The sequence below is a fragment of the Homo sapiens genome, chromosome 1, assembly GCF_000001405.40.
Source record: "Homo sapiens chromosome 1, GRCh38.p14 Primary Assembly".
NCBI lineage: Eukaryota > Metazoa > Chordata > Mammalia > Primates > Hominidae > Homo > Homo sapiens.
Genome location: NC_000001.11, coordinates 4954245 through 5025351, shown reverse-complemented (window position 1 = coordinate 5025351; position 71107 = coordinate 4954245). Strand labels below are relative to the sequence as shown.

General features: G+C 45.5%; 3 long non-coding RNA genes across 6 annotated transcripts, besides 3 other annotated features; 1 reads left to right on the top strand and 2 right to left on the bottom strand.

The window, feature by feature from the left end:
- Nucleotides 1-21002: 21002 nt before the first annotated feature.
- LOC102724429 (uncharacterized) lies at nucleotides 21003-27983 on the bottom strand. Of its 3 annotated transcripts, none has more exons than XR_001737878.1 (5): nucleotides 27945-27983; nucleotides 26654-26757; nucleotides 23275-23380; nucleotides 22966-23022; nucleotides 21003-21662 (listed from the first exon to the last, which is right to left on the bottom strand). It is a non-coding gene; the product is annotated as an uncharacterized LOC102724429 (long non-coding RNA). The 3 variants fall into 3 exon arrangements; XR_946904.3 differs by lacking the exon at nucleotides 27945-27983 and adding an exon at nucleotides 27231-27506 and having other exon boundaries at nucleotides 26690-26757; XR_426643.4 differs by lacking the exon at nucleotides 27945-27983 and adding an exon at nucleotides 27231-27503.
- Nucleotides 23596-23796: a silencer, noted in NCBI's record as "peak22 fragment used in MPRA reporter construct". NCBI's record gives its function as "represses an SCP1 promoter by STARR-seq MPRAs in K562 erythroleukemia cells {active_cell/tissue: K562}" and the evidence as "EXISTENCE:reporter gene assay evidence [ECO:0000049][PMID:32103011]".
- LOC124904589 (uncharacterized) lies at nucleotides 26636-32722 on the top strand. Its single transcript, XR_007067025.1, has 3 exons — nucleotides 26636-26731; nucleotides 27180-27304; nucleotides 32640-32722. It is a non-coding gene; the product is annotated as an uncharacterized LOC124904589 (long non-coding RNA).
- Nucleotides 38601-39800: an enhancer, noted in NCBI's record as "BRD4-independent group 4 enhancer chr1:5045612-5046811 (GRCh37/hg19 assembly coordinates)". NCBI's record gives its function as "activates an origin of replication core promoter dependent on BRD2, P300/CBP, MED14 and CDK7 cofactors, and independent of BRD4, by STARR-seq in HCT116 cells {active_cell/tissue: HCT116}" and the evidence as "EXISTENCE:reporter gene assay evidence [ECO:0000049][PMID:35650434]".
- LINC02781 (long intergenic non-protein coding RNA 2781) lies at nucleotides 41394-51961 on the bottom strand. 2 transcript variants are annotated; one of them, XR_946902.2, is made up of 5 exons: nucleotides 51805-51938; nucleotides 50971-51057; nucleotides 50407-50514; nucleotides 48261-48390; nucleotides 41394-41792 (listed from the first exon to the last, which is right to left on the bottom strand). It is a non-coding gene; the product is annotated as a long intergenic non-protein coding RNA 2781 (long non-coding RNA). The 2 variants fall into 2 exon arrangements; XR_946900.2 differs by lacking the exon at nucleotides 41394-41792 and adding an exon at nucleotides 43785-44871 and having other exon boundaries at nucleotides 51805-51961.
- Nucleotides 59005-60204: an enhancer, noted in NCBI's record as "BRD4-independent group 4 enhancer chr1:5025208-5026407 (GRCh37/hg19 assembly coordinates)". NCBI's record gives its function as "activates an origin of replication core promoter dependent on BRD2, P300/CBP, MED14 and CDK7 cofactors, and independent of BRD4, by STARR-seq in HCT116 cells {active_cell/tissue: HCT116}" and the evidence as "EXISTENCE:reporter gene assay evidence [ECO:0000049][PMID:35650434]".

Here is a 71107-nt window from a genome sequence, read left to right as displayed (position 1 = left end):
AAGTGGCCAAAACCCAAATAAGACTCCCAAGAAAGAAAACACCAAATGCAAAAGTGTACAATTACACAAATAAAATAGGAAATTTTATGCAGAGATTTAAAAATGAGTGAGCTAGTTATACAAAGATCTCATTTTAGAAAACAATGACAAAAATATTGGTGTGCATGAGAATATTGGTATATTTGTATATATTAATAACTATATGGTAATAGTAAAAAATGTCAGAGGGTAGGGAGTCATTTGCAGGCTACCTCACCTCTGTGGTTTCTTTTCTCACCTTTAAAATGGGGATAATAATTGTATTTACCTCCTAACCTTGTGGTGAGCATTAAATGAATTTAATCTATGTAAATAAATTAGAACAGTCTTGATAGATAGCAAGCACAATTTTCTGTCATTGTAATTATTTATAAGACAAGGAATAACTACTAATTTTTATTTATTTACATTTTATCTCTGTACCTAATATAATTCCTTAGTAATAGTAGTGTTGTTTTATTTTCTGGAGTCTTTTGGGTTATCTAAGTATACAGTCATAACATGAAGGGGAAAATAATTTTATTTCCTCCTTATCCTGCTTAAAATTATTTTATCTCATTATATTCTCGAAATTTTATTTATTTATTTATTTATTTATTTATTTATTTTTGAGACGGAGTCTTGCTCTGTCGCCCAGGCTGGAGTGCAGTGGCATGATCTTGGCTCACTGCAACCTCCACCTTCCGGGTTCAAGTGATTCTCCTGCCTCAGTCTCCTAAGTAGCTGGGATTACAGGCACGTGCCACTATGCCCGGCTAATTTTTGTATTTTTAGTAGAGACGGGGTTTCACCAAGTTGGCCAGGCTGGCCTCGAACTCCTGATCTCAAGTGATCTGCCCGCCTTGGCCTCCCAAAGTGCTGGGATTACAGATATGAGCCACTGTGCCCGGCCTTGAAACTTTAAAAGTATGGTGGATGATAACGTTGACAGCAAGTCTCCTGTCTGATTCCTGATTATAATGGATAGTCTTTCAGTTATCTACCCTTCAGAATGATGCTTGATCCTTGTTTTGCATAAATAATATTTATCTTATTAACAGTTTCTTCTATTTATGTTTTAGTTATAATTTTTATTATGAATGATTGCTAAGCTTTGTCAAATGTTTTCTTAGCATATTTTCACATCTTCTTTCCTTTCATGTGTTGAGTTAAAATTATGGTGGTGAATTTCCAAAAAAATTAACCATGTTTCAATTTTGGGATAAACTGTTCTTGGTTATAGAGTTTTATTTTCCCCCTATACTTCTAGATATGAATTTGGTAATATATTGTTTAGAAGTGTCACATCTACATTGATCAATGAGGCTGGTCTATAAATGTCTTTCTTTTTTTTTTTTTTTTAAAGACAGGATCTTGCTCTGTCTCCCAGGCTGGAGCACAGTGGCACAGTCATGGCTCACTGCTGCCTTGATCTCCTGGCCTCAGGTGGTTCTCCCACTTCAGCCTCTTGAGTAGCTGGAACCATAGGCTAATTTTTTTTTTTTTTTTTTTTGCAGAGACAGTGTTTTTCCATGTTGTCCAGGCTGGTCTCAAACTCCTGGGCTCAAGCCATCCACCGCCTCAGCCTCCCAAAGTGCTGGGATTACAGGTGTGAGCCACTATACCTGGCCAAGTGTTCTTCTTTGTATTACATTCAGTACCTGGTTTCAGAGTTCAAATGAGCCATCTGGTGGAGCGATGCACTTTCTGAAATGCACAAGGAAGGCTGCCTGGTGAGGGGCAGGTGGGGCTGAGATCCTTCATGGCCACTACAGTGTGCACTGAGGTGAAAGAGGGTCAGGACGATGTCTCCATCTGTGTATAGGGAAGAGTACTTCTTTTCCAAGCATCATTGGAAGGGCTGCCTCCTCCCAGAGGGACACACCTTTCAATTTGCATAAAGGCACCACAGGGGTTGGAGGTAGCCCAGATGTTCTATTTTTATTTTATTTTATTTATTTATTTTTGAGACAGGGTCTCACTCTGTCACCCAGGCTGGAGTGCAGTGGTGTCATCTCAGCTCACTGCAACCTCCGCCCAAGCCAGATGTTCTAACATGATAATTTCCCACATTTCTGCATGCCTTTAAAAGCTTAAGTTATCTTGGAATTATCATACATATTAGATAGAACTTAACTGTGAACTTATCTAGTCATGGTTCTTTTACAAATAGTACTTCTTTGATCATCTTTCTGATCTTTCCTTTCTCAATTGGTCCATTCAAGTTGTCTTCTACTTCTGGGGCCAGTCTTGGTGTCATTTATATTTTTTAAAGAAATTTTTTCTGGTAGAAATGAAAGCACCATTAGCTAAAGCTATGAACCACATTTTTTGTTTGTTTGCTTTTCCAGCAGCTTTGTTTTAGGAGAAGAAATCTTAAAACCAAGGAGATGCTTGGCAATAGAGAAGTGAATCCTAGTGTGAAATATTGAGGTGTAGAATACCAGGCAGACTTTAAAAAGAATCCATTGAATTAGATGAATTTTTGTGATGTATTGTGATATGTAAAAAGCAAGATTTGGAAAAATGCACATCCTGTGATCTTAACTTGCAAATAAATAGTGATCAAGAAACTCCTCCGAAGCACAGGCTCCGGAGCTGCAGTGTCCTTGTGGGTGTGACTCTTACTAACTCTGACTTCAGTGAAATTCCTAACTTCTCTGTACCCTCAGTTCTTCTCGTGTAGAAATGAGAATAATATCGGCAGCTACATTAAGGTGTTATGTGAGGATTAAAAAGGCATCTACTTAGAATAGTGCCAGGCATAGAAAATACTCTGTAAGAGTTAGCTATGACTTTGTGTGTGTGTGTGTGTGTGTGTGTGTGTGTGTGTGTTTGCATAAACGCACACGTATGACCTCATTGTGGAGTCCTAATAAAGCAAAAGGAGTCAGGCTGGCCAGATCAGGGGAAAGCAAAAAGAGAAAGCAGATAAGCTCTAAGTCAGCCTTTCTTCATGGTCCAGGACACATAGCCCTCCTGCGCTAATAACTCATAACCTTCCTGCGCCTGGCTATCACCAGACCCTCAGCTGATAGAAAAATGCAGGTTACCTCACTGCAACTTAGGTGTTACCAGTACTGCATAAAGCCGTCTTCAGCACACAGCACAAACACCATCCTATAAAATCCTTTGTCTCTTCGCAGTCAGCTCCTCTCTTGCTGACTTGCCCGTTGCTTTCTTGCAATGTATTTTCCTACTTTCTCTAATAAATCTGCCTTTCTTTACATACAACTATCTTGGTAGATTCTTTTAACTGCCCGTGCAGCACCAGCCCCAGATAGTCACACCTGTGACACTCATGAGCATAGAAAAAGGCATGAACTGGTGCACTTCAAGTTACAGATATCAGTTATCTGTTCAGAAGGGTGATTGGTATGGAGAAAAACTTTAAAAGAAAAAAAAACTTGGCCAAGCACAGTGGCTCACGCCTGTAATCCCAGCATTTTGGGAGTCTGAGGTGGGTGGATCACTTGAGGTCAGGAGTATGAGACCAGCCTAGCCAACATGGTGAAACCCTGTCTCTACTAAAAATGCAAAAATTAGCTGGGCATGATGGCACACACCTGTAGTCCCAACTACTCAGGAAGCTGAGAAATGAGAATCACTTGAGCCTGGGAAGTGGAGGTTGCAGTGAGCTGAGACTGTGCCACTGCGCTCCAGCCTGGGAGACAGAGCAAGACTGTGTCTCAAGAAAAAAAATAAAAAAAAAGAAAGAAAAAAGAAAGAAAGAAAAAAACACAAAACTTCAGATTAAAAACAATGGGGAAGATAAGACACTATTTATTTAAAAATATATATAATACGTGGACATATATATTTGTATGTAGAAATGGATGAAATAATTGTAAATATGCATATTAGAAACACAGAATTTTTTTAAAAATCTTTAAAATGAAATGATTCAGAGAGATCACATAAAGAAAGCTCTTTCATTTTATTTAAAAAGAGGAAAGAGAAGAAGGGATTAATTTCTGCCAGGAGAATGAGCATCCCCAAGGCAAGATTCCAGAAGACCCCATAGCCATATCTCCTTGACTGAAAGAAAAATTAAGAACATGTCTTCCTATTATTAAAAAAAATTTTGGAGGAGGGAGAGGTGAGCTGTTCAGAAACAGAAGGTTGGAGGAAGCCTGAGTTTCTGCAAGGTCGGCTGATTGCTGTGCCTTCCCCTTCCAAGCCTGTCTGCTCAGGGAAGCATGGTCGCTCAGCAGCCACGGCAACAGTGTTTGTGTCTAGTGTCCACTCCCTGGGCCAGGTCCTGTAGACAGTGACTCCATACCAGGCCCCTCATGAGTTCATTAGAATGCCTCTGCTCATTTCCATCATGCCCCGGTGGAGACCCCATCACGATATTGCTATTTACAGGTGAGAAGATGGGGGCTCAGTCAGGGTACATGACTGGTGCAAAGCCTCCCAGGTAGGATACTCTTTATTCAACATTCAAATCCACATTGCCTGACTCGCGATTCCTCTGCCTTCAGCAGCTGGGGACCCTCAGGTAGAGCACATCCCGTGAGTATGAAACCATGCAGAAGTAAAACAAGACTCTTACAAGATGTGTCTTCAGCTCCTTGTGTGGGCTTAGTCCCAGCTGATCTGCGGGAAGTGAAAGTTTCCAAACCACGGGTTACTTACTTACTGAGATTATCTTTAGCATGTTAAGAAGTGGGGGAATAAAGCAGGGGCTAGATTAGGACCAGGGAAAGCGAAATTTTGTGAAACTCATGGTGTTTCATTAATAAATACTTGGGAGGTGTTTGTTCAGAAAATCCTCCCTAATAATGCAAAATAAAGGCAAAAGATGCCCCTGATTGGAATCAATTTTTTGAAAAGATTTTGTGGACCACAACTTCATCTTGCAAAATTTCCCTGAACAAGCAGTTCTTTGCTGTGGGGTAAAATGCCTAAACAAAGCTGTTCCTCAGTAGTCTCCAAACACCTCGCTTTATCTTACATAAGGGTAATTTCAGTTTGGAGTTGACAGTATTATGAAACTGGAACAAATCCCAGGGACCCAGAAATGAAAACACTTAAAAGTTTGTGACATCCGTTTTTATTAAAAGTTGACAGCTTTTATCGAATAATATTTATCGCAACCCCCTTTTCCAGCTCAGAGGGGAGTTGGGATCAAGAGGAGTCATCACTTACTGGCTTAAATTATAAAAGAGCCAGGAGCATATCCACATCTTGAAATAACAATCAGGGCCAGAAGAATTTCAAACCCTGCAAAACATGTCTTTGTGCTGGCATTCCATCCTGACAATCAGCATATGCGTGCTTTGAGGCACAGGTTTGTTTGATTGTTTGTTTTTTGTTTTTTTTTACCCCAGACACAGAGTTAAGACTATGGTGTAGATTACATACAACATCGATAATGTATCTTATCTATATATTTATATTGATATATATGACAGCCTTATCTCTTTTTTCATTTTCCAATCCTTTATGTTAGCCTCCAAAAAGGCATTGAAGGGGTTTTAAAAATGTTAACAAAATGCAGAGTGCCTTCTTTGGTGTTTTAATCTGGTTGAATCCTGTTTCTTGGTTATCCTTAAGTGTTTCTTGCCAGATCTATTTTTTGACAGGACCTGCTATGATATGAATGCTTACGTCCCCCCAAAATTCACATGTCAAATTCTAATTTCCAAGGTACTAGGAGGTAGGGCCTTTGGGAGGTGACGAGGTCATGGGGTGGAGCCTTTATGAATGGGATTAGCATCCTTAGAAAAGAGGTCTGAGGGAGCATGTTCGCCCCCTCCACAAAGTGAGGAAGTGAGGATGTAGCTAGAAGGTGCCCTCTATGAAGAATGGACCCTCATCAGACACTTTATCGGTCAGCCCCCTGATCTTGGACTTTCCAGTCCCCAAAATGATGAGTAATAAATTTCTATTGTGTATAAGCCACTCAGGATATGTTATTTTATTATAGTAGTTCCAACAGACAAATGCAAGCCCATCTCCCCTTCCCTTTGAAAATCAGAGTAGCAGTGGCTGTGTTCCTCCCCAGGATTCTCCAAGACACCAGGAGCAAACAGGTCACTCCTTTGTGTTCCCATGTGCATTAATCCGTTCTCACACCGCTATGAGGAAATACCTGAGACTGGGTAATTTATAAAGGAAAGAGGTTTAATTGGCACACAGTTCCTCATGGCTGGGGAGGCCTCAGGAAACTTACAATCATGGCAGAAAGCAAAGGCGAAACAGGCACCTTCCTTACAGGGCGGCAGGACGGAGTGAGTGAGTGAGTGCCAGCAGGAGAAATGCCAGACACTTATATTATATTAATAAAACCATCAGATCTCATAAGACTCACTCACTATCACGATAACAGCATGGGGGAAACCACCCCTAAGATTTGATTATCTCCGCCTGGTCCTGCCCTTGACACACGGGGATTACAATTCAGGATGAGATTTTTCTTGGGGATACAGCCAAACCATATCACCAGGGTATGGGGACGACCACCTCACTGCCCACAGGAGGCAAGTGGGGCCATTTCCTTTCAGGTGTTCTGATCTGTTTTATTTTATTCTCATTTGACTCTACATGTGGTTATATATATATTTTAGATGGAGTTTCCCTCTTGTTGCCCAAGCTGGAGTGCAATGGTGTGATCTCGGCTCATTGCAACCTCCAACTCCCGGGTTCAAGTGATTCTCCTGCCTCAGCCTCCTGAGTAGCTGAGATTACAGGCATGTGCCACCACGCCTGGCTAATTTTTTGTATTTTTAGTAGAAACAGGGTTTCACCATGTTAGCCAGGCTGGTCTTGAACTCCTGACTCACGGTGGCTCATGCCTGTAATCCCAGCACTTTGGGAGGCTGATAACTTTATTGCATTTTTCTAATTCCTGGCTCCTTGGTTTTATGACCAAGATTATAAATGAATTCACATATTCATAATTTAGAAAGAAAGACGAGAAAGACACAGTTTCTGTGTTGAAAGAGACTGTAGAGATTTCAACTAATGGCAGTCATTTTTAATTGTGAATATCACATGCACAAAAGACTGTATACAACATACATGACAAGTAAAGAATATTGAAAGAAATTCCTGCATGCCAAAGTAAGATGGTCCCCAGGCCATGGGTGTCCTCAAGTATGTCTCTTTCTTATTAACTTCCTCTTCCCCTACCACCACCCCCTAGATAAACTGCTTCCCAGGCTTTTATTCATCCATTAATTTCTTTAGAGGATTACTAAATATCCATGTGTCCATAAGCAATATGTGTGTAGTTTTGCACGTTTTGAACCAATTATCGTTCCACCAGGTAAGGTGCTCATGTTGAGCCAAACCACCGTCATCTCTCTCCTGGTTAATCACAATAAATTTCCACGGTTTCTCATCTTCTGCCCATGCCCTCTCTTTTGCTGAAAACCCTCCCATCATGGAGTCAAAGCCACGTTTCTTGCTGGTGCAGCTCTCTAAGATCTGTCCTCCTCCTCCATCCTCTAAGTGTCCAGGTCTTCATCTCCAGACTTCAGCTTCTGCTTCTTTCTGCCTCACTCACTCTGCATCTACCTGCTGGCCCTTGGTGTTGTCACAGCATTCCCTGCATGCTTCCACCCCAGGGCCTTCACACTCGCACCTCCCTGACAGGCACATATTCCACTCTCTCCCCTTTGCACGTCTTGGTGCCGTGTTGCCTTCTCCATGAGGACTTCGGGACTGAAGTTTAAGTGTTGCCCTTTCCTGTCTGCCTTCCTCCCTTGTGCCTACAGAACACGTATCCTCATTAGACTACCTATTTAGTTATGTCTGTGTTATTCCCATGAGAATGTAAGCTCTATAAGGGCAAAGAGTATGTATGTGTCTACTGTGTTCACTACGACATCCTCAGTGCTTAGAAGAGTGCCTAGCACACAGTAGGCCCTCAATAAATGAATATTTTTCAAGAATGGACTGTATGTATCCTTCTGTAAATTACCTTCTTTTTTGTTTCAGCATAAATCATGCCTGCTAATTTGTGTATCTGCAATTCTTCCATTTCCCCAGCTGTTTAATATTCCACAGTGTAAATACAACACACTTCTGTATCCTTTCTCTTGGAATTGCTTATTTGTAGTGTTCTCATTTGTTGCTAAAAGCAAAAACGTTACACAAAATATGTTCATACATGTCTCCCAGTGAACAGGTGCAAAAGTTTCCAGAACATTCCTCCCTGAGTCTATTTTGGTTTATGCTCCTGCTGAAGTTCATTGTCCAGCAGATCTCATATGCCTCCATCTTCTCTATGACTTATGTGGTCTTTACCTTTGCCTGGGTTGCGGTAGAAACACTGAAACACAGCTGGGCTCACTGGCTCATGCTTGTAATCCCAGCACTTTGAGAAGCTGAGATGGGCGGATCACTTGAACTCAGAAGTTCAAGATTAGCCTGGGCAACATGGCAAAACCACATCTCTACAAAAACTACAAAAATTAGCCACATGTGGTGGCACACCTGTAGTCCCAGGTATTCGTGAGGCTGAGGTGGGAAGATCACTTGAGGCCGGGAGGTCGAGGCTGCAGTGAGCCAAGACTGTGCCACTGCACCGCACACAGGGTGACAGAACAAGACCTTGTCTAAAAACAAACAAACAAACAAACAAACGTTAAGAAACACTGACCGCTACCCTTTGACAGCAAGTGAACGCCTTTCTCCTGAAAATTTCTGAGCTAGCCTTGAAAACAGAGTCGTCCCCTGGGATTGCCTGAATGGGATTTGGATCAGTTTTCTTCCAGTGTCCGCTCCATTTTGATCCCTCCCAGCATGCACTCCGGCATTGAAAGAAGGATGGCAGTTTCCAAGGCTCTCAGACTCCTTGAGTTGATTCCTCCAAGCTGCACAGTGCCTCTGAGCCCTCTCTGGCAAAATTGTTTGTTATGGAAACAACTACAAGACATTTTGCAATTATCATAACCCCTGGCTTCTTCAATCGTCTCCATCAATTCCGCTCACTGAGTTTGCCTCTTTGGGGAGTGATTCCTTCTCTTTGTTCAAGCTCTCTCCCTCCCTGTTTGTTCTAACAAAACACTTTCCTCCTACTTCTCTTATAGCCTCATCATTGCAGTTTATGACGGAAAGAGCAAGTCTGATTCACAACCAAAAACCCACGGAGAAAAGTTTCGAGCCTTGGGCTTCCAGGAGACATGTGCGTTCCTTCTGAGGAATGATGCTGTGCTCTGCAGATCCAACATTTTAGCTATAATTCAGGGACAGCTGTCAGATTTATTGACTGGTTCAAGAGACAAACTTAGGAAACCATTTTCTGCTCCAAATCCTCTTACACTTTGGAAAGTGGCACCCTATTTTATACATGCGTATGAGAGCCTCACAACTTTCAAAAATGGAAAAAGGAAGTTATCGAGGTGTCTCAGATGTCTTTGTTGATGCATTTGATACTGACTTGACTTCTGGAAACAAGAGATGCCTGAACAATACTGGCCTAAATAACAATTCATTTTTTCCTCTCCCACTTGGTGCTGGGTGAAAAGTGGGGAACCCAAACCTCCCTTCTGTTGCTGGGCATCTCTCCAGTTGTCACTCAGATGCTGTGGTCCTCCAGGGCTGCTCAAGCCACCATTTTAGATGCTTCCATTTCAGCTGGAAGAAAGAAAGAAAAGACCAGAGAGCTGTGCTTCCTTGAAAACATGCTTGGAATCTGAGCCCATGTCATGCACACTTGGCCCTTTTTGGCCACAAGGGAAGCTGGAGACCTAAACTCTAAGTGAACACCTGCTACTGTGGCAGAGGGGAGTGGGATGAAGACTTTCCACCTCTGTAGAGAATATAGTGTCTCTGTATTTCCATGGTTTCCTCTTATTTCGGCTCTGCACTCTTCTTATAGTTGGTGAAGGAGGCAGAATAGCCCAAAGGTCTGTAGACTCTGTAGGGAGAGACACGCATTCACATCCTAGCTCTGCTTCTCCCCAGCCACACACTTAGGGGCAAACGCTCTAATCTCTACCTCTCAGTTGCCTCCTCTGTAAAATGGAACAAATGAATCTGCACCACAGTAATGTTGTTTGTGTCAGTGTATCTGACACATGCTAAGTGCTTAATAGCTGCAGCTTCTTAATTTTATTAAGAACATTGGAAGAGGCTGTTCTTGCATTGCTATAAAGAAATACCTGATATTGAGTAATTTACAAAGAAAAAAGCTTTAATTGGATCATAGTTCTGCAGGCTGTACAGGAAGCATGATGCTAGCATCTGCTTGGCTTCTGGGGAAGTCTCAGGAAAATTATAATCATGGCAGAAAGGGAAGCAGGCATGTCTTATGTGGCCAAAGCAGGAGCCAGAGAGAGAGGGGGGAGGTGCCACACACTTTCAAATGAACAGATCTCACGAGAACTCACTCACTATTGCAACGACAGTACCAAGCGGGGATGGTGAGAAACCGTTCATGAGAAATCCACCCCCATGATCCAATCACTTCCCACCAGGCTTTACCTCCAACACTGGGGATTACAATTCTACATGAGACTTGGCGGGGACACAGATCCAAACCATATCAAACATTCTCATCTGAGCATAGCGTGACAAATCACTGGTCTGCCTTCTGCATGGGGAAACAGTGTCCCTGTGGGTTCATTACTTGAGCTAAGATACAGTGTCTTGTTTTCCTGGTCTTCAGCCTATGCCAGCCCCAGGAAATCTGAGTGCTGAAATCTGTCTCTTTCTTAATCATATCTGAGGAAATATCCGTAAAATTGTATTTGTCCTTGAAAATCTCTTATCTGATGTTATGAAATAGAGATTCAAAATGTCCTTTTGATCAGAAATGCTTTTCTACTCAGTTTTCATCCCCTTGGCTCTGGCCCTATGTGGGAATTAAATCTCAAACATAGCATCTTACCAGGAGAGGAAACCACACCTCTCACCCAGGACAAGACAGCGTGCCTCACTCTCCTGGACTAGCCCCAGGAGTTACAATCAGAACTGATTCGTAATTTTCAGTTTGGGTCAAACTGAGATTTGTACTTTGTCTCAATACTGGCTGTGTGTCCCTGGGCACATTATTTTACTCCCTGGGCCTCAGTTTCCTCATCTCTAAAACAGGAACCATAATGCAATGCTCACCTTGCAAGGGTGTAAACAGACTTTAGAGGGAGTGGGATGGAGCACAGAGAACAGGACAGGGACACAGCAAGTGCTTGGGAGGTGTTGACAAATTAACTGGAAGCCCTTAGAAGCCTGGTATTCGAGAGCTGGTGGAATGGTCACCTTGACTCTGCAAATGGCAGAAGGGGAGGCAGAGGCAGCTCCTTTTGGCCCAGTGGGGTGGCAGGAGAAATGTGGGGCTCCTCAAGTGACTCATGCCACCCAGGACCAGGCTGGCTCCCCTTTCCTCCTGTGATGCCAGCCTAGAGCCAAGGTTTTTCAGGGGCCCGTGGCTCCCCTTTCTCCACCCACACTCAGTATTAAGTTCCATGGAGGCTGGGGATGAAGAATGCTGGCCCTGAACTCAAGTCTTCTAGGCTTCTGTCTGTCTCAGATGGCTGGGATATCCTGGCCTTGAACCCTGGACCACTGCCCGCTTCGTTTCTGATGATGTGAGTCCCTGGTTCCTGAAGGCCCTTCCTTTCCCAGATCCCTGGGCTTTGTGTGAGTTCTGAGCTCTCCTACCTGGGACTGGAAGCCTGAGTAACATCTCTGGAAACAGTGGTTGGCCATCCTGGGGGTGGTGGATAGGCAGATAGCCAACACATAGTGGGCGTTTCTCCTTCTCGTTAGCTCATCTTTGCTATTCTTGGGTGAAATTTATGGAAGGAAGGTGTTAGCAAAAAAGAGTATTCCAGGTAAAGGTGGCTTAATGAAGCCAGGCTTGTTGCTTGCACACAATTTTACTTCACACTCAGCAAAATCCAAGATTCCAGAGTGATGTGCCACGGCATGGTTCAGAGCACCAACTCTGGAGTAGAGACGGCCTGGTTTCTCTCCATTCATGTGACAGCCTTGAACCAATGACTCAGCAACCTGTCCATGAGTTTCCTTACCTGCAAAACTGGGGATAACAGTAACGCCTCACGGAAATTTTTGAGGATTAAATGAGATAATATTTGAACACATTTAGAACATTTTCTGGCAATAGAAAATAATGTTAAATGATATCTGCTATTATTACAATGAACAAATCTTCAGTACTTCAGTCATTTCCTTCATGTTGTAAATGCCTTACTTTGCTAGGGTTCCTTTAACAAAGTACCAGAGAAATTCATAGTTTCATGGTTCTGAAGCCCAGAAATCCCAGATCAAAATGCTGGCAGAGCTGGTTCCTTCTGAGGGATGTGAGGGAGAATCGGCTTCTTGCCTTCCTTTTGGGCTTGAATGTAGCCTTCTTCTCACTGTGTCCTCACGTGGTCATGCCTCTGCGTTTGTCTGTGCCCTAGTCTCCTCTTCTTAGAAGGACACCGATTGGGTCCACACTAATAACCTCATTTAAACTTGATTACCTCTACAAAGACCCTGTCTCCAAATACAGCCACAGTCTGAGGTCCTTGGGGTTAGGACTTCAGCAGATGGATGTTGGCTGGGGCTGAGGGTGAGGTGGGAGGAGAGAAAGGTTTAGTCCCTAAGATCAAGCTTCTGGAATTTTGATTTTCTTAACAGATGTATTTGGATGGCACTTTTCCCCCTCCTAGAAACCATTATGTATATTTTTTCTTAATTTTTTAGAAAAAGAATGAAAAAAAAATCCAAGAGATCCCCCCCTTCCTTATGCAAATACAATTTGCTTTTCAGATGTGAATAAAATGATAGAAAATGGAATCTGCACCATTAGAGATAAAAATGGTAATGAGTTTTAATAGTTCATTTTGGTTTTCAGTATCGAAATGAACTTGGAGAGAATGCTGCTATAGCTCAAAGTCATCAGCTCTCCAGTCACGCAGCAGACAGCTGTAGAACTTCAAAAAAAATAAGCTGAGCACCCTTTAACATAAATTGTTAGCTATGATGCCGAGCAGAACACCAACATTATGTGGCAGCTAACAGGGCTTAAATGAGCTTAAATTGGTTATTGGTTATTGATTTAAAGCACAAGCATATAGATTAAAATACAGCCTCTGAGAATCCATTTTAAAAATTCAGATTATTTATCACTGGAATAGCGAAGTCTAAAATGACAAGGAGAGGGTTGGTAAGTTACAAGGGAGCTGTTAACAGTATTCAAGTTTTGAAAAGGTAATTGTCTGTCCTGGCTGCTAGGGGAAGCTCGCTGGGGACAAGAGGCTGGAGTTGGAATCGAAGATGCCAGGATAGGCCTGGAAGAGCCCCCTTCCCCAGGGTTTATGTTCAATGAATCAGTGCAGACATATCTCATACGGTGGAGGTAACATCCAGGCATATTGAGCTGTACATTGAATTTATTTGCACAAATTTGTACTTTCTCATTGATTTTCATTATGAAATCGAGTATGTGTTTCTCCAAGGAAGAAAAATGGCTCAAGAAGTAACATCATTATAGTCATAAGTGTGGTAAATCTTTGAAAACACAGCATAAATAGTGATTCTGAGCAATACTTCTAACAGAAATTAAGTTATAAAGGTACAAAATCTTCACCAACTACCCACTGGCCACTGGGTTGAAACAGATTCCTCCCCCTGGCATTTGGGTAGCATCCCTAAATCTAACAGTCCCCACCCATGCCCAATCCCAACCTGCCGCATTCCTAGCTCTTCCCTGAAAACCTCTCACACATGCCCCTTCCCAGGGCCTTGTCCTCTGGCCTCCACTTTCCCTCCCCACCTTCTAGGTCCTCTTGCTTTCTGCAAGGCCATGCAAGGAGCCTGCCCAAAGCTCACTGCCTCCTTCTTAGCCCTTCTCAGCCTCAGAGTGATTCCAGTCACTCAGCTCAGTCTTAGCTCCAGGGGACTACCAGTTTTTTTTGTTTGTTTGTTTGTTTGTTTTTGTTTTTTTTTTTTTTTTTTTTTTGCAAAGAAAAGCACTGTGGATCACTCTACAGGTGTGCCTCAACATGAAAGAATTGGAGCTGGTATTTGTAGAGTCAACTGGGTTTTTCTTATGTTTGTGTGCAGAGCTCTTTGGAAGAAACAGGCCTTGGCTTCCATCAATCATCCCTCCCTGGGGCATGGAGCAAGATAACTGTCGTGCTCTGGGTATGCAGACCGTGTTTCCCAGTGGAAGCTTCTGGGTTGTTGACAGTGAACAGAACCGATGGAGGGTGTGGGAGAAGGGAAGTCTCCAGTTGTGAAATGGCAGCAAGGGCTCAGGAACCGCGTTTAAACAGGGCCGGTGCACAGAGGGCAGAGAGGTCTGATTGCTGAAGTTCACGGTCGAGGGTCTGGGGGACCCTGTGGAAGTGGCGCATGTGGAATCGGAAGCTGTGAACATGAGAAGGGAAATATCTGCATGTTGGTTTCCTTCAAAAGAGGCACCCGTTGGAGCAGAAAACCCAGTGATGGTGTCAACACACAGGGAGTCGGGCGTGGAGGAGAGGGCTGGTGGGAGGGGCTGTGCTCCCAGGGGAAGGACAGTGACAGCCAACAGGAGTGAGGCTGGCAGGGGTGGTGAGAGGAGTGGAGAGATCCACTCAGGGCTCATTTTGTTTCACTGAATTTTATTTTGCTGAACTCTTTCCCCTACTGTGTCCTTAGAGAAGGAGAAGGGATTTGTGGACACGGTGTGGGTGCAGCCCCTGGGCTCTTTAGGAGGCAGTTTCCTGTGATGAAAGAGTAATTCAGAGAGGCACTAGGGTCTCCCACACCTTGCTGTGTGGATGGTTGAAACTTGTTAGAGTGGTTAGAGTGAGATCTGGTCTCACCCAGGAATGAGTAGAACCAATCCTGTCTTCAATGCTGCCGTGCTGGTCTGCAAAGGCCTGAAACAAGCTGATGGTAAAGACAGTTTCCCGCCCTCAGTTCCCATCCACTCTACAGCCCCCTCTTGCCATCTCCTCCTTCTCTTATGCTTTTCTTGAGCACAGACAAGGACAGTCTCCGTGGTGCTCCTCAAAGATGCCCTGGGGACAGACTTGCCTGCCAGCTCCGGAATGCCTTTCCCTCACCCCTGCTTCTACTCCAGTGGCTCACCTCCTTGGTACAGCTTTTGCTAAATGAAGATACTCACCTTCTTTGTAGTCCTTCTGCCCACTGTACTAAAATGAAGCACTTAAAATGCACCTTCCAGAATCACAGCCTCAGGCAACATTTACTGTCTGCAATCATTAGAGGCTCAATAGGTGTTGCAGCTCCCCTGTCTAAATGTAGGTACTTTGAGGGCAGAAGCCATTTCAGCACCATATGTACCGCAACTCTGGCTCTCAGAATACTCACCTAGTACACACACAGTGGACCCTTTAATTGTGTGGGTTCCAGACAGAGCCTTTCCCCGAATTGACCAAGACTATATTCTCTAAGCACTTGTCCAAGAAGAGCCAGGAAGGGAGTTCAGCAGGAGGTGCCCTTTGGGAGATCAAGGAAACACAGTGCTCCAGGGACTGGCCAGAGGGCAGCTCCAGCAACCACAGCACTGCCAGCCCGGCCTGCTCACCTCCCTCACAAGTGCAACCAGGGAGGGTGACAGCCCTCGAGGTGCCATTCCCCAGTCTGAGGAGGGTTGGGATGGGAGGCCAGGAGTGGCTGGAGCTCAGCAATCATCCAAAGAGTGACTACAGTGCAGAGCATTGTAGCCAAGGACACAGAATGTGGCAGAGACCTGGGTCACTGGGGGTGGAGGTGCCCCTCTGAACCTTTCCTGGCTCTTCCAAGCAGCTCTGAGCACAAATACTGTAAGAACAAGCTAGCTAGGAAAACGTGGGTGGGACCAGGGAATCACAGCCGCTTCTCAAGTGAGAAAGGAAGCTCGGCTTGTGTTGATCTCAGCAGGCAATGTGTGGGCTCCTGGAAGTACATTGTTTAAAAGTTTGGTACTGAGGGGCTGTACGTCAGCAAGGGGCATCTTCAGAAGCTGACTTGGGTGATGCTGCACTCAGGCAGTTTCCCCAGCTCCATGACAACCATCAGTGAGTAGCACTGCCTTCCCAGGGGTCCCAGAGGAAGCCTGCAACAACTCACCAAGCAGAAAAGCAGAAGCTGCTCCCTCTCTCCTCCTAGGACTTGGAGGAGAAGAGAAGGTCAACTCTAATAAAAGGAAGGGCAGCTGTGTAAGCATTGCTGGTGGGTCCAGCATATGGTGGATCTTTAATAAAGTTAAAGGCTTGTGTGTATATGTACATATATGTGTGTATTTGACTGTCTATCCATCCACACACACCCATACACCCACTCATATATTCATCCATCTATCTGTACACCTACACTAACAGACACACACACCTCCACAAACACACATACAAATGCACATGTCCTTTCATCCATCCATCCATCTATCCATCCATCCATCCTTTCACCTAGACAGACAGACACACACACACACACACACATGCACTCACGTGTCCATCCATTCATTTATTCATCTAATCATGTAGACTCACACACATATTCATATACACCCATCTCTGTATGCATTCATCCAGATACACACATACACACACACTCGCATGTCCATCCATTGACTTAGAAAGAGAGATGGACAGACACACACACACACACACACACACACACACACGCTAACATATCCATCTGGGCATCCATCCATCCACTTAGACAGACAGACAGACACACACACACCCATGCGCACATACACTAACATATCCATCTGAGCATCCATCCATCCACTTACACAGACAGACACACACACTCACATGCCAATTTATCCATCCCTCCACTCACCCATTCATCTATCCATACATCAATGCATCCATCTACCTAAACTGACAGGCAGAAACACACACTCACATATCCATCCATACATACATCTGTTCATCCACCCATCTACCTAGACAGACAGACACAAATACTCACATTCCTTGCATTTATCCATCTGACTACCTAGACAGACAGACAGACACAGACACACACACACACACACACTCACATATCCATCTGTCCATTCATTCATCTATCCATCTATCCATCCATCCACCCATTCATCCATCCGCCCATTTCTCCATCCATCTACCTAGGCAGACAGACAGACAGACAGACAGACACACACACACACACACACACACACACACACACACACACACACAGCCTTTTTTTAACTAAAATCTTCCAGCTAGACTGATGGAATCCCTCTGGGCACCTTGGTCATCCATGTGGACTCTCTGCTCTGAATGGGAAAGTGACTCTGATTAAGACCTCGGAGGCTTTTCTGCAGAGGATTGATGATCTGTGCCTGGTTCAGAGTGAGATGCTAAGGTCCCTGCTCACTGGCCCACTGTGATCTCGCCATCCTGGATGTGGTTTAATTGCTCAATAAGGAATAGGACCTTTTTTTGTGTCAGCTCACACAGAGAGAAGCGAGGACGTGCAGTTGTGTGAATATTGTGGGGATTTCGTGGAGTCATGCTGCAATTGCTATTCCTTTCTTCTCAAGCAGAACAGGAAGTCCTGAGTTGACGATATGATTTTTACATGTTGAAATGAGCTGGCTGCAAAGCTCAGTAAGGGAAGGGGTGGGATTTGAAATACATCTGTTAGCAGCAGTCCTACTGTGAGCAATGAAATCCCTGACAAAGGAAACAGTAGCTTAATCATGGTGGGTATTAATATTCCCAACTTTGATGTTCCCCAATATGTAAAACAACACAAAGTGCTTTTGGAACCGATTGGAAACTACTGGAGCCTACTAATGCATGCCAGCTCCTGGAGAGCCCTGAAATTGAAGTCAATTTGCCTTAATAAAGCTGTTTAACATTAATTTAAGGTGGGCTTAGGCCAGGTTTAAGAAAATTAAGAAAAATGTAGTGAATGGGCACAACTGAGCATCCTCCTGGGTTATGAATGAGCAGTGGCCGACTGCCTCTATTCCTGACAATCCTTAGACAATCTGGGCTCCATAGGAAGCAACATCCCACCAAATCCTGTTCCCAAAATTCTGAATCCTCAGTCTATTTTGATCCAAGTTTAATCTCTTTATGCTACTGTTATAGAAATCACTGTTATTAAAATGTTGTTTTATAAGATTTAGTTGATGATGACAAAACCCTGAATTTTTGGAAAATGTTTCTGACAGGAAGTGATATTTTAATAAATTAGAACAATGGTTGTCACTGGTGTTAAGTTGGGGAGGGGAAGGAGGTGGTAGAAGGAGGTGGGGTTGCATCTGGCTTTTCTTAGTCCAACCAACTGTTTCTACAAGTGAGACAACAATGACCTTGCCAGACAGCTTGCCTCCCAAATTAAGTTTTTGAAAGTCGTCAGGATTCAGAAACTGCTCTGCTAAATTCTCTGAAGCAGAAAGGATTTGTTGACAAAAATTCCTCCATTCCCCGTTTTTGTTCTTATATCCAATCTCACTACTAAAAGCAAACTAAATCTTTAGAAGGAATACAAGGGTCAGCTTGAGTGTACCCTGGTGAAGCATGCTCTCACTTGGTCAGGCAAATGTTCTAGATTAAGAGCCCCCATCCCCCAGGCCACGAGCTGGTCCGTGGCCTGCTAGGAACCAGGCCGCATGGCAGGAGGTAGGTGGCATCTTAACTGTGAGTGAGTGAAGCTTCCTCTGTATTGACAGCCACTCCCCATCACCCGCATCACCACCTGAGCTCCACCTCCTGTCAGATCAGTGGCAGCATCAGATTCTCATAGGAGTGTGAGCCCTGTTGTGAACTGCGCACGTAAGGGATCTAGGTTGCACGCTTCTTATGAGAATCTAATGCCTGATGATCTGTCACTGTCTCCCATCACCCCCAGTGGGACTGTATAGTTGCAGGAAAACAAGCTCAGGGCTCCCACAGATTCTACATTAGGGTGAGCTGTATAATTATTTCATTATGTATTACAATGTAATAATAATAGAAATAAAGTGTACAATAAATGTAATATGCTTGAATCATCCTGAAACCATCCCCCTCCCCTGGTCCGTGGAAAAATTGTCTTCCATGAAACCAGTCCTTGGTGCCGAAAAGGTGGGGGACCACTTGGGTAGACCACAACTAACTAGTTCCCCTGGTGATCCAAAGTGATTTTAAGAGTAGAAATGCTTTTTAAGGGGAAAAAGTGATGATTAATTCATTCATTTGTGCTGTTTTATAACATAGAACCTTCCTTTTGCCCCCCAACGAACAACAATTTTAGCTCTTTGTTGAGTTCTACTACGTGCTGGGCACTGTGCTAGACCTTCAAGAGCTCATTAAATTATGCATCCTCCTAATAGTCTGACATGGGTGGTGTGATTATCCTATTTTGTAAATGAAGACAATGATTTTGGAGAGGGCATGTAGCATGGCTGATGGCAGATAGCTGGCAGGCCACGGAGCAGGAATTTGCATCTACAGAAAGGTTCCATTCAGCGGCACTGTCTTCCTCATCCCCATTCCCATTGCCGTAGACATCCCCATTGTCATTTTGTTGTTTTACTTAGAGACCTAACATGGGCAGAATCACTTCCTGCAAACTACGCATTTGCCAGGGTAAAACATTAGTCATACCAGCATAATGGTCTGACGTGGTATGTGCTCAGAACTTCCGAAACAAGTTGAGAGAAAAACAGGAGCTAGGGAAGAAAGTCTGTTTATTTAAAGAGACAGTTTGAACTCCTGATCTGGGAAGGTTTAACTTGGGGTTCAGTGAAGACAGAAATAATTGAGGTAAAGATGCCTTTTACCAATGCACATCTTAAAGGATGTTTCCTGTGCTCTAAGGCACAATAACAAAGTTAAAGTGGCCTCAGGACCTGTTCATCTATTCTGTTCATTCCTTCAGTCAACCTTTATTGACCAGACAAGGCGCTATGCCCTTGAGATCTGATGGTCAATGACAAAGTAGCCACCTTGTGGGGTTTACATGCTTATGGGGGTGGCAGACACAAACAAACAAACACGTAAACATATGTCCTGTCAGTTCTATGGAGAAACATAGGAGAGTTGCAAGGTACCAGACTGGAGTGCGTGCGGCTCTTGTGTAGAATGAGGTCAGAGAAGTCTCTGCTGAGAATTGGAGGTGTGAGCAGAGACCGGGGCAAGAGAAGAAGTTCGTCCTGGGATGTCTGTGAGGCTTGCATTACACTCAGTGGGAGCAGCCAGTACAAAGTCCCTGAGGCCTACAATGATTTTGTGTGGAAGGGAAGTGGGAAGAAGGTGAGTGAGGAGTGGGAAGAAGGTGAGTGAGGTTTGAGAAGGGTGAGCCGTGGAAGGATTGTAATTATTGGGGTAAAAAAATGGCCAGTTCCCTTTCATACAGGGATATATGGACCAAAGTGAGGGCTTTGAACTGAACTCCAATTGAAATAGGAACCACAGGAGTGCTTTGAGTTAAAGGTAATCCTTAAAAAGAATAACTCACTCTGTCTAAATTGTTGACAAGAGACTCCAGGAAGACAAGCATAGAGACCTAATTGGATTAGGAGGCTCTAGGCCCAGAAGAAGCATGGCAGTGCTGGCTTGGCCTGCATGGAGCAATGAAGCAGATGGTGAGATGTGTTTGGGGTCTGAATATAATTTCACAGTGGAGTCAGCAGGGTGTACTGATGGATTGACTGTAAGGTATAAGAGAGAGGAGTCAAAGATGGTTTTCACTGAAAAATCCAGAAAGATGATGATACAGTTTGGCTGCGTCTCCACCCAGATCTCATCTTGAATTGTAGCTCCCATAATTCCCACATGTTGTGGGAGGGACCTGGTGGGAGATAATTGAATCCTGAGGGCCATTTCCCCCATACTATTCTCATGGTAGTGAAGAAGTCCCACGAGATCTGATGGTTTTATAAGGGGTTTCCCCTTTTGCTTTGCTCATTATCTCTTGCCTGCTGCCATGTAAGACATGCCTTTTGCCTTCCACCATGATTGTGAGGCCTCTCCAGCCACATGGAACCGTGAGTCCATTAAACCTCTTTTTCTTTATAAATTACTCAGTCTAGGTATGTCTTTATCAGCAGCATGAAAACAGACTAGTACAGATGGTGCTGCCATCAGACAAGATGGGGAGGACTTTGGCAGAGGCAGATAATCAGGACTGAGTTATGAACATGTGAGTTCAATCTCATTTGTAGATCTTCTTATGGAGAGACCCACTAGGCATTGTATATGTGAATCTGGGATTTTGGAGTTTGGCCTAAGCTGGTGTTTAAATTTGGGAGTTGTGGGAGAATTTAAAGTCAAAGTGTGGAAGGTCAACAGAAGTGCCAGCAGCCTCTGAGGTAGCCCCTGTGATCCCATCTTCTGATGTGCGTGGCCTGGTAGAATTCACTACCGCCTGAGGGTGGGTGGAAGCTGTGACCTGCCTTTAACTAACAGAATATGGCAAAGGTGATGGAATGCACATGATTATATTACCTTGTGTTTTTACAATTTTTACACAGTGAGTCTGCAGTGTCTTAAGAAGACTATCCCTTGGTGGATTTGAAGAAGCAAGCTGCCTTGTTGTTTGAGCTCTCATTTGGAGAGGGCTGCAGGTTGAGGAGCTGACAGCCAGCAGAAATGGGGGCCATCCCTCAGACAGCCATCAGGGAGCTGCATGCTGCCAACACCATGAGAGCTTGGCAGTGAATCCTCCCCCAGTCAAGCCTCAGATGAGACCACAGTCCCAGCTGACCTCTTGGTTTCAGCCTCCAAACTCCCAACTCAGAAAAACTGAAATAAAAGTAAAGGCATTGTCAAAAGTTACTACGTTGTAGTAATTTATTATGCTGCAATAGAAAACAAATTTAAGAGAGAAAAGAAGGAGCCACGGAGTGGATTTAAGAGCAGAGACTGGGTCCAGGCATGGTGACTCATGCCTGTAATCCCAGCAGTTTGGGAGTCTGAGGCAGGAGGATCACTTGAGGCCAGGAGTTCAAGACCAGCCTGGACAACATAGTGAGGCCCCATGTCTACAAAAAATAAAAACAAAGTAGCTGGGCATAGTGGCATGCACCTGTAGCCCCAGCTACTCTGGAGGCTGAGGTGGGAGGATCACTTGAACCCAGGAGTTCGAGGCTGCAGTGAGCTATAATTGCACCATTGCATTCCAGTCTGGGCAACAGAGCAAGACTTCATCTCAAAAACAAACAAACAAACAAACAAAAGCAGTGGCTGGGAACTTTCTTTCGAAGGGACACTTGGGCCAGGCAGTTTCACTAGGCCAGGTTCTGTGAGGAGACCTGTTGGTGGCTCAGCCTGCAACCTCAGAGGATTGGTCAGAGAACCCCATGAGCCCTTCCTGTGTCACTTTGGATCTGCTCCAGTTGAATACCATAAACCAGGAGGTGAAGGCCTACTGGCCGGATGCCTGAAAGCCAACCTCTCCCTTAGGGCTGCACATTGCATGCTGCAGCAGAGTTGCTCTAAATAGAAAATGGAACATATGGATCAGGAGATAATGTTTCCTTATGAATAAGAGAGCCTGCTGGGCTCCACTCCCCTTCAGATCAAAGGGCGCCCTTCCTCCCTTTTCTATTCACCATCCTGCCTCTCACATTTGAAGCTGGAAGTCAAATCTTTGCCTCCAGTCAGTGTTCTCTGTGGTGATTTACAATGAGATTTTTATTGTAATCTCAGAGTTTTTCATATTTGCCTTCCAAGTTGTAAAGGGCAGAAGCTTGCAGGCATCAATGTTGACTGCCCAAGCAAGTGGCTTCTGGCTTCTCTACTGGATTTCCAAAATGGCTGCTCTATTACCATGCCAACTCATTTTGTTGTTCCCTGGGGCTGCATCTTTTCTCACTGATATAATATTTATAAACAACAGAAGAAGAGGCAATGCTCTTTCTAACTGCATACCATTGGCAGAGCCTCTTCATTCATTCAACCAGCACTTGCTAAGCACCTGCTATAGACCAAACACAGTTTTTGACTCTGAGGTGCAAAGGAAAGTAAGCCTTGGTCCCTCCATGGGCACTGGCTTCATCTTCCAAAGAATGGCTTTCCAGACAGTTTCAATTCCCAAAGAACTCACCCCAAAGAGGCAACACCAGGTTCTTTGCTTTTCTTCCCCCGATCTCTCATGAGCACCCTGTCTCCATCAGCAAATAGGCAAGGAAATGAAGAGAGAACTCCAGTCAGACTAGTCCTTTTCACTACTTGACCAAAGAAGGCTGAGGTGGAAGGATCACTTGACCCCAGGAGTTAGAGCCTGCAGTGAGCTGACTGCACCACTGCACTCCAGCCTATATAATAGATTCAAACGATCTATTGTTTAAATCAATAGATTGGCTGGAAACAGGGTAGATGTGGTAAGATAATGGGATGATGGCAGCAAACGCACCATTGTTCCACCATGTAGTGAATGCAGGATGAGGAGATGCTGTCTTTTTCTAGTAGGAAGATGACTTTGCTGGATTTGGTAACCTCCATAAAGGGTATTCATGCAACTGTGGAATTAATGGATAATAAAATTAGACCCTGGATTTGATTGCATTTATAGAAATTGAAAAATGATTATTGTTTGCAAGACAGCCTATATGTCTTCTAAAGGGCTCTAGCTCTGCCAACTTTAACACAGAGAGAAGTCAGAAACGTGAGCAGAACTCTTTGTGCAGGGAGTCTCACTGGGTGCAAGAGAAAGCCATTTGTTTTTTACTGGGTTGCTGGGGGTGGTGGGTGGGGGTCAAAATTTTGTTTAAAAAGTCTGGTTCAACATCTATTGATCCAGTATCCACCGTGGTCCAGGCGCTGTCCTAGGTGCTGAAGATAAACCTGTGACTACAACCCACCCAGTCCCTTCTCTCTTACGGCTTACAGTCCAGTGAGAGGTATTTGCACTGATCTCTGCTTAAAATGAGATTCAAGAATAGCCTTAGTTGCTGCTTCTCCATTTTTCTGGGCATTCACGAATCCTTTGGTTTAGTTTTGCATTTTGTCAAACTTGAATCTTTGCTTCCACAGTAGATGGGAGTTAGGGACCTGGAGGCTAAGAGACCTACTTTGCTTGTCAAGAGGACATCTTTGTTTCCTTTATGTTTAAAGCATGAGTCACTTTTCAAAGATATGAGCAGATCTTTAGTGTGCAGATGTGCAAGAATCCTGGAAGTCATGTCCTCTGCCTTAAAACTCAATTTAAACAGTCCCATTTGTCTTGCAAAACACAATCCTGCACCAGTCTGTGTACGTGTCTGGTGAACAACCAGCTGGAGACTCAGCATCTCAGAGATCTATCTATTTTTACATAGTTAAAAAATGCATAGGGATGATGTTCCTAAACAAAGCATGTTAAGTGTTTTGGACACACTTTAAATGAGATTATTATAGACGGAGAAACTGTTCCTGCCTTAATTAGAAAAAATCTTGGCGCTCATACTGGGAAGCTAATTGGCACCATCAGAGCATTGAATGATTCCTAATTTTGCTACTTAGAGGCACACCTGGTGACTCGCCTGTCAGTGGTACCCAAAGACTCGGGCAACGAAGATATAAAAAGTAACAGCTGCGGTGATGCAAAAGCTTCCGACGCACACAGTGCTAAGAACATGCTCATGGGCTTAATCCTCCAGCTTGAACTTTGCCTGCAGCCTTGATAGGTGACACAGAAAGCTACAGGCAGACGAGCAGAGGGCAGAGTGACGCACCCAAATAGAGGCAGCACCACCTTTATTCGTGCCAAGGAAGTGTGCCCTGACCTGGGATGGAATCAAGGATGGAATTATGAGGGCAGGAGCCACCTGAAACCCTTTCATGCCTTTTCACACAAAGGTAGTAAGACAAGAGGAGCAGAGGTCATGACGTGTGGGGAAATGAGACAATCCAGCCACTGTGACTCTCAAGGAAGAGAGGAAAGAAATAGGCGGGGCGGGGCGGGGGGGTCTCTATCCTTTGACCAGGTAATTAGCAAATTGTAAAAGACACAAAGTCCTCCCAAGGGGTCATCTGGATGCAGAGTCATGTGATCCCCCATCAGAGAGTTTGACCCAGGGGTGTGGGTTGGCACCAAGGGTGAGGGGAGGAGGGCATCGTCATCACCCCATAAAGAGGAGACTCTGATGCAGCCAGCATCTGCCACCCTGTTTCCCCATTCCACTTGGTGATGTTCTAGGGTCTTTAGGATGAAGACTAGACTCGAAAGTAAGCAGTCCATGCTAGGAGGGAGCCACACAACCTTTCAAAACTCACTGTCAATTAAACGGAATTAATTTTGTGAGTCCCACCTGACACTCCAGCAGGATGGGTACAACACGGCCAATCTGTCGAAACAGAATATTCTCGCCCAAAATGATGAATATAAAGAAGAAATGGCTTTTGCTTTGGGCCTAATGGGAGCTTTCTATTTCTGAGGAATACAAAACAAACAAAAACAATGACAACTCACACACATGCACGTGCGCGCGCACACACACAGACACCAAAGATTAACCGTTCTCTTCCTTATTAAAAGCTCTAATTGCTTCTCCACCCCTGTCTTACCTTATAGTTTGGGGAAAAATACCCCTCTAACAACGCTCCCACCTCCCCGACAAAAGCGTTGCAAGTTCCTTATCTGAAAACAGATGTTTGAGAGCTGGCTTTTCTCCCAGGAGAGTGTCTGTGGATGAATTTGTTTCTCTGAATGAAGCCTTTGAGTAATTGGCACATTATGTAACTACACATCAGTCTATCACTAATAAGGAAAGTTCTTGAAGCTGAAACTAGCTGAATAGCAGGATGATGCCTTACCTACCTTCTCTTCCACGGGGCTTTTCACAACATGTTGAAAAGAAAGGTTTATTGCCATTGAGCTGAAGACTTCAAAAACATTTTGCCAAAGTAGGGCACAGGTGACTTAACCAGGTCAAATGACTTTTTAAAAGGGTATACTTAAGTACTAGTCCTCTTAGTAAATATCCCTTCAGACTTCAAAAGGCGTAAAAAGATTCAGAAGGAAATTGATTGAGCTCAGTTGGGAAGTGGAGGTGGGGTGCTTGCCCTAACTTAGACTGTAGTGACCCAGATCAATGGAAACACTAAGGAACAGCTGTATATTTGGGTTAAAGAGAGTTTTCTTAATTTTTGGATTGCTTGACTTTTTAAAAAATATTCCTTTTTTTGAAAACCCTAAGAGACTGTCTTGACCAGAGACTAAGATGTAAGTGGTAGTAATTCATTTGTGATTCTGGGGAAAGGGAGATTGGAACAGGGAGGAAAGACGGGGAAGTAGGGAGAGCCAAGACAAGGGCACCTTGTAGACGTCCCCCCACCCCACCACCACTACTGGGAACAGCTAGTTGCTAGATTTAGTAGATAAAAATACAGGATGCCCAGTTAACTTTGAATTTTGGATAAACAACAAATACAATTTTTAGTATAAGTATATTTCATGCAATGTTTTGGATATATTTATAAAGTAAAACATTTGTTATTTTTCTTATAATTAAATTTATCTGGGTAACCTGTATTTTATCTGGCAATCCTAACCAGGTAGAACCTTCTGAGAAGCCTCATGAGGTATCTCTTAGAACCCCCTGCTCAGAGTTGAAGGAGGAAGTATTCAACAACCTCTTCTCCATTAGTCACAAATAGCACGTGGGGTGTTAACTTGTGATAGGTCCCTTATGACATGAGGTCACAGGACAGGTTTGCAGAGGGATCCCCCATCCCAGTGGGCTTCAGTGAACGCTGGGGATGGAAGTTCGAGGTGTTCTGTGGGCCTGAAGTCAGGTGCTGTCAGGTTGTACCTGCATAAAGCTGGTCAAAGACTCAATGATCCTCACCACAGTGGCAGGAAGAAGAGTGAATCAAGAGGTATCCAAGAGGTATCTTATCTGAAACACGCAGGTTCCTAAAAAGGATGAAGCACAGGCATAAGTCTGAATGTACTGATGTATTGATTCTCTTAACAAGTATTGATCACAGACCTACTGATATGGTTTAGCTGTGTCCCCTCACCACCCAAATCTCATCCTGAATTGTAGTTCCTATAATTCTCACATGTTGTGGGAGGGACCCGGTAGGGGGTGATTGAATCATGGGGGCAGTTTCCCCCATATTGTTCTCATGGTGGTGAATAAGTCTCACGAGATCTGATGTTTTTATAAGGGGTTTCCCCTTTTGCTGGGCTCTCATTATCTCTTGCCTGCCACCATGTAAGATGTCCCTTGCTCTTCTGCCATGATTGTGAGGCCTCCCCAGCCATATGGAACTGGGAGTCCATTAAACCTCTTTCCTTTATAAATTACGCAGTCTTGGGTATGTCTTTATCAGCAGCATGAAAACACACTAATACATGGACTATGTGCAGATCGGCAAACATACCCAGCCCTGTTGTCCTGAAGCTTCCACTCCAGGTGATTGTGTATCTTGGGAGATACCTGTGACCAAACTGGCAGGTAGGTTGTGGAGCAGCAGAGACTTCAGCCTTGTTGCTTACAGCTGCTTTCTCTGTCTCTACTAAAAAGAATAGGACCTGGTATGCAGCAGTTGCTTGTGGGCCCTTGTAGTTCTAGAATCCTCATTATGAATACATAGTCTAGTGTGTTACACACTGTGAGATTTCAGAAAGTGGAGAGGATTTGTGAGCCATGAAGCAGGAAAGTGTGGCAAATTTGAGGGTGGAAGGGGCAGAAGGTCAACAGGCCAGGAACCCTGGCAGCCATAGGAAGAAGAGGGTTGCAGGGGTGGCAGGTGATAGGGACAAGGTCACAGGGGGTCCTCCACCATGATAAGAATGCTGATCTTCTTTCCAGGGGAAGTAGGAAGCCCATAAGAAATCTTGCACAATGGAGAATAATCATTGGATCTGAGTTTTTGAATTAAGCATTTTTTATCTTGAAACAATTAAAGGTTCATATGTAGATGTAAGAATTAGTACAGCCTGGCACGATGGTTCACGCCTGTAATGCTAGTACTTTGGGAGGCCAAGGTGGGCAGATCACCTGAGGTCAGGAGTTCAAGACCAGCCTGCCCAACATGATGAAAACCTGTCTCTACTAAAAATACAGAAAATTAGCTGGGCATGGTGGTGGGCACCTGTAATTTCAGCTACTCTGGAGGCTGAGGCAGGAGAATCACTTGAACCTGGGAGGTGGAGGTTGCAGCAAGCCGAGATCACACCACTGCACTCCAGGCTGGGTGACAGAGCGAGAATCTGTCTCACAAAAAAAGTAAAATAAAATTTTAAAGAAAGAATTAATACAAAGACATCCCATGTTTTCACCAGCTGTAACATACAGCAAGATTACAGCACCATATTATAACTACGATATTGGCATCGATATCGTCAAAATATGAAGCATTTCCATCACCACAAGGATCCTTCATTGTTCCCCTTCACAACCTACCCACTTCCTTCCGGTCCCCAACTCCTCCTCAACCCCTGGCAAGCATGACTCTGTTCTCCATTTCTATAATGTTGTAATTTCAGGAATGTTATATGAGTGGAATTATAGAGTAAGTAACCTTTGCGCACTGGCTTTCTCCATCAGCACAATTCTTTGGAGATTCAACCAGGTTGCGGAGTATTTCAAGAGTCTGCTCAGACTTTTGCTGAGTGGCATTCCTTGGTGTGAACACACCGCAGTTTGTTTAACCACTCACCTGCTGAAGGACATCTGAGCTGGTTCCAGTTTGGAGCTATTGGGAAGAAAGTTGCAACAAACATTTGCGTGTTGGTTTTTGTGTGACAGTGGTCATTTCTCTAGGATCAAGGCCGAGAAGTGCAATTGGTGGATTGGATGGCAGTTTATTTATTTATTTATTTTATTTTTATTTTTTTCAAGAAAATGCATGGGCTGGGCATGGTGGCTCACACCTGTAATCCCAGCACGTTGGGAGGCTGAGGCGGGCAGATCACCTGAAGTCAGGAGTTCAAAACCAGCCTTGACCAACATGGTGAAACCCTGTCTCTACTAAAAATGCAAAAATTAGCTAGGCATTGTAGCATCTGCCTGTAATCCCAGCTACTTGGGAGGCTGAGGCCAGAGAATTGCTTGAACCCGGGAGGCAGAGGTTTCAGTGAGCTGAGATCACGTCACTGCACTCCAGCCTGGGCAACAAGAGCGAAACTCCATTTAAAAAAAAAAGAAGAAGAAAAGAAAGAAAGAAAGAAAGAAGGAAAGAAAGAAAGAGAGAAGGAAAGAAAGAGAGAGAGAGAAAGAAAGAAAGAAAAGAAAGAAAGAAAGAAAGAAAGAAAGAAAGAAAGAAAGAAAGAAAGAAAAAAAAAAAGAAAATGCATGAATTTTGCAGAAAAATCCCAAACCGTTTTCCAGATTGGGTGTATCATTTTAAATTCTGACCAGCAGTGTGAGAGCATCCTCACCAGCATTTGGTATTGTCACTGTTTTTTCTTGTAGCCATTCTGATAGGCATGCAATGTTACTTCATTGTGATTTTAATTTGCATTCCTCCAGAAGTTAATGATGTTGAACATGTGTTGACAGTTGTTTATTTTCTTTGGTGAAATGTCCCTTTATGTCATTAACTCACTTTCTAATTGGATTGTTTTTTTTTTCCTATTGTTGAATTTGGAAAGTTTTGTTTATATATTCTAGATAATAATCCTTTGTCAGATATGTGGTTTGCAGATATTTTCTGCCAGTCTATAGCTTGCATTTTTATCCTCTTAACAGGCTCTTGTCTTCACAGGGCAAAAGATTTTAAGTTTGATGAAGCCAAATTTATGTTTCCATTTATAGATCATGCTTTTGGTGCCAAGTCTAGGAAATCTTTGTCTACCTTAGATCCAGAAGATTTTTTCCATTGTTTTTTCTAAAAGTTTTCTAGTTTTATATTTTATATTTAGTTCCATAGTCCATTTTTGGTGAATTTTTGTATAAGGGGTGAGCCTTAGTTTGAGGTTTATTTTATTGAATATGAACACTCACTCACTCCAGCACTGTATCAGTTTGCCAGGGCTGCTGTACAAAGCATCAAAAACTAGGTGCCTTAAACAACAGGAATTTAGTAGCTCACAGCTCTGAAGACCAGAAGTCCAAGTTCAAGGTCAGCAGGGTTGGTTCCTTCTGAGACTGGAGGAGTCTGTTCCATGCTTCTCTCTTATCTTCTGGTGGTTTGGTGGCAATACTTCTCATTCCTTGTCGTGTACATGCATCATTCCAACCTCTTTCTTGACTTTTACATGGAGTTCTTCCTGTCTTTCCTTCATATTTCCTTGGTTTATGCCTGTCTCTGTCCAAATTTTCCCTTCTTGTAAGAACATCAGTCATATTGGATTAGGGTCCATGCTAATGACCTTATTTTAACTTAATTACCTCTGTAAGTATCCTCTTTCCAAATAAGGTCTCATTTGGGGTACCAGGGGCTAGAACTTCAACATATCTTTTTTGGAAGGCACCATTCAATCCACAACAAGCACCATTGGTTGAAAAGTCTATCTTTCTTCCATTGACTTACTTTTGCACCTTAGTCAAAAATCAATTGAGAATATTTGTGTAAATCTATTTTTGGGTTCTCTGTTCTGTTCCATTATCTATAAGCCTGTCCATCTGCCAAGATCATCCATTCTAGATTACCATAGCTATATAATGTCTCTAAATTGGATAGATCTTCTTTTTCAAAATTGTTTTTTAGTGATTCTAGGTCCTTTATAACATTTAGAATAATCTCATCTATATCTACAAAAATATTTGCTGATACTTTGATACAATTTGTGCTAAAACTGTATCTCAATTAAGGGAAAATTAACATATTTACTATGTGAGTTTTTAAATCTATGAATACTGTATGTCTTTCCATATATTTAGAGCTTCCATTTCTGTCTTCAAGATTTTGTCATTTTCAGCATACAAATCTTGTACATGTTTTGTAAGAGTTACACCTACATATTTTATTTTAAGTGATTATGAATCATATTGCATTTTAAATTTTGGTGTCCTATGTTCATTGTGGACATATAAAAATACAATTGATGTTTATATGTTTATCTAATATCTTGCAACCTTGCTGAACTTATTAGTTCTCTTGTAGATTCTTTGGGATTTTCTTATGCCACCTGCAAACAGGGACAGTTTTTCCTTTTCAATCTTTGTGTCTTCAATTTTCTTTATGTGTCTTATTTACCTGGCTAGAACTTTCATTACTATATTGAAAAAGAGATCAGACATCCTTTCTTATTCTCATTCTAAGGAAGAAAGTATCCAGTTTCTTACCACTAAGTCTCATGTTTGTTATAGGTTTTTTTGTAGATCTTTTTTGTCAAGTTGAGGATGTTCCCATGTCATTTTTCTAAGAATTTATATTATGAATGGGTGTTGGATTTTGTAAAAACATTTTCTGCATTGATTGATATAACCATGCAATTTTTCTTCTTTAACCTGTGAATGGGATAGGTTACATTGGTTAATTTTCAAATATTGGGCCATCCTTTCATTCTTGGAATAAGCCCCATTTGATCATAATTTATTTTTTGTGTTGCTGAATTCTATTTATCAATAGTTTGTTAAGGTTTTTTTAACCTATATTCATAAGCGATATTAGGTTATAGTTGTTGTTGGATTTTTTGTTATTGTCTTTTTCTGGGTTTCAATAACAATATAACCCTCACTTCATAAAATGAGTTGAAAAGTGTTCCCTTCTCTTCTATTTTCTGAAAGACATAGGGTGAAATAATGTTCATTTTTAAACATTTGGTAAAACTCTCCACGTGAAGAATCTAGATGGATCTCCATTTTTAATAGATCACTTTTGCTGCTGGGTGAAGAATGAGTTGTAGGAATGGGTTTCTAGAAAATATGGTGGAACAATTTGAAGTGTGGAATCCTGCTTCAGATGTGAAGAAATATTGAATCAACTACAACATATCAACAATAGATAATGGAACAAAAAGATAAGACATGAAGGAGGAAAAGCAGACTGTTGGTGGAGATCAGAAAGTATGAAAGGGGATTAGGTAGATTTTTAAAGTGACCAAAGATAAATTCTAGAAGAGAAAATTATGAGGGGAAAATTTTGATTTAATAATAGATTGAAGAAGATTGAAGAAGAAGCTAGATAGAGCTGAAGAGAATATTAAGGAAGTGAAAGAACCAAGGAAATCAGCCTAAATGTTGTACACAGAGATAAAGAGATGGAAACTTGAAGAGATAATAAAGACTAATAATGAAGACTGACATTTTAAAAGAATTCTGAGAAAGAGATAATGCAAAATTCCAAACGCTGAAGGCACGAACTATAAAAATAAATCTAAATCGAGAAACCGTGTAATAAAATGCAGAACATTCCAAAGGAGAGAAGGCATTTAAAATATTTCTAGAAAGAAAAGCATCTCTGATGGAAGAACAATGAGAATGAGAGCACAGTACATGTCTTAAGACCTTGAAGAGGCATCTCAAAGGGCTGGGGGGAAGTAAACATTGACCTAGAATTCTATACTGGACTCCGTTATGACTCAAGGTTGAAAGCTAAATAAAAACACCCACGCATGTATTTCAGATATATAAAAACCTAGAGATTTTATATTCACAGGCCCTTTCTAAAATAACCTCAGGGGAAGTTCTTTTTATAAAATAAACTATGTAAATGTGTATAAATATCAAGTGTTGGCAAAGGTGAAAGACGAGAACTCGTGTACAGCAGGTAGGTATGTGACTCGATACATCATGTTTCAGAGGGCATTTGGCATTGGTTAGTAAGGCTGAGGTTAACGCTAAAACCCAGAAATCCTGCTGTTTATAACCTAGACCAGAAACTCTTGTTCTTATATCCCAGCTAATGTACATGAAGGTGTCCTCTGCAGCATCGTCAGAACAAGGGAAACAGTGAAATTACCAGCGTTCATCAACTGAGAAATGTATAAATAAATTATGGTATAATCCGATTAAAAATGCTATTCAGCCATTAGATAATTGATTTTGTTTTCTGTGAATCAGCCTATATAGTGTTTAAAAAATGAGGTTCAGTTGAAAAAAGGTGTAACAGAATTACATGTCTAGAACTGTCACACTTATGCAAACAAAAATTCACACATAACAATACTAACAAGGTTTCGTGGTTAACATTCCATTTGTGTGCACCCATGCGTTTGTGTGTATGTAGTAAATAAATAAAAACTTTGACAGAAAGATGCGTGCAGATAATTTAATAATCGTTAATTCTGGAGTGCTCTTCCTATGAAGAAGAAGGAAGAATGTGATGTTGCAGAAGGGCTCAAAGGGAATTTTAAAACATACATATTATTTCTTTCATATTTTAAACAATCTGCATTGAAATAACCAATGATATTTTATAAAGATGTTGAGTACAAAGAGGTTTGTTACATTTCTGTGTGTATTTTTCTATACTTTGAATTTTAAAAGATGGCAGAATGGATGGAGCAAGTGGGCACAGAGACACCAGCGAGAGACTCTGGCCGGGACATCAGTGGCTGGAACCTAGATGGAGGGGTGTGGGCTGGGGAGGAGGCTATGGATCAGATGGAAGCACAAAGACCCAAGAATAGCTATGGCTGCTGTTTCAGGCATCTTTTGCTGGGTGATGAAATACCCCAAACAATGACAACTCTTTTTCACTCTGTGAGTTTTCCTGCTTGGCCTCACTGCTGCATTTGGAGGGGCTGAGCTGGATTTGGCTGCCATGGCTGAGATGACCTTGCCACTCTCCACATGTGGTCTTTCCAGCCAGATTTCTTCACACTGTGGCCACCTCCAAACAGCATTCAAGATGATAAGTGCAGACACACTCTGTATTACATTTGCTGGTATTCCATTGGCCAAAATAAATCACAGTGTGAGAGGAAAATACACAAGTGAATACTGGTGTGATTCACTGGGGGCTGCGACTCCAACAATCTACCACCATAATACTAAAATAATTAAGGTAGTGTTGTGTTGACATAGACATAGAGAGAGAGCAACATATAAAAACCAATAACCTCAGGGGAGGATCAAACAGATAAAGCAATTGAAGAACAAGGTAGAATAATTTGTCATACTATAAATCGAGAATTATTATAAAGAGTAAGAAAGGATTTTTTTAACAAGGTGCCAAAAGCACTAACTATAAAATGAAGGATCAATACATTTGATTACATTAAAGTTATGAAGGCTTACCAAAAGACACCTCAGAGTGAGTGGAAAGACAGGTCACGTAGTGGAGGAAGAGATCAAATATAATCAATAGAAGACCAATGTGCAGATGACAGGAAGAACATTTATTAATCACCATGGAGGAGATGAGAAACCCAACAGAATTAGTGCCCTCGAAGTCGCTAAATATAATACGCAGGCATGCCCAGGAAGATGAAATGCAATTGGTCAATACACATAAATAAAGGTACTCAACCTCATTACTAATTGGGAAAATACAAATTAACACCACAATGAAATATCAATATGTACACATCAGAGTGGTAAAAGCTTAAAGATCTGGCAATAGGAGGGGTTGAGGCATACCCATTTCGTGTTGGAGGAGAGCCTGTGTTTTATACAGAGGACAAGAACAGGGAATTTTCAGAACTGCAAGCTACAGATAGACTACCAAACGTCTATGAGCTGTATTTATGGATTACATAAATTGTGGGACACTTGAAATGGAAATAAGTAAGTTGCAGCTATACACGTCACCACAGATGAATCTCGGAAGTATGTGATAAGCCAAAGAAGTATGTCACAAAGAACACAGGCAGCCTAATTCCTTTTATATAAAGATCAATAGCAGGCACAGCCCCAGCTCTGTTGTTCAGGGATACATGCGTAGGTGGCAAGGCAATAAATAAAAGCAAGACAATTGTTATCAAAAAGAGGTCAGGACAGAGAAGATCTGTAAGGAGAAGGGATGGGGGATGTATTGGGAAGAAGCGTGAAACAGTCACAGACTCTCTCTAAGACTCTGGCCAAGGTTTACTTCTTGATCTGGGCAATGATTATAAAATTATTCTTAAAAAGAAAATAGTAAAAAGTATAGCTTGGAGGGGACGAGAGTGAGTGAAGGGCATTAGGGAAGAGGCACTGGCACAAAGTTCAGTGGCTTTCAGGGTGGAGGCACTGGAGCCAGAAAAAGCTCTGTGAGTAGGATGGATGTCCAGAGATATAACTGGGAAGATTAGTGAGGTATTGGGAGTGCTAGATGAAGACGAGGAGAGTTGGCAAGAGTGAGTCCTAGATTTCTGGCTTATTTACTCGGTGCATGGTAGGCCATTTATCCAAATATATAAGACTGGCTGTGCCTTGAAAAACTGAAGGGTTATAACTTTTTGACATTGTGGTGTTTTGAAGACATCCAACCAAGCAGGCCATGAGCCGTATGGTTTAGGAGCTCAGAGAGGACATGGGAGCTGGAGATACAGGTTCCAGAGGTGTCTGTGTGCAGTGTTGACTGAAGCCATGAGTGTGAATGTAGGTGGCTAAGGGAGGAGAGAGAGAGAGAGAGAGACAGAAGGCCTGAGATTCTTCATCTGAATAAGAGAGTGCACAGCAGGGGGCATGGCAGCCCAAAGCCAAGGGAGGGCACCAGTTCAAGAAGAAGGCGATGGCTCAACATGGTAAATACAGAAAGGTGAGGTATGAGGACGTCCAAGAGATGTGCTTTGGATTTAAGTCAAGAAGGTCATTGGCAGCTTCAACTGACATAGCCTAGAGGACACGGAGGGGTGGAAGTCAGATTCGAGGGGGTGGAGGGAGTAAGCAGTTGCCAAGCGTATCCAGTGGTGTAGGGGAGGGAAAATATCTTTTCTTCACTCATTGCAAAATTCATGACTGAGGCCCCTATAACAAAAGATAAGAATAAACTATGCAAGTTTATTTAATAAAAGGTTTATGTGACCATGGAAACTCCCGTAAGGAAACGAAGACCAAAAGAAATGGGTATACCATTGTGTTTTAAGCTTGAATGAAGAAGCAGGTCTTTGTGAAGTGTGACTAAAGGGGGTATGATTAATGGTGATGAGCTGGAGATGCTTAGCCAGGCCTGTTTGTCCAGATTCTTCTATGTGTCCCTGTGTTTCCAGAGATAAGACTGTTCTTTTCCTTCTGGGAAGCAAGGGTACCTCTCACATGAGGATCTTACGACCTGCATCAGGGGAAGTTCAGGAAAATCCTTCCTAGGTTTTATGATCTGCTTCAGGGGAGAAAGGCAGAGGGGAAGAGGAGAATGACCTTGTGTTTCTGCCATTTTCTCAAATGCCAAGGTGCATATCTGGGGGTAGCATGTCTTGAATCCCATCAATAGCAAAGGCAGGCATGCAGTAGGATCAGGAACTGGCTTCCCTTGGGGGCATCATCCCCAGAACACCATGATGCCTGCTTTATCTGCTCCTGCAGCTTCAGTACCTGGGAGAGAAGTCTTGGCATATCCTGGGTTCTTAATGAAGTCTGTGGAGTGAATGAATGTGGAGTAAGCATCTCAGTCTACGACACCATCAAACTTCCATTCCATGCAGCTGCCTTGGAAATATTTACACCTGAGCAGAGATGCATGCTTGTGGAACATTCACTCATTACAGGTACATTGTTTGAAGAAGTCCTGTAATCATGAAATGCATTCAAAGCAAGCTGAAAACTAATTGCATTATGTCGTGTTGGTAATGGGGAGGTAGCATCAAGGATCTCTCTTACCTGCAATGTTGGACACACGAGAGAGTCTCCGAACAGCTGTCACTGAAGGAAGGGAAGCGACAGTCAGGGGGGCCAGATATGAGCTTCGCATGCATCCTTTTACCTGAGTCTCATGACTACCTGAGGGCTAGCAGGTGGGTCCCCAGCTGCCAAGGGAGCCTCAGGTTCAGGGCCCCACAGCAGGTGCACAGCAAAGGTGGGATGTGGGGCCACAACTGCTTGAGTTCAAAGCCCTTCCAGCACCATTCATACTCTTGAAGTGTATGTTCACGACGTGCAAAGATTGTGGATCGTTTTTCGGAGACAACGGCAGACTGAAAACCTCCCAAGTGGTTTCTGTTACCTTGTATGCATTTAGGGGACATACTTTTCTCCAGATAGCTTTGTCTCCATTAACTTCTTGAGCTGCTTCAGAATATCAAGAGTGAGTCCCCCACGGCTCCCAGTGATAGGCCCAGCTTAACAGAGAGTGAGAAATACTTTCTCCAACTACATCAAATCAGGTCCCTGCCTCTTCCTGAAAGTGTTTCTTGATGGTCACCCACATTTCTGTAATACAGGTTCCCTGGATCCTCTATTGCTTAGAGTGTTATGTACCTGCTGTGGGGCCCTAAGCGTGAGGCTAGTGTTGCAGCTCGGGATCCACTGCTCGCCCCCAGGTAGCTGTGAGGATCAGATGAGAAGATACATGTGAAGTGCAAATCTGGACCTCGTGACTGTCGCTTCCCTTCCTTCACTGACACTTGGGAGACTCCCAGGTGTCCAACCCGGCAGGTACGAGAGATCTGTCATGCTATCTCTTGCTCTGCTATTTCAGGTGACCCTGACAATCAGGGTTAGGAGGGAGGGTGTCTGGCAGGGTAGTATGTCTTAGAGCTTCCAACCCCACACTGGGTTTACAGTAGTTTTTAAATAGTGAAAGTACAGATCCAAAGTGATTTACATGTGTTATTTTCACACACACACACACACACACACACACACACATGCACACACACACACAGAATGTCTTTGAGAGAGATTCTCTTATGAAGCCCATTTTACAGATGAAGAAACTGAGGCCCACAGAACTGAGGCCTACATCACACCACAGCTTTTAGACGGAGGCACCAGGATTCAAACCTCAGTGTCTGAAATGAAGACAACTTCCCTTAAAAGTCATCCTCATCTGACTTGCACCCATTGCCCTCAGCGCTTCCAGATCTTTTAGAGGAAGGGAAGGCTGGAAGGCAAGTAGGAAAGAGATCAAGAGTCTTTCAAGCTTATTGCCAAATAGTTGTCTCTGGTTCAGTCAGTCCCGGAATGTTCTGTTTCCCTTTGCCATCCTTCTCGGCTGGAGCTTTTTCTCCAAAATGAATGCAGAGGAAGAAGCTCATTAAGAGAACTAAGTATATTTGTTCCTCCGCTTGATACCGCGGAGGCTAGAGATTTGAATCTGGGAGGACTGGGGGGACGCAGGCGAGAAAACAAAAGAAATAGCAACTTGAAAGGGCACGGATTAGCCCAGTGGCTGTTCTATTTTTTCACCCATGGCTTGCACACAGAAGGTTTTCTGTATTGCCATCTCCTGCTTTTTTATATTATTTTTATTTCTCATCAATTACAGAGGCCCATTTGCGGGATACTACAGTGGAGGAGAGACTATGTTGTGAATGCTTCTATAGGCAAAGTGTGCATCTTAAACATGGAAATGACAGCCGTTGCTGAGAGTGAAGTGGTTGACTTTGGCGGTGAAGAGTCGTTCTTGACGAGGATTCTCAGCATCTAGGGATGTCTGCATCCAGTAAAAAAAATGAGATGGCCCAGACTGGGTAAGGGATGCTATTTCCAGTTTGATTTTTATTTTTTAACTCCAAATTCTATAGAGTGGAACACGGATTTAGTCTCAGAACTAATTCCTGGAATGTCTGCCCGAGTTTCGGGTGGTTAGATATGACACAATACCAGAAGAGAGCATTAAAGCAGGTGGCACAGCCGTGTGTCTGTGGGGGATGGGGAGGGAGTTTTCTGTAATTTTCAAAGCTTTGATTTATTGCTATGTTCAAGAATTAATTATAGCCTGAGGTCCCTGAAATGAAGGAGGTAAAACAAAACGAAACAAAAAAAACAACATGACAATTCCACATCTGGTAGAAGACACAGCTGCATCTATTTAGGAAAGCTGCCCCATTCCTGGTTCCCTGAACTCAAGCAAATGGTCCTACCTTCCAGGCTGTCTCCTGGGGCCAGAGAACCGTCAACACTTGGAACATCATTAGCATCCTTCTTCTTGTGGGTCCTAGGGAGAGAATCACATTCTCAGTACAGCAGGCATCTGTGGCTACAGTTTTAAAATGAAGATATACAACCGGTGGTCTGTGGTCCCTGCTCAAGGTAACCTCTGCTGACTCATTATGTGCCTGATAAGATCTCTTGTCGAGGCCATGAAAAATGGCCTTGTACTGAGATGCAAGCCGGGCTGAGCGAAGGAAGGGGAGGAGGGAAATCATGGTTTTAGAAGTGAGACAATGAGTTGTTTTTGCCTCTTTAGAATCCATGGCTGTCTCTAGGCATCAGCCCTGAGTGCTACCATCTTCCCGGGCAGCAAAAGTTAGGAGAGGGAGGCCAGGCGTGGTGGCTCAAACCTGTAATCCCAGCACTTCGGGAGGCCAAGGCGGGTGGATCACCTGAGATCGGGAGTTCGAGAAGAGACTGACCAACGTGGAGAAACCCCGTCTCTACTAAAAATACAAAATTAGCCAGGCATGGTGGCACATGCCTGTAATCCCAGCTACTTGGGAGGCTGAGGCAGGAGAATCACTTGAACCCGGGAGGTGGAGGTTGCGGTGAGCTGAGATCATGCCATTGCACTCCAGCCTGGGCAACAAGAGTGAAACTACATCTCAAAGAAAAAAAAAGTTAGGAGAGGGAGACTAGGACTGTCTGTTAATAAATGGTCTCCCTAACTTGCAGCTGACTCAGAGACAACTGACATAGCCTCCCGTCGGGTTTGTGACCAAGCCCCTGTCCAGGTTCTATGTAACAGCTGCATCATGGATATCCATTCAGCCTTCTTCTTCAGCACAGTATCCTAAGATAACATTCAGGAAACACGGGGATTTTTAACACATTGAGGTATTGTTTTTTTCAAGCATATAGGATTCACGCAACATATTTTTTTAATGTCTATTAAGTATTCAGCAGGAAAAGTGGCACAAAGCAATGTCAGAGTTGCCTCTGCCATCAAACAGCTTTCAATCAGTTGGAGAACAGAGGATGTGGGGGTGGATGGTGGGGTGGGGGAGACTCTGAGAGCCACAGGAAGACCATGGAAGGGATTTGTGAGACCAGAAGGAACCAAAGTGAGCTTTATGGATCTCAGCCAGACCAGTGTGTGGGCAGAGGGTGGCTACTTGGAGAAAGAGGTATTTCAGGGCAGGCCCAGTTCCTTGGGTGTCTGTGCTATAAACCTGGTATTGCCTGGGCAGGAAAAGAACCTCAGTTCTGGAGGTTGGGATCTACAAGGGAATCATAGGAAATCGAGGTGGGCAGGTAGGATGGTGAGGGATGCAACCGGCTGTGACCCATTGGCTGGAAGGACACAGCAGACTCAGCTCCCCCCGGACTGGGGCTCCACATCTATAAAATCATTTTCTAAGTTCCTCCAATCGTGTGTTCCTGCAGAGCACTAAAAACAGGATGAAGAATAGCATCTGGTGCCACAGATGAGATGCCAGCTTTGGAGCCATCCGGGTGGGTCCGTGGTGGGGGCAAGTGGGAGCTCTACATCAGGAGGGCGGTGCCAGCCTTGCGTCTGCCTCGGCCCCACACAGTGACCTCACTGGACCCCACAGTCCGTCCTCCCCGCCCGTTCATCCATCTTTGGGCTAATTCGCTACCTTCATGGCCAGTCCTTCTCCTCGCCCGTACGCACTCTCCTCCTCCGGGCTGCCCCGTTCTCCCCTCCCCAGCCCCTGGGGACGCACACATGGCAAGGCCTTGTCAGGAGGCTCGGTGAAATGAGACAGAACTCACAGATGCAGCTTGGGCGAGGGCATCCCAGGGCCTCCAGAAAACGCAAGGCAGAGAGACAGACTTTGCAGTCCAATTTCTAAAGTCATTTGAAATGTCCATAATTATGCTGCATGTATATTTGGGAGTTGAGGGAATGGGAGAGGCTGAGAATCAAGAATGAATGGGGAACTGCCAGTGGGCACAGACCATCCACTAGGGAAGTGGGAAACTGAGTCATGTCTGGATCCCAGCCCTGTCAGCACCTGTGTGACCAGCCCAAGATGGTGATGGACACCCTCTGGTGCCTTTCCTCCTCAGTAAGGCAGCTGCAGTGGGCTGGGGGAGAAGGAATGTCCTGGGTGGTGACGCAGAGTCCCTCTCCTTGTGGAGCTGAGTGAAACAGTGGGGTCTTGGGATCTCATTCTCATGAGACTCCATGCTTCTCAGGAGAAAGGACAGAAGAGGACCTGAGGGAGCCTGTTTTGTTGCTAGAATATTGTGTACTCTGGCAAAGAACAACACCCGGAGAAAATCAACTTATGGCCCAGTGACTGCAGCGTGTGCCCCTCAGAGGAGGCTATTCCGGTTCATTGAGCCAAGTTGAGAATAGCTCTAAAGCATGGCCCAATGACCTTCTCTTTTCCCCCACAAGCTTATAAGTTACTCTGCACACTGGCCAGAATCACTCATTGACCAAGCTTTTGTCAGGTTCCTCTTTGGTAGGCTTAATCCTTGACCTGCTGAGCCCATCTCTAGCAAGAATCCTGCTAAGCCAATTTAGCAAGAGTCCCCCACTTCCCCTCCTTCGAGCTCCTCTTAGTAATTTTCCATCCAGTGACTCCCTCACCGTGTGCAATGGCTATAAATCCCTTCCTAGCAGGCCCTGTTGTATCCAAGTAGAGTTCAGTCTCTCTCCTCTACTGTAATGGTCTTGACCCCTATTACAGTAGCATTGAAAAAAATCTTCCTTGCCTGTTTACCTCCATCCATTGCAAGTTTTCCTTGACAGCATCCATGACCAATAATTTCAACATGGGGAGGCAGGAGCCAACAATGGGTTTTAAAAAGCCATAAAACCAAGTGCATGAGGAAATGGGATATTATTCCTTGCACAGTGGCTGGCAGGTGGTAGCAACAACAGACAGTTCTCACTCCAAGTGTATCCATCTCCCATTCAACACTGTCGTCTCAAGGGAACCTGGAGGGTGAGTGAGTTCCTTTGTTACTGCTATTTTCTCCCCATATACAGGCAAGCAAAACACAGCAAAGCTACTGGTACTCTCTCAGCCTCCAAAAAGATTCTAACTCTGTGAAGATCCTAAAGGAGAGATAAAGATAAGCCTAAAAATTAGAAAATGTAATTCCACAACGAAGCCATTTGTAATTGTTTCATGGAAGTATTTGCTTAATTTGAACTATTAAACATAAGCATTATCTGATTATTTTCTAATGATATGTCTTTATACCTGTCATCCTACACAGTAATTAGCTATGACACGTTTAAAACCCTAAGAATATTTTGAAACTTGAAGCACCAGAAGGGAAATTGACAAGAGTCAATGTGTAAAATGAACAGGAATGCTGGCCAGAGAACACCCACCACAGCAGTGTAAAACACTGGATGTCTGCATCTTTTTGTGGCCAAAGATATGAGGCCCAGTAACACTGGAAAGCAACTACTTTTTATATCTAACTGTTGTGTATTTACCTAATACAGAATAATTCTAAAAATCTGTGTAGGGCAAGGTAAATGCTCTGAAATAATCTTGTATTAGTTTCTCTTTCTGAACTTTTCTGCGTCCTACCAGCATTTATTTCTTGCAGAGTACGTAGCACCATTCGTATGATTCAGCAACCTGAAAGGGAAATGTGTTCAGGCAACAGGTCTCTATCTAGAAAACCAAGGGTTTGGCTTAGCCCATTGCCCAAACAATTTTCTTTCTAGGCTTTTAGCTTTATGTCATTTCTCTTTACAAATACATGTTTGTATAGGAGGCAATTACAATCTTTTCTAAGTAGTTTGTGCAAGGAAAATGAATTAGTGCTTTTTTATCTCAGTGTAAATAAAATGAGCTGTAATAACCCCCAATTAGCACATTAAAATAAGTTGAAGATTTGTTTTTATCATTTCATTGTACAGAAAAAAGGCAGCAATGAGAACCTTATATTAGTGACAAAAACAGTACCAGTTGTTTGCCTTGAAGAGCAGAGAAAATGTAATTTAAAACTCTCTGCGAATCTTTGATAATTAATTTCACACCAAATGAGCCATTAGAACGTCTATAAAACATCTGATAGCTAAAAAAAAAGCCAAACCAATGATTTTCCCCCTAAACAAGAATGTCAACAATAAAAATTTAATATGCATAAAGAAATTAGGAGAGGAACAAAGCCAAGTGGAAAGTTTTGTCTTGCTTCCTTTCTTTCAAAGTTGGTGATTTAAAGAGTGAACTTGAACTTTGTCAAGTGAAGGGAATAGTCAGGACATTTTCGATGATAAAACCCACCAAAATGTAAGTGAATTATCGGAAAAATCAGTGGGTGTATTGTCTGGTGGTTTCTGTGCTTGTGTGCTTGTATGTGTGTATGATGTGCATGTTGATATGGTTTGACTGTGTCCCCACCCAAATCTCATCTTGAATTGTAGCTCCCATAATTCCTGTGTGTCATGGGAAAGATCTGGTGGGAAGTAATTGAATCATGGGGGCAGGTCTTTCCCCAGCTGTTCTCATGATAGGCAGTAAGCCTCAAGAGATCTGATGGTTTTATAAAGGGCAGTTCCCATGCACACACTCTCTTGCCTGCCGCCATGTTAGATGTGCCTTTGCTTCTCTTTTGCCTTCCGCTGGGATTGTGAGGCCTCCCCAGACATGTGGAACTGTGAGTCCATTAAACCCCTTTCCTTTATAAATAACCCAGTCTCAGGTATGTCTTTATTAGTGGCACGAGAACAGACTAATACACATATCTATCCATGCATGAAGGGTATGTGACTGCTTGTGTGGTGCTGATGTGTGATGGCACACGTGTGTAAGTGTGTGTGTGGGGGGTGTTCTGTCTGTAGTGTATTGTTAGGAAGTAGAAATAAGAAGCAGCAAAGTGTAAGTCAGAGATTTCTTTGGGTACATATCCACATGAATGAGTAAGGAATCAAAAGCAGGCAACTTGGCTGTGCCTATAGTCAATGTATTAGATGACTATATTAAGCTTAGATTATAGACACCATTTAAACCATCATTGGGTAAATTTACCCACTATAGGAAATTGTTGGTCCTAAACTATAGATCAGGCAGAGTAAACACTCCACGCTACTTACACACATGGTTTAATGTTGAACTTTTTGTTCTTCTACAAAAACTGAGACAAACTGAAATGACTTCTTAGGTTTGCTGAGAACAGCAACAATAAAGAAACCTCTGCAAAATTTGTCCAGTGGCATTTTCTTGTATAGCTATAGTCATTGGTGCAATTTCGGGTCTTGGGGTCTCACTCTTGGGCCATGTTCATATTTGGTGGATGAACCAGCAGGTGCTCGCCCCATCCGAGCTGTCTACTCACTTGCCCGAGTCCAAGCAAAAGTCCCAGGGGTTCTGGGAGGTGCTGTGATTGCTCTGGTGGAGTATGGTTGTTTCTGATAGCACTGTTCTTGCAAAGCTCTTCACTTCAGGATGCAATTGATTTTAAAGGCAAATGGCTGAGGCGTGGGAGAAAGAGCATAGGATTTGAAATGAGAAGAAGTTTATGCAAAGCTCCTTTCTGCCACTTCCTGGCTGCACATTCGAGGATGGAAGTCTCACTTTGTTGTTTCACATCAATGAGGGTTCCTTGGATGAAAGCCTTAGAAACTGACCAGCTGATTAAAGCTCTTCTGCAAAGACAGGTCATTGGAATCACAGGGGATAGAGGAATTGAAGTGGAAGTCTTAGAATAAACAGGAAATGGGAAAAGGAGGAAGAACAAACCCAGGGAACAGGAGGAAGAGCATGTAGTATTTTCACGGCGCCTCTTCCTGGGGTAATTCGTGGCTTTTTTTGTCGTTTTGTTTTGTTTTGTCTTATGCCAGTCAAAGATGAGAATTTCAGGAGGGAGAGACTGTTGGTCTTAGCTGAGCCCCCCATCCCTGCCTTACCCAAGGGAAACTGAGCCTCTTGAGTGACAGCTTGGCAAGATGTGTATATTAAGGGAGTAGCATTCTCCCCAAGGAAAACCCAGGTGCTGGTACCAAAAAGAGGGATTGGCATTCACTGCATCCACCCAGCTGCCCCTCCTCAGGGAGCTGGCACTGTCTTCTGGGTCAGTCCAATCTGTGGTCAGCTCCCAGGACTGACCTTCCTTGACCCATCAGCATCGTGTGTCCTGGCTCATCTTATCTGGCTCACTGGCTACTTCTTTCAATCCTAGGATAAAGGGGATCTATTCAGGTTCAGCCACACCTCCCCACCTTCCTGCCACCCCGAGATGGGCCCTCTAGACCATCCAAATGGGTCCCGCGCAGCTTCCCACTCCGCTCCCACCTCTGCCTCCTCCTAGTTTAATTCCAATACGGAGAGTAGATTGGGTGCCTCCACTGCTCCAAACCCTACATTTGATTCCTGAACAGTATAGAATAAAAACTCAAGGACTCACAATGGTCCATAGGACCCCACCCCACTCTTCTGACCTCCCTCCTATCTGCCTCCACCTATGCCTATGGTCTCTTTTTTCCCATTCCTGCCCCAGCCTTTCTGCCAAGGAGCCTCGATCTGCGGTGTTCTTCCCCCGATGGCCCTGCCTGCTTGGCACCCCTTGCCTTCCGCACCCTGCCCAGGGTCATGTTCCCCTTGAGGCCTTTCCTGAGTCCCACCACTTTGTTTCTTTCTACATTCACGACCACTGTCTAGTGCATTTTATTATTGTACCCATGTACTTTGCTGTCACCTCTCTCCCCATTTAGAAGTTACCTCCCTCTGGGCGTGAGGGAGCTTTGCATCGTTTTGTCTGTTTCATTCCCTGCTCTGTCCCCAAAGCCTAGAATAATAACCAGCACATGGCTAAAGGCCAGGAAACACCTATTGAACTAATGAACAAACTTGTTGAGGAAATTAATAATAGATCACAGACTAACTTAGCACAGTCTCAGGCCTAGGGTAAGCACTCAATATACGTTGGTTTATTCATCAGCTTACTAATTTAGTAAATAGAAGGAAGAGGCAGTTGGTGATTTTCATCTGCTTTACTTTATCCAAATAAATTCTGAGAGGAAATGTTTTTATGATGGACTAGTACTAAAATCTCCCCACATGTTTCATGTGGGGTCAGCCCATTCTGCCCAGTGGAGATGGGACAGCAAGATCCAGTTTGAAGCATTTGCTATCAATGGCATTGAAGTATCACTGAAGGATCTCCAGAGCCCAGCAGCCAAGAAGGAATGCAAAGAGCCCACAAACAGAGGTTACTCCTCAAAGCCACTGCCCCTTTTGAAGACAAAAAGTGGGGGATGTCACAGTGCTACAGCCGAAGACCAGGACAGCCTGAGAGAAGCACAGAGTGGTTAGTAACAAGAGGAGAGCCAGGACTTTGCTTATAAGCTTGCGCTACACCCCATCAGGATTTCCCCGGGAGCTTTTTCCTGTGCTGGGGAATAACATGAACGTGCCCATCAGTGCAAAGGGTGCAGTGAGGGCAGGAAGTTACCGTCACCTCATTAGGTTAACGAGACACAAACCTCCAGCCCCTGTGCAGTGAGATACTGGTGACCGCCCTCTGACGTCTCTCCATCCTGCCTCCCCAGGCTGTTCGGATGGGTGGGGTTCAGATTCATGCTGTTTAGGGCAGGGCAAGCACCCTGCAAGCACAGAAGGCTCTGTTTCTCTGCTACTAGAGAAACCCACACCCAGTATCTTTGCACACTGCTGTCTCTTGTTTGGGTGCCGCCAAGTGGAGGCCACGGAGACTCAGTAGCAAGATCACGTGCTCCCGGCATCTGGTCAAGCCATCAACAATATGGTGCTGTTTAACACGAGGTCGCTGCGGTGCCCCATCAACACAGTGGGACCTCGTTAAATGTCATCTTATTTTAGAACTGGAGAGGATGTAGGCACCACGGAGTTCAAGGCCCTCATTCAGAAGCAGGACATCTGAGGCCCAACTCGCCCCAGTGGCCCTGCCTGGGGCACAGAGTGTCTCACCCAGCTTGCTATGTACTGTTCCTTGGCTGACCCTGATGGTGACTGTAACTTCCTGCCCTCACTGCACCCTTTGCACTGATGGGCACATTTGTATTATTCCCCAGCACAGGAAAAAGCTCCCGGGGAAGTCTTGATGGGGTGCATTGCAAGCTTATATGCAAAGTCCTGGCTCTCCTCCTGTTATTAACCACTCCCTGCTTCTCCCAGGACCTCTTGGTCTTCAGCTGTGGTGCTGTGACATTCCCCGCTTTTTGTCTTCAAAAGGGGCAGTGGCTTTGAAGAGTAACCTCTGTTTGTGGGCTTTTTGCATGAAACCTAACCCCACTGGCACCCAGAAAAGCAGCAGAAATACTGACCCAGGGAGTCAGTTTGTGCACCTCCATTCCTGCCTCTGTTGAATGGTAGTAGCCTTGGTCTCACAGGGGCACTTTCAGTAGAAAAGAGAAAGGGCATCTTTTCACCCACAGGCATTGACGAGGCCCCTGTCCTTCTAAACGTATCATGTGGAGATGATTCTGGGGCCAAAACCACTGGTAGGAATCCCAACTTCACTGCTTTCTTGTGCTGGTCAGATGATTTAACCTCCGGAATAACAAGACCCACTTTTGTTGAGCCCACTGTAGGTCCTCCCAAGTCCTCACTGCTTTCTTTCTGTGTCCTGACCGAGTAGCCCAGATTGCCTTGACTGCTCTGTGACCCGGCCAGCTGCAGGCTTTCTCCTACAGGCTTGAACCCAAGCTGAACTCTGGAACATTCCCAGGCACTGATAAAGTCGTTCAGGTTGTTGCTTGCAGCAGTCAGTGAGAGACCACGTTGCTAAACATGTAGAAACCAGTCCGACCTTGAGCCAAGTTCCCTAAACCCTCAAACGCCAGACCGTGACCTCATCATGGACATACGTGGGCAAAACATCCCTTTCCTTGCTTTCTGTCACGGGGCTTCAGCCGCTGTATGTAAATTCCCCCGGTAAATGCTTTACAGCAAGGACCCCAGCAATTGTTTCTTCTCCCTCTGGAATTCCAGCCAGCCCCATCTCAGAACAGTTTGGGGCTGTCTCTTGCAGGAACTCCCCTGCTGTCAATTTTGGAGTGACTCTCGCCATGGGTTTGGCCAGACAGAGCACCCTTGCAAGGCATGGGTTACCTCACTGAACGCTCACAGCAACCCCAGGGCATGGATAATCCCAGCAGGGTATCCCCATTTTACAGGCAAAGGAGAGGAGGCTCATCAGAAAGGTCTCACAGCCAGGAACTTGTGGAAGCAGCTGCCTCCCTGGTCTGCCTGCTCTGCCCACTGGGTTCTAAAGCCTTGCAGATTCATGAGGACTCAGTAACATGGGGTAGGAAGAGTGTGCACTGCCCAGGGAGTGCTGAAGGTGCAAGGAGATAATACACTTGGGATTCACTGGAGCCCCACACCCCACAGCTCAGAACAAGGCCGCTGGAATTGCCGATTCCTGTGGTGTGGGAGGGGGCCCTGGCTCCAGTCGGACACTGCCCCCAGGTTTAGTTAGTCTGTGTCTAAGAGAAGAAGAGGTCAATACATTGGGAAGGAAATGTCGGGAGGGCCCCACTCCAGGCCCCACCCCTTGGGCCTTTCATCTCCGATTCCATCCTCACCTCCGTCTATCTCTCGTGCCGCCCCACGTGCGTCTTCCTCCTGGGTGGAAACGCGGCAGCTGGGGTGACTTGCAGAGGCTCTCGCTTGCGTTCCTGGGCTCCTCCTGGGATAGGGAGAAGGGTCTTCAGGCTGGAAATTAGAATAAGGAGACGTTCTCCCTTGAATTTAATTGCATCTCTGTCAGTAATTCAGCAACCATCATTTGCACACACATTTCTGAAAGGCTTTTCAAGGAATTTCAAACCCGCCATTTAAAATTCTCATTATGGTAGGAAATGGTCCCTTTGGGGCCCAACAGTTTTCTCTTTGGTCTCACGGTCCCTGGAGGTACGGATTTCAATTTAGAGTTTTCCACGTGGAAACTGAAGGAGCTAAGGCTCGCACATGACTCCCCCACCCCCTACCCCCGCCCTGAGCAAACACACTCGTTTCCAAGTCAGATGAGCAGCGAGAGAAAACATTCATCAAACTTCAGTAGTGTAATGGGTCTTCGCTGCTGGAATTAAATGCAACAGGTAGATAGGATTATGTTTAATGCGTATTTACTGGTCGATCTCTCAATTTGCTGAAGAACGTTAGTAACAATTGGTAACAAACGTTCCGTTGATTTATATGAGTGCATACAAACCCGGAAGAGCCCCACATCTCCCCCGAACCATGCCTGCATCTCTTGGGAGACTCTCACTTTCAAATAATCTTGTTAGATATTGTTAGAAACTGATAGATTTGCATACCGCGAATGTTAAAATTCAGAAAATACTCAACCGCCAATTACAGCCACCACGTCTTTCCCTAATTAATCAGTCAGGAAAGAGCAGCTCCAGGTGCTTTTCCTGAGCTGAGCATCCGCCAAAGCCTTTGTCTTTATTAATCTTGATGACCCACCAGTCAGCATAGGCAGGTCCCTCCGAGATGACGGAAAAGCGGGAACACCTCGGGGACTCACACCTGTGCCAAGTGATGAATCCTCCCGACACCTGATTAGATGATTCCCAGTTCTGTCTACTTCTGGACATGATAAACATCAGAGACTGCTCAGGGACAAAGCTAGCACCCCTGAGGCTCTGGATGGTGCAATTCCTAATCCAGTGAATTTCGTTCTATGCCTCCTTCAGGAGGTGCTCCTCATGAGCACCTGTCCCATGCCCTGCCCTGCAGACTAAGGGACAGTGGAAAGCTGTGGAGCAGAGCCCCCTCTGTGAATTGAATGAGCGTCCCTCAATGAACAAGCCTGCTCATGTGGAACACAGGGACAGTGGTGCCTGTCAAGCTCAGAATGGGTGGGGCAAACTTGGTGAGAGGGAAACCTAGAAGAAAGAGCAAACAAATTGTCCCGTACCCAAGCGCTCTAAGAAATGAAGCTGGTAAAACAGCACAGCTCAGAAGGGGCAAAGAGAGTGTTTGTAGACTTCAGTGCTCTGGAGAACGTTGAACATTCTCATGTCTAAAAGCGGGGTGAAATTTATGCTCAAGGCCACGAGGGACAGGTGTTCCCAGCACAGACTGCTATATATTCATGAAGCTGATTTCCACATGCGCCCAGGAGGGCTCCAGGACTCCAGCCCTGGCTCACAGCTGTCCACTGCCTCCCTAGGTCAGCCACCAGCAAGAGCAAGGCCTTGTAACTAAAGGGCCCTCTGGGCCTCCTCCCAGTCTACAAGCCTGGTGCATCGCTCCAAGCCCCTACTTTGAGGTGCCTCTTTTGACTTCCTTTTGCAGGTAGAGACTCTCTCTAGGGGCAGTTCCACATTCCAGCCAGGTCTGATGCTTGGAACTCTGGTCCAGGCTTAATTTGTCTGTTTTTGGAAGAGGAGTGTTGAGCAGATGGACTAATTGGTCACTGCTTCCCAGAGACCCGGATAATAAATGAGCTGTCCCCCTCAGCTAAGCATTCGGCTGGCAGGCCCGGCAACCCATTCTCAGCTCCCACCAGCACCACAATGAGTGATTCCAGCCCCGGAGTGCGCCGGTTTGGAGAGTTTCAAGTTCATTAAGAGTTTAAATAAATCCATTCATTTCGGTTTACCTTAAAGAGTTTTCTGTAATCACCTTCATTACATGTTTAAATAGGGTTAGGGAGGGTAGTAATTAGAAAAAAATTTGCTTCAGCAGGGGGCACTTTGCAGCTCTACACAAATATGTTACCTTGTCACAGTCCCTATGATCTGGAACCAACTCAGGCCCAAGCCTCAGCCCCTGTGTAAATCACAGCCCACGAGGCGCAGCTCCAGGGAGCTCCGGACGGAAGGGCGTCTGTAGAAAGAGAGCGTTTCTGCTTTGGCTTCCCGGGTCTTTTTTTTTTTTTTTTTTTTTTTTGAGACGGAGTCTTGCTCTGTCACCCAGGCTGGAGTGCAGTGGCGAGATCTTGGCTCACTGCAAGCTCCGCCTCCCAGGTTCACGCCAGTCTCCTTCCTCAGCCTCCCGAGTAGCTGGAACTACAGGTGCCCGCCACCACACCCAGCTAATTTTTTGTATTTTTAGTAAAGACGGGTTTCACCATGTTAGCCAGGATGGTCTCCATCTCCTGACCTCGTGATCCGCCCGCCTCAGCCTCCCAAAGTGCTGGGATTAAAGGCGTGAGCCACCGCGCCCGGATGCCGGGTCATGTGTTTTTAAAGGGAGCTTCACTTTCCACACTGGTCCCAAAAATCCCAATATCTTTGTCTAGTATCATCTCTGTGTTTACTGCATCCCAAGCCCACTCCATACCCATAAAGCTTTGGAATTCGGCTCAAAAGCTTCAGTTAGGATTTCCGATGATGGATGAAGACGCGAGATAATTGCTCCATACTTGGCCTATCCCCGGGAAGACACAGTCAATAATAGTATAATGTGGTTAGTTTAGACATTTCATTAAATAGAATATCATCAATGGAATCCAGGGTAAAGCATGTTTCTGCAATATCATAATGGATAAGGCTTGGTTTTAAATGTACTGCAATAAAAACCTACATGTCATGAATTTTGCTGTGGAAACAGACTCTTATTAGTTTAGGCTTCCTAGGCATTGAATAATTTGTGTCATAAACTAGTTTCTAATAAAATCTGCAAATAAAATTTCAAATGGGGAATGCCTGTTGGGCACAGTGGAAATTTCCTGAGCTTCTTGCTTTGGGGGGTTTAACTTTTGGTTTCCCCAGGAATGCCTTGAGATTCTTTGATTTCCTTTCAACTAGAAAGGAAAAAGCCTCGGAGGTGACCACAGGAAGCTCCCTGGGATGCAGGTCCCTGGGCCACAAGATCTCAGCTTGGTGGCGGGGTCAGCACCCTGTGGAGCAGGGGTCCTCTGGATCACACCTGGCTCCTGCTGATGGTTAATGCCTGCCCATCATTTTCTGACACTGCCAAGGTGTGAGTCCACCTGCTCTAGTTTACTAACCCTTGGTGTGTGCATTGGCGCCTGGCACCTCAGGACTAAGCCAGGCTGTCTGTCCATGAGCCTGGTTTTGTGCCTTTTCGGGGGGGAGACCTCACCAGATTCCCAGCTGCCTTAGGCGCTTGCTCTATGCCAGTATTGTCACCTGGGCGCACCTCTGGGCCTACCTTCGGGAAAGGCTCCACCTGTGTGTCTTGGGAGTTCTCCCAGGCAGCCCCACCAATGAGCCTTTCCCTGTGCAGAGTCCCTTCTGGTAAGTCTCAGTGAGGGAAAGGGGGGCTGTGATCACTGCGGTCCAGAATCGTCCCGTTGAAATGGAGATAAGTGGCCACGAAGTGCGGGCACTGGCTCCTATTGCTGCTGATCACTGTCACTGCATTATTTTATCATAAAGGAAAGTGTGACTCGAAAGGCCTGGGGGTGGGGAGGCCAGGGATGAGAAGAAGAAGGCTGGCACCCCACTAGGGAAGAGTTTGATGGGGGATTCTCATCTGGGCACCACACAGTTTATAGGAACCCAGGGCGGACTTGCCTGGATCCCGAATGGGCTGTGGGGACTCTGGGGACAGGTCAAGAGCACACAACTGTCCTGGAGAAGGACACAGAGGGTAAGAAGCAGCATGGGGCCTGGGTCAAGCCTGTGCTGGGGCTGGGAGGAGTTCCCCAGAGGAGGGAGGGATGCCACAGCCTCGCACCGACCACTGCTCCGAGTTTAACTTTCCTTACACACCTTCTCCTTCTGGTGAGACCCACGGGGATACAGCCAGAGGCTCCAGGCGAGGCGGGTGGGCCTGGGGTGGGTGCTCTGTGACGGTCACATGCACATGGAGGACAAGATGAACAATAATCTTGCATCGGTTTGGTTTGTTTGTTTGTTAGTGAGACAGGGTCTCACTCTGTCACCTAGGCTGGGTGCAGTGGCACGATTACAGCTGACTGCAGCCTGCCTTAAACTCCTGGGCCCAAGTGATCCTCCCACCTCAGCCTCTTGAGTATCCGGGACTACAGGAGCATGTCACCATGCACAGCTAATTTTTTGTTTTTTGTAGAGAAAGGGTCTCACTATGTTGCCCAGGCTAGTCTTGAACTCCTAGGCTCAAGGGCTCCTCCCACCTCAGCCTGCCAAAGCACTGGGAGAACAGATGTGAGCCTCCACACCCAGCCTGGTTTGGAATGTTTTTAAAAGATTTTGAAAATCTGTTATTTTCACCTTTTGCACACTCCCGCCCCACCACCCTTCCCTGAATTTTGATTAAAATTCATGCCTCAGCATCGCTGCTCTGGTCAGGTAAAAGATGGGAGGCTGTGCCAAAGAGAACGACGGCTTGCCCAAGACTGGCAATTCCCATGATTTAGGGTGATTACGGCTCAGCTGTAATGAATGCATATTAAGCCTTCCTTCAGAGCCTACAGAACTTTTGATTCATAAACAAATTACTCCGAGCCTATAATGCAGGAGAAAGAAATAGCAGCTAATTTAACCAGTGAATCAATGGTAAGACAGAACAATATAGATCATGGAATTTGAAGTACTGTATAATGGAGAAAATGAAAGTAATAACAAGAAGCAGAAAGACTCATAAGGGCAGCCCAGGCCCACAGGCCCCAGCACTGGACTCCAGGCCCTGGGCTGCAGTAAGACATCCGTGAATTCGGTCCTGCAATGAATCCTGACTTTGTTCTGGAAGGTGTTAACAGAAAGACAAGCTGTGCTTAGTGTGGCCTCCACACCAATAGGATGCCTTCCCATTGAACAAGAAACCTAGCCAGCCCTAAGCAGGAGAGGCTCAGTTCATGCCTGCTGCCCCAGGGAGGCACGGAGGTGTCCCAGAAGAAGCATGCACTGTGGCATCAGCCAGATGGATGTGTGGATCCAGGCTCCCTTGCTGTCACTGTGGGACCATGGACAAATAACCGGACCCTCTGAGCCTCAGTTTCCCTCCCTGGAGAATGGAGATAATACCTACAAAATCAAGTACATCATGGCTTATAAATTTGAGGCAGCTCAACACAGTGTTAAGAGCAAAGTCTGTGGACCACCTGGACAGCCTTAGGCAAGTAGCAAAGACCTCACTTTGCCTCAGTGCCCCAGCTGCAAAATGGGTTGATGTGAAGGTTAAATACTAGGTAATACCAGTCGAGGCTAAGCGCGGTGCACAGTGAGCCCACACAAATGCTCCTGTTTCCTCATAAACGTGCCCTAAGGATCTAAATGTGATGCTCTAGGTGCCCAGTTTGGTTCCAGACTTGCTCATATAGAGCCCAGCATAGAGGCTACCTTTTTCTTCCCCACAAGTCCAGGATCCTGGATCGCAACTCCGGGTGGGGGGACGTGAACCCCCACGTGAATAGCCTTTTCTTGGGGCAATTCTCATTCTCCCATTTTAGATGTTCCCGGGCTATTACTTTAAGGAACTCTTTGAATCTATGCTTGTGTCCATGGTTCTGGGGGAAAGTTTGAAGTAGTGTTTCCCAGAACGCATCCCATAGTGCAGGAGTCCCCTGAGGTGACGTGCAGGGGGGAAGGAAGGGCTCCCTCCCCAGCGGTGCTCCCCAGTGTCCCTCCAATGCTCACATGGCCCCACTGGAGACATGCTACTTTGCTTGAAGCCATTTATCTCTCCTTGAAAGATGAGCAAGAATTTCACCCCATCTCCTCCCCTCTGCAGAATTGTATGCTAAAATTTCTTTTGTGTATGCCTGTATTTCTTCTTTCCAGCACTGTGCCACCACCTAATTTCACTGCTTTGAGCCTGAACTGTACCTCAGCCTGCTTGGCTTGGACAGCCTGTGTCTTCTGACTCAGAACCTGTCTCATCCTGGCTTGACTCATCAAGCTTCTTCTCATCTCAGAAGAGGGGGGACAACAACAAAACAGAGCTCACTTCTGGCAATAATATGCAAATGCTCGCACACCAAAAATAGTTTACACAATTCAAGAGGGCACACAAAAATGTTCCATCACATTTGCTCAACCTCTAAATCAAAATTTTATGATGCCAAGGAGTTTGCTCAGTCACCAGTCTGGTGATTTTTATGGGATTCGTTTTTCTGAAGGGAAAGAGGGAGGTGAAATAGGAGTCATTAGCCAGGCCGTTTCAGAGGATAAACACACAGACCCAAAATAGGAAATGCAAATAGTTTAAAGGCAGTGACACCAATTTGAAGCAATCAAGTAGACAATAATACAGCATAGCCACTCTTTCTCAATGTCAACCATGTCAGGAGGGCCTACAGAAGGGGGGGGCAGGCCTGCTGGGACTCCCTGCCAGGACCCTGGGTTTTATGGGGTTGCACAGTTGTAGTTTCTGGAGGAGGTCCCTGTAGGAGCCTGGAGAACAATAACTCCTGAGATGCAGGAGGAAGCCTTGGGGATGTTCCTCTCCAACAAGGAAAGCAAAGGGAACCATGAAGGTATCTGTGAAAGAACTGTGGGTGATGCATGTTGCCAAACGTCTCATCTTGTGTTGGTTCTGGACACCCCACACGCTCTGTCATGGGGCCTTTGAGTTCCTGGGCAATTGGAACACAACCTCAAGCCCTGCCAGGGAGGGAGACTCCAGTACTCCTCAGCCCCAGACACCATGCAGGCAGGCATCTAAGGTGGGTGCATTGATGGCACCCAGGTCAGGCTCAATGGTAGATCTGACCAAAGATCTGCAGAACTAGACAGTCAGCAGGTGTCCGAAGGGGTGGCATGGCCTCCAGTATCTGGATTTGTGTCTGATCCTGTGGGTTTCTCATCTACATGAGTGCATGGGTGACACTGGGAAGTTCCTTGAGCCCTAGAGTAGCAGCATCAGAAAACGCATCAGTGGGCCATCCCAGCAGCCTTCTTGTTGGAAAACACTGGCTCTAGCTGTCTGGTCGGCTAGGAGCTGTGGCCCCATCTTCAAGCATGACCCCTCTAGGAAGTCTCCCTGGACCCCCAACCCCAGCTTGGGGAGACCCCATCCTCTTGCCTCTCCTCTTGCCTCCAGGCCTTTGCAGAAGCTCTTGGACCTTCTGATCCGCTGGTTCCCCAGCCTCCCCATGACCTCCCTGAAGACAAGCATGGTGGCTGCCATCAGCAAATTTCTCCTAAGCTCTGAGCCAGGCTGATGCTTGAGTGGGAACTTGGTTGAATGAATGATGAAATGAATAAAAGGATGAATACATTAACTTGAAGCCCTTAGATGAAAGGTTTTCTCAGTAAAGGTCCTCTGCACTAGGACTGGTAACGTCAACTGTGTACTCAATACTTTCCATGTAGTTAACAAGAGGCATCCCCATTGAGCCTGCTGTGTAACCTGAGCTTCTCAAACTCCTCACAGGATCTGTATTAATTAATTGCTATGCACCCACTTAGGGGTGGGACTTACCATTATCCCCACTGTAGATCCCTGAGGACCTGGGCTCAGAGAGGCTATGCCTGGTCACAAATGGAAATTGAGTCCTCCTAATTCTGATTACTGCACTCTGCCTTCCCTGCCCTCCCCTCCCCTCCCTTCTCCTCCCCTCCCTTCCCCTCCCCTCCCTCCCCTCCCTTCCCCTCCCCTCCCTTCCCCTCCACTCCCTTTCCATTCCCTTCCCTTCCCAGGAGGAGAGTCTGGGCAAGCCCTGCCTTCTGAAGCTCAAATGCTTTGCAGGAGAAAAGAAGGAAAGTGACTCCAGTTGAAGATGAGGGGCTCAGGGGTTGAGCAACCCTCACTCAAGTAAAGGGAGAGAAGCAAGAAGCCCAACAGGAAGTCAGCTTACACCCAACAGGACAGTTCCTGCTAAGACCCGGCTTCCTCCTCATGGCCATCCATTCATTCATTCACTCACTCATTCTTTCATGTAACAATTATGAGCTCTGTGTTAGTCAAGGTTCTCCAGAGAAAGAGAATCAACAGGATTTACATGCCTATGGAGAGACTTACTGTAATGGGCTCATGTGATTATCGTGGCTGATGAGGAAGGAAAATAAAACTTGGGACCCCAAAATCACTAAGTCAAGGGGAAGTCAAACTGGGAACTTCAGCAGGCAAACCCACCTCCCAATCTATTCCTGAATAAGATGGCTATGAAGATAAAAAAGATACACACCTCCCTCACAATCTGCCCATGTATCAATCCATTCTCCTACTGCTATGAAGAAATACCTGAGACTGGGTAATTTATAATTTATTGGACTCACAGTTCCACATGGCTGGGGATGCCTCGCAATCACGGCAAAGGCAGAAGAGCAAAGGCACACCTTACATGGTGGCAGGCAAGAGAGCATGTGCAGGGGAGCTGTCCTTTGTAAAAACCATCAGATCTCATGAGACTTATTCACTATCATGAGAAAAGCATGGGAAAAACTTGCCCCCATGATTCAATTACCTCCCACCAGGTACCTCCCATGATACATGCGGATTACGGGAGCTACAATTAAAGATTAGATTTGGGTGGGGACACAGTCAAACCATAACAGCCCACAAGGAAATTCCTAGTGGACAAAGGACAGACAGAACTCAAAGTCATCCCTCTGCTCACCTGTGACAGACATGTATCTGATTGTTTCCTCTGCCCTATTGTTTCACTGAGCCAGACTAAGGCCTACATGACTATTTGTCTAACCCCCACTCACATGGAAATTGTGTCTTCAGTGAAAGGCTGATCAGAGACTCAAAAGAATGCAACTGTTCATCTCTCATCTACCTACAACCTGGAAATGCTCTCCCCACTTTGAGTTGTCCAGCCCTTCCGGACCAAACCAATGGACATCTTACAGGTATTGACTGATGTCTCATGTCTCCCTAAAATGTATAAAGCCAGCTGTGCCCCGACCACCTTGGACACATGTCATCAGGACCTTGTATGGTTGTGTCACAGGTGTGTCTTTAACCTCAGCAAAATAAACTTTTGAAATTGATTGAAATCTGTCTCAGATACTTTTGGCTTAACACTGTCAAGGCCCAAATCTGCAGGGTGGGCAGGCAGGCTGGAGGCTGGGGAAGAAGCCCAAGCTGCAGGAAAAGTCCAAAAGTGCCTGTGGCTTCATTGCCCCTGCTTGGAGGCCAGTCTTTTCCTTGTAGGGTCTTCACCTGATTGGGTGAAGCCCACCTGCATCATGAAGGGCCACCTGTTTCCCCGAAATCTGCTGATGTCAATGTTAATCTCATCCACAAACGCCTTTGTGAAAACATCCAGAATAATGCTTGACCACATATCCGGGCACCGTGGCCCAGCTAAGCTGACACGCTAAATGAACCATCACAAGCTCCTGTTCTAAAGGCTTGGGATGTTGTCACAAACAAACGGAACTTACTTGGCAGCATTGAAGATAAATGATGAACAATAAGCAGTTTCATATGTCGGGCAGTGATGGCTGCCATGGAGAAGAGGCATAGCAAGGTGAGATGGTACCTGCAGTGTGTGAGTGGGAAGGGGTCATCGTAAACGGGGTAGTCAGAGTCAGCTTCCTGGAAAAGGCTGGTGTGAGCAGAGAGTGCAGGGGCCAACCAAGTGAGCCAGGAGGCATTCAGGAAAGGACTTTCAGGGTAAGGGGACAACCATGGGGGGTGCCTGGAGGAGCAGCAGAGGCCGGGGTGGGGGCAGCTGGAGCAGAGGGAGCAGGGGAGAGCAGTGGGAATGGAGGTTGGGGAAGTCAGTGAGACCAGCTCCAGGATGGTTGGAAGCCTTCTCAGTGTGAGAATTACGGTGATTACAATGATGTGGTTATTACATTAGACATAGCATGGACTCAAGAGTCGGATGAATTCCAGCTCAGTCCCCAGCTTCTCCACGTCCTAGCTGCGTGGACATCAGCCCATCAGTGAGTGTCTTTCTGCCTGGGTTTCCTTACCTGCAAAATCAGATGCTTATAGTACCCACCTTGGAGGGTGGCCGTGAGAAGAAACACAGTTGCCCAGCTGCAATGTCACAAGCCCAGTGGGTGAAGGTGCTTTCATCTTTGCTCCTTTGATCTTCCTCTAAGGGACTTTGGGTGTCTTCCAACATTCAGTTGGAACTGTGTTTAAACAATACATTTTAAACCCCAAGTGTCCTTCCCTACTTGCCATGCCATGATGTATCGGGAACTACTAATGCTGGGTGCACGCGTGCTTCGGCAGATCTTATAGTCATCCTTCTTCTGCCTGTGCCTGCACTTGAACTGTATGTCCACCATCACTGGTCACTGATTAGGAAAGGTGCAGCTGCACAGCCAAGATGGTGCATGTGTGCTCAGTCACACAGAATTGTAAATATTCTCCAACCCACCGTGGGATGCTGCCTGCAGCCACCCTCCTACCCTGTACAGGGGAGCTGGAAGGCAAGATCCAGAAGTCCAGGGAGCACAGCTGCCAAGAACAGCAACAACGACCTTAAGGCAGGTGCAAGGGTGGTGATCCACCGTAGATCGTCTAGAACTTCCTGTCAATTTGGGTGCTTCTGACTTGACTTTTAAAAAATTTTAATTTCTGTTGCCTATTATTTTTAGTGGCTCAATTTTAAAACCCATATCTCCTGCTCTTCTTCTTTAAAGTTTCTGGGTCAGTCTAAATGAAGAGTATCTTGAGGACAAGACGCTAAAAAAAGTTATCATTGGCAACTTATCTACATGAATCAAAATTTTCACATTTTTTCTGCCACCAAAATATTGGAAACTATGATTAGTATAAGTGTGCTTTTTTTTCATGTACAACTCTCAGTTTCAATTTTGGTTCTCCTCATTCTCCTTTTTAGCTAGTTTTGCTTTAAGATAATTAAATGTAATAACTTTAGACTTGTAAAATAAACGTCTACTGATATAATACCAGCTTACTCTGTTGTCTCCGTGTGAGATTTCCTCCAGGCTCTGCTGGGTGAAAAGCAGTTTGACACGCACATTGCTTGTGCTTTCCTGACAGGCAGCTCTTTTGTTCCTCCAATTCCCAGTTATCCTTTTCTTAAAGAGGTACTTCTTGTTTGTTTGTTTTTCTTTGACTTGAAGGAAGTGGAATTCCTGTATTAGCAATGAAAATGAGAAAGAATCCCAGGGCAGCCAGAGCTGTCTTTGAGTTTGTGGCACTTAGACTGTTTCCCCTGGCTAGTTCCTCCCTCTGTGCCTGAGCTGAGGGAGTCTGGAATCACAGAAATTAGGGTGTGCAGGCAGAAGGTTACAGTCATTCTCGAAGATTAGAAAACCCAGACTCAGCAATGGGGGCACTCACCTGGGCAGCATAGGTAGGTGTAATAGCTACAGGGCTGGGCCCCTCGCTGTCCACTGTGGTCACTGGTTGATTGACTGGGCCTCTGGGGCACAATCAAAGGGGTGTCCAGATGACAAAAGACAGGGAGCAAATTCCCTTCCTGTTGACTCATCCAAACTGCAGAGGTGATCAGCAGAGAAATGTGGGTTGGTGATAAAAGGAAGAAAAGAATCAATAATAATAAATGATAGTGATGATTATCTGTATTGGTCTTGACAACGAAAATGGCCCCTATCACTTCCCTAGTGCTTGTTATATTCCAGGTGATGTGACCAGCCAGGCAGTGCTCACCCTCCATCCCCAACCCACCCAAGTGCCCCGCGCCCGCTTCTCGGATGAGAAGGGGGTTGCTGGGGGAGGGGTCTGAGACCTCACAGCCTCCAAGGTCCCAGGCTGGTCCCCGGCGTGAGGAGGGAAACTGCAGATGTGGATTTGACCAATTGAATCCTGACCTCCCAGAGCTCAGGAAAATGCTCTCTGGAGGAGGACTCTGTGTGACAATGCCCATCTCCCGGTATCTCTTGGTGCCTCGAGGAAACTGTTTGCTCTTCTGTGAACAGAATCCAGGCCAAGGAAGTAAAGGGAGAACGGCAGCCCCTCCTGAGGCTGTGATTAAGGACTTCATGGAGAGAAACACATCGCTCCTGGGACACCAGCCCTGAGGAAGCACCAGCTCTGGGACCTGCAGGGCTCCACTTGACCTCTTCTGCTTAATTCCAGGGTGACCTTCAGAGAGTGGACTCCAAGCAGGAGCTCACAGCAAGAGCTCCAAGCACCGCTAATGGTTCACCCCCTGGAAACCGTCTCTGTTTAGACCTGGGCTTCTAATAAATTAATTTTAAGATGGCAGTACAAGTTTGAAGAGGGCACCTTAGAAGGCATTTGCAGCCATGAAGGTTGACTCCGTGGTACATGTAACATTACGTGAGCTGGAGGACAGCCTGACTCCTCTTTACCTTTCAGCTGGATAATAGGAGCTAACATTCATCTTTCCAAGTAAGAGGACCAAGTGTGCTCCCAATGGTAGGAATTCCACAGACAGCAGCAGTGTGCAGCCCACGGCGTGAATTCAGGTGTCCAATATCACCTTCAGAAGCATGTGAGTGAAGGGATGGACATGAATGTGAGAGAGAGAGAGAGAGAAAGAGAGAGAAAGAAAGAGAAAGAGACAGACAGAGAGAGAAGAGGGAGCGAGAGAGAGAGATTGAGATTCACCCCTGTTATGGAAAATGTCTAGAATAGAGTTTCCCAATGCCTTATTTTTGTCTGACATTTCAAAAAGATTAGTGTGTGGGTGTCAGGTATTAATATTGATCTTCATTCATTCCTTTGGGTAAACAGCTGCTTGAACACAGCACCACTTGATTTCTTTAATTTAGAAATAGAAGGAGAAGGAAATTGCCTTTCTTTTTGTTTTGACTTGATAGCTGGAAGGGTCCTGGCTTAAGCGGGTGAGTCCATGGCAGCTGAAGCTGTCCTGAAGACATATTCATGAGTCCAACTGGCAACCCTCTTCTCTGCGATGGCTCCATGATGTTCGTCTCAGTTTCTTCAGAGGTAAAACGAATAGCCTGGGAGATGGCTCAGGTTCATAGCTCCAGCCAGAGGGTATCTTCTGCAAAACAGCCCCCAGCTGACAGGACCCCAGAAAATGTGCTGCTACATTCCAGCTTTGTGGGTGTCCCTGGCCATGGTATAGGGCAAATAATCTCTCCAGCTGCCCTCTGGGTCCTCTAGGAAGGGACATGGCTTCTCCCAAATCCTCCAGTGAGGATGGGAACAGTCCCCTGGGTAGGATGGGGCGAATCCATCTATCTGGGTAGGATAGCTGCTTCCCAGGCCTGGATGTGCTGTCAGAGGTGCAGTGAGGACTCTGGGGGAGCAGCTGGTGTCCTCCTTGTAAGCCCCATGGCCTGGGTAGGTGGTCATGAAGACCTTGCAGTAAGACTGGGGAGCAGGGGGAAGTTGTCTCCCTGCTTAACTGCTGGCGTTCACCGCATGTTCACTCCAGTAATGATTCATTTATTTGGCCTGTGTGATTGAAAATGACTGCGGCTCCGGCAGGGTGAGTCACACCGACGGGTGGTGATTAACATGAAGGGATTGGTGATGAAAGCTCATGGTCAACCTGGGTTTCTGGGAAGGATGGCACATCGTTTAGGCTTGGTGACAGGCTGTTCCCAGGGGTAGAAGCATGGACTTCCCAGGGCTCCCCCTCTAATCGCTTTCCAGAATGGTTTTGCTTTAATTGGTTGCCCCTGGTGGTCTTGGGGACCATAGGCCACGTCATGTCAGTACCAAGGATCTCCTAATTTTCAAGGAGACTCAAGGCAGCAACTTTCTCTCTAACTGACTTCTTCCAGCCAAGCGGCAACTAATTAACTCGGCAGTGCCCTCTCAGCCCTGCCTGTATCCAGAGGTGCATGCCTTTCCCTGCTGCGGTGGGGTTTTATTTGTTTGTTCATGTGTTCGGCCAGAGCACCTCCCTGGCAGATCTCCGGGCTGGGATGGGCAGCAGGGTTAGTCCCATCCTCCCAGCGGTCAAGTGCCAGCACCATCTCCAGCACCTTATCCTCGTCATAAGAGTTTTCCTTGGCAGATGGGAAGACGGACAGATGAACCTCAAAGTGCCACGTTCTCATGCTCATTGGAAAGTCTAGCAGGCAATGGCCTGGGGCTCCTTCTGCTTTGATGAGTCCTGGGTAGGTCTTGCTCATATTCTGGAACCAGAGAGACCTGCAAAGCATTTGTCTATAGCATCAAGGGTTCAAGTGTTTCTCTTGATCTAAAGTCAGAGGAAGAACAAAACACTACTCTGCAAGTAACTCCAAATAACGTTGAAACTGTTTGCTCCTCACAATCAATATCTGACCTCAGGAAGAATTATCCTGAAGCACTTTCTAGATTCTACCCAGAAGCTGCCAGAAAGGATGGTGGAGACGCCATACATGTGTGTATCGGGACCACACACACCTGCAGGAATGACCTCTGCCCAGGCAGCAGCGTCCAGGGCTGTGGGGAGGCAGCACCAGCTGAGCTCCTCTCAGGCAACCTTCGGGGCACCCTCACAGCATCCGCTCAACATACTCAGATCGTCAGCATCTGGCAGGTAAATGTGAGGCTGAGAGCAGGATTTGAACCCAGGCAATAGGACTCTATCTTTATGTGACTGTGCTCTGGGCAGCTTTGAATTCAATTCAAATTGAATTGGGCTCTGGGCAGCTTCAATTCAAGCTTTGAATTGAAGTCACCCCCTGAAGACATTTCATGAATATATGTTGCCTGCAGGCTCTCTCCTGGCCTCTGACTCTGTCCCTAGGATGCAGTCATCCTGCAGCACACTCAGGCCAGGTTTCTCCAGACTCAGGCTGCTTCCCAGGTTCAAGGCCTGGCTGAATGGTGTGACCTTGGCCAAGTTTCTTATCTCCTTGTGCCTCATTTTTGTTTTTTCTTTTTTTTCTTTTTGAGACAGAGTCTCGCTCTGTCTCCAGGCTGGAGTGCAGTGGTGTGATCTTGGCTCATTACAACCTCTGCCTCCCGCATTCAAGTGATTCTCCTGCCTTAGCCTCCCAAGTAGCTGGGACTACAGGCGTGTACCACCACACCCGGCTAATTTTTATATTTTTTAGTAGAGATGGGGTTTCACCATGTTGGCCAGGATGGCCTCGATCTCCTAACCTCGTGATCTACCTGACTCGGCTTCCCAAAGTGCTGGGATTACAGGCGTGAGCCACCTCACCCAGCCTCTTTTTCTTATATGTGAGTGGGGGCAACTCTGGTACCTGTCCCTTGGGGCTTTGGGGCACACCTGGTGGGTGATGTGGGCATGAAGCATGGAACTCATGTCTGCAGAGCCTGAGTGTCTGTCAGCACAAGCTCCCTGACATTATTCTACGCTGCTTGGAGCCTTGCAGGTGCCTCCCTGGGACAAAACATTGCTATTGTTTTCTTTAACAAGCACAACAATGTTATTTCTACACCAGCAATTTCTTTCCTGGTCTGTTGTCCTGGCTCATGCTCCTTGTCCTGGCTCCCTGGCTTTTGTCTGAATATGTCTTAGCAAAAATGTCTTGCTTTCAGTGGAACTTTGTCCCTCTCAAATGCTCAAAGCATTTACGTAACAAATGTCCCTGAGCTGACACCCTTCATGAGTCAACGTGCTGGATGGCATGATGTCAGGGGAATGTCAGGCACGGGCTCCGGACCCGGGAGGGATCTGGTGCATGTATGGTCCTTTCACTTCATGGAGCCCTGTCCCCTTTGGGGGTCCAGGCAGGTATGCACCTGGCCACGACAGCATACAGAGGAGACTTGGACATGTGAAAATGGAGAGTGGACGTCAACATGAAATTAAACAAGATCAAGAGTAAAAGGTGAGGAAGAGAAAGAGAAGCCCTCAGGAGCTCTTGGCTGCTGGAGAGGGAAGCACAACACAGGCTGGGTGTCGGAGAAGCGTTGGAAGCCGCAGCCGGCCTGGAGATGAGGGCAGGATGTGGATGAGCTGTGCCCATGGTGAAAGGGGGGACAGGCTGGAGGGGAAAGAGCATTTGCAGAAGGCAGAGGCAGGAGCCACTGTGGCTGGGTAGAGAGCAGCCAGGAAGGGGCAGAGAAGCCCCCTCTTAATGAGAGGCCCTTACGGTTTCTGACACAGAGCACTTCCGCGGAAATGGTTTTAGGAAAAGGCACCTGATAGCGTGGGGTGAGAGGGTCTGGAGATGGGAGACGCCTGGCAGGGTCCTCTGGGAAGACAAGAAAGCATGTGTCTCACTCTGTTGTCATCTCCTCATTTGCATTGTCCCTCAAGAACTCCTGTGGATGGAGTCTGGAGACAGAGCTTCCGGCTGAGGCCTCACAGCCCAGACAACCTCTGACTGTCCAGCAGCTGCAAAACGATGGCGCCCACCATGGGCACAGAGGAGCCAGGAGACAAACGCGGCCTCCTGAGTTCCCAGGGAAGAGGCAAGAGGGGGTAGTTGTGCGGGAGGCAGGAGCAGTTGGAACTGGGAGGTATCCCTTTGGAGGGCGTGGGCTGGAGGTTTGAGATAATCACTTTTCACACAGGAGGGATAGGCTGGACCCCAGGCGTGGCTCGCAGGGGGCTGTGTGGGGCCTGGCTTCCAGTTCCTGTCCACCCCAGGCTGGTGGGAGGTGATCTTTGGGTGATTAGAGGACTGGATGCCCTTTTGCTCTGGCCTGGGTTTCCATCCTTCTGAAATAAATTGTTTGCTTTACAGTGGAAGACATACCCTGTTCCTTTATTTTTCTAAAGCAAATCCAATCCACTCTGAGCCTCCAGTAGGCAAGAAGTCTGAGATCATCACACCATGGGCTCCTTCATCCCTGCCCTGAGTGGGATGTGGGCCCTGGTGCTTCCTGCTGCCAGGATCTGGGGTGGCCTGGACTTTTGTCCTTCTCTTTTATGGGACCAGCAGCCCAGGGTGAGCCTCCACTGAACTTCCTCCTGCCACTGTATCCCCCTCTGTCTCTCTCTCTCTCTCTATCTCCCCCCTCTTCCCTCTCCACCTCCTTCCCTTCCCTTCTCCCCTCCCCTCCCCTCCCTTCCTCTGTCCTCCCCTCCCCTCTCCTCCCCTCCTCTTCCCTTCTCTTCTCTTCCCCCTTCCCTTCCCTCCCCTTCCCCCTCCCCTTCTGTCTGTCTCTCTTCCTCCCTCTCTCTGTCTTGCTGTTTCTCTATGAGGGCTGCTGCAAAGTCCACTCAGTGAAGTCCGCTCCACAGATCTCAGGCCAGAGACACCCCTCCATACACATACAGAGGGCCCAAGGCAGCCTCTCCACGTGTTAGACAGAATAACAGCCACTAAAGTTGCCCACACTCTAATCCCAGAAACCTGTATATATGCTGTTACGTGGCAATAGGGAGTTTGCAGACAGAATTAAGGCTATGAACTTTAAAATATGGACATCATCCTGGTTTATCTGCTAGGCCCATGGTGATCCTGTAGGTCCTTGGAAAGGACGCCTGCAATGGACTGAATGGTGCCCTGTGATGCAGGAAGGAAAAGGCCGGAGACAGTTGATATGACAGTCCCTGTCGTGCTCCACTGGCCTGTCCTTGCCCAGGGGTGACGAGCACTGAGACCCCTTCCCGGGAGTGGAGAGGAGATCTCAGCAAGTGGTTGCCTCAGAGCAGTGGGCACAGGCACCTAGAATGTTAGAGAGAAAGGGCACCAGGGTGGGCTGGATGGCGGCCCCCAGGAGATCTGTCCACATCCTAATCCCAGAAGCTGAGAACATGACTTCACTTGGGAAAATGGTAATGCTATTAAATTAAGGATCTTGAGATGATATCATCCTGATTATCTGGGTGTGATCCCTAAATCCAATGGCACACAGAGAAGATACACGTAAAAAAGAGAAAGCCATGTGAGGACGGAGGCGAAGATTTGAGCGGTGCAGCCACAAGCCATGGAATGCCTGGGGCCACCAGAGGCCGGAGGAGGCCGGAAGGACCCTCACCAGCACCTTCCAAGGGAGTATGGCTCTGCCAAGACCTTCACCTTGTGTTTCTGGCCTCCAGAGCTGCACGGAAAACGAATTTCTCTGGTTTAAAGCAACCCAGCTTGTGGTAATTTGTTATAGGAGCCCCAGGAGACTGATAGAGGCACAAACATGTGGCATCAGATTCCCTGGGACAGCTTTGAAATGAATATTCTTGGCCCACTGTTAAATTAGTAAAGTAAGGATTCATAATTTCATATATTTATTTGTAGAGTTGAGGTCTCACCTTGTTGCCCAGGCTGAAGTGCAGTAGCATAATCATGGCTCATTGCAGCCTTGAACTCCTGGGCTCCAGTGATCCTCCCACCTCAGCCTTCCTAGTAGCTAGGACTACAGATACGCACCACCATGCCTGGCTAATTTTTTTGTTTGTTTTGTTTTATTTGTAGAGGTGGGGTCTAGCTGTGTTGGCCAGGCTGGTCTGGAACTCCTGGCCTCAAGTGATCCTCCCCGCTCGACCTCCCAAAGTGCTGGGATTACAGACGTGAACCACTGTGACTGGCCTAGGACTCATACTTTTTAAAAGCTCCCCAGAGGATTCTTATATAGCCATTTCATGGGTCTGTGTTTGAGAAACATTTTCTAGTTTAATTTGCTTATTTTGCAGACAGGAAAACAGAATCTCACCCCGACCCCCAGCCCATTAGGAGAGGAGGGCTCTGGCCTCAGGCCTATCAATAACTCCTAGCTGGGGGCTCATTGGTGAGTGGTCAAGAAATTGCCCAACAGCGTGGTTTCGAGGGGGCCAGCCTCACCTCTCCTGGTCTTGAGATTTTAGCTGTCCTGAGAAAGCGAAGGCTTTTGACAAGATGACCCCCCTCCCCTATTTTCCTTGCTTTTCCTTGCAATTTTCCCACAAGGAAGTTCCTGGGGGCCGCTCTTGTACCTTTGGAGCTGTGACCGGCTAAGTGTGAATATGGGACTGTGGGTGGACTTTGAGACGCCCTGTAGAGGGAGCTTGTGGTGGAGCAAGACAGGGTCCGGAGAGGAACGCAGATCAGAAACCGTTTCCACACTGGGTCCATCCACTGCTGAAGCTGGAGCCAACCTATGCCTTAGAGGTTCCGATTCCATGGGGCAGCAGAGTTCTTCTTTGTGCTCAGGCTCACTCAACTTCTGCCTTCCCTTAATTTATGTGATCTTCCTTAGCTGGGATTCAGCCTGAAAGATCCATGATGCAACTGTATTTCCAGAGAGATCTGGGGAGGACAGAGAGCATCATCCACTCCACCTTCTTCGTTAGAATAACGTAATAGGCTCACAAAATCCTCAGAACAGCAAGGAGAGACTCATGCAACTCGAATGTCTCCACCTTGGCCCTGCTCTCCCTAAGGCAGAAGAAGGACCTCAGATCCCTGGATGGGATCGGCCATGGAGCCCTGAGAAGCTGTGTTACTGTTGGTGCTATGAGTCCTCTGTCAATATTACTAATATCATTTAGTTAAATTAAATCTACTCTTCAACTATTTTGTAAGAAATCAATACTGGCATGTGCATCTCTCTTTGTCCCATCTTATTCTTTTTTGTTTGGTTGCATTTTAATGGTTCTGTATATTCAGAAAGGAAATAAAAAATGAAAGCTGCCAGGATTAATTTGTCATGGATCAATTTTCTTGTATTGGGGACAATCATGAATATATCAGAGCCCAGCTGCTCTCATGCTCTGAGGTTGTCATAATGGACTTCCATCGATATGACTTTCGAGGGTAAAATGCACCCCCTGTGACCTTCGTAGAGTCTCTCCTGTCATCCTGTCTGTGCTGAAGACAGTAAATGGTTGGGATTAGCTATTTTATGTTATGACATGCATTCTTTAATCTGAAATGTGTTTGTACCCCTGCAAACCCTGCTGCATAATGAAAATCACTTTTCCACAGTGATCAACAGCAGTCTTTAGCAGACCGTCACAATGCTGGGAACAGGGGAGGTGTGTGCAAATGACCACCATCCTACCTGCACTCTTGGATTGGGGCAGGGGTGGGAAGGAAAACCCAGCAGTTCCCAATGTGGAGAGGGATGGGCTAAGGATATGCAGCAGGAGATTTGAGGGTACAAAGCGGGGGACTCCCACCCCCGCTTTGAGGGGGGAGGTTCAGGGAAGTTTTGCCAGAGGCCTATGGGCCAGTTACGGAGGACTTTTACATCTCTCAGTGGAGAAGAGAGAAAGATTGCTGGTGGCTGGACATGGTGGGAATCTTGAAATTACAGTGGACTCTGTGGTTCTACAGACCTGGGTGCAAATCCCAACTCCACAGCTAAACAGAATCTCATCCCAGCACTCAGCTTATTAAGAAATGAGGGCCCTGGCTCCAGCTCTAACATGAATTCCTAACTTGGGGCTCATTGGTGAGTGGCCAGTGAATGGCCCAACAATGTGGTTTAGGGGAGGCCAGCCTTGCCTTCCTCTGTCCCATCTCTTCTCACTTCTTCTGGATAGGCTTAAAGCTGGGCCCAGGGGTCTTGGTCTTGGGGACCCCTATATCCTTGCCTTCAAGGCAGATGACTCTTACTGATATTCCCACATTTTCCACTCCTTTCCCTTTACCCAAGCCTGCCACCATTTGGGGGAACCCCAAATGAGTAACAACTTCTGCCTTGCTTCATTTTACATGATTCTCCTTAGCTGAGATTCAGCCTGAAAGGTCCGTGATGCCCAATATTTCTAGGGAGTTTTGAGAAAAGAGAGCATCATCAGCTCCACTTTATCCATTAGAATAATGCAATAGTCCCACAAAATCTTAAGAACAGCAAGGCAGCCTCATGCAACTCAAATGTCTACATTTTGGCCCTGCTCTCCCTTAAGGCAGAAGAAAACCCTCAGACCCCTGGACAGGATCAGCCATGGAGCCCCGAGAAGCCACGTCACTGTTAGTGCTATGATTACTATGCTCTGATCCCCAATTTTCTCATCTGAAAATGGAGACTATAGTGGGACCCTCTCGGCAGAGTTGTAGTGAGGCTCAAGTGAAACAATTCATCTGATGCTCATAGTCCACTGCCTGGTGTATGTATGGTGGGCTCGCAATGTATGTCAGCCTCTTCTATCCTGGTTTCCACCAAGAATGTCACCACCATCACCATTGCCTTCATTGTCCACAGACCCTCGTTTCTCCAAATAACTTAGCAACCCTTAGCATCCCTGCCCTCTGTTGGGTTAGGGAGAAGGTTCCCTCATGGGAACCCCATGCATGAGGTCCCCAAGCCCTAGGACCCCCTCCGGCAACTAGTGGCCAAAGGGTGTCTCATGGCTTCCCTGGATTTACCTTGGGCCCAGGTATCAGCTGAAACTCATTCTGGGGATCTGAGCATCTTATGTGGAGACCTGTGGGCTCATCTGGTTCAGCTAAGCATATAGTCAGCTGAGTGGTCAAGATAAATCACCCAATGTTCCTACCCACCCCTCGATCAGGCTGTTTTCTGATAAATCACAGTGCTGAGATTCCTTTCATTTCCAATTTCAAAACAAGCTTTGAAAGGTGTGCCAGGTGAGGCACCATTCTTCCTCCACATTTATCCTATTTGGTGGTTTTCTTAACATTTTTTATTGCAAGGAAATCCAAGACTGAGTGAGGAACAGTCCTGTCCAGACTAAATTTTACCCACAGCTCTCTTCTTGGCTTAAAACATTTTTTGCTTCACTCCACTCTGCCCTGTCCTGCCAGTGCAGCTGGCTCTGCCTTTATTTCCCTCAAGAAAAGCCAGAAAATGCTCAAAGATAAAACCCATTTATCCAAGACCTGGCTAGTTACATGGACTAAATCAGGTCTGCCATGCCATGCATAACACGTGCCTCCTTTTCCCAGATGAGGCTTCCTCCAGAGTGTCATTTACATACATGTGAAAGAGAAAGGGCCCCTGGGCTTCCTCTACTACAAGACCAAGTTTTGTAAATGTTATATGGATGCTTGAGAAGAAAGTGTTCACTTGACTTTTTGGGTAAAACCTTCGATGCATACTTGATAATATCACAATTGCCAATGATGTTATTAAATTATTCTGCACTTTTGGAAATTTAGCTTGTTTTATCCACAATTTAGAAAGGGTAGAGAAATCTAACAGAATGGTGGATTTATCCATTTCTCTCTATAATTTTATAAGGCATTGCTTTAAGTACTTTGAGGCAATTTTTTATGTGAATACAAATTGAAATTATTCTATCTTCCTAGGAAATTGCATAACATCGTAATGTAATGACCCTATTTTTGTTAATGTTTATTTTTATCATAAGCTATTTTTGTCTGGTATTAATGTAGCTCCCCTGCATTCTGTTGGTTGTTAATTACATAGTCTAATTTTACCAACCTTTTATATCCAAGTGTGTGTCCTAGTTTTCTAGATGGATTTCTTATAAACAGCATAAGGTTGAGTTTATTTTTTTAAAAAATAAATTGAATCTCACAATCTATGTCTTAAATTGGCAAATTTAGTCCATTTACATTTATTGTCCATACAGATATATTGCATTTGTTTGTTTCCAACATCCTACTTTTTCCTATTTATTCACTTTTACTATACCTTTTCCTTTCTTATTCTTCCTTTTTTTTTTTTTTAAATGAAGTGGGTTTATTTATTTTCTAGCTGTGCAACTTTAGGCAAATCACCCAAGCTCTTAGTATCTTCAACTATGAAAGTAAAGATAATAGTATCAACCTATACAAGAGAACACTGTGAGGATAAAAAGAGTTACTATGTGTAAAGTTTTAGAACAGCACCTGACATATCATAAGCATGGTGTTTGTGCTTGTAGTAGCTTATT